Source organism: Schistocerca gregaria, chromosome 6 (genome assembly GCF_023897955.1).
Source record: "Schistocerca gregaria isolate iqSchGreg1 chromosome 6, iqSchGreg1.2, whole genome shotgun sequence".
NCBI classification, from domain to species: domain Eukaryota; kingdom Metazoa; phylum Arthropoda; class Insecta; order Orthoptera; family Acrididae; genus Schistocerca; species Schistocerca gregaria.
Genome location: NC_064925.1, coordinates 360,016,516 through 360,088,604, shown reverse-complemented (window position 1 = coordinate 360,088,604; position 72,089 = coordinate 360,016,516). Strand labels below are relative to the sequence as shown.

The 72,089-nt window shown below is 41.9% G+C and overlaps 1 protein-coding gene across 1 annotated transcript; it reads right to left on the bottom strand.

The window, feature by feature from the left end:
* Positions 1–19,377: 19,377 nt before the first annotated feature.
* LOC126278884 (piggyBac transposable element-derived protein 3-like) lies at positions 19,378–47,491 on the bottom strand. Its single transcript, XM_049979159.1, has 3 exons — positions 47,362–47,491; positions 22,794–22,957; positions 19,378–20,133 (listed from the first exon to the last, which is right to left on the bottom strand). The coding sequence occupies exons 1-3, from the start codon at positions 47,489–47,491 to the stop codon at positions 19,378–19,380; spliced, it is 1,050 nt and encodes a 349-aa protein (XP_049835116.1).
* Between the last annotated feature and the right edge of the window lie 24,598 nt (positions 47,492–72,089).

Sequence of the window (72,089 nt, the reverse complement as noted above, 5' to 3'; positions counted from 1 at the left end):
TATATATATATATATATATATATATATCATGACACCAATTCTTACAAATTTCAAAACTCCGCCATCTCTCTCCCCACGACCACCACTGCTGGCGGCTCACCTCCAACTGCGCAACGCTACGCGCTGTTAGCATCCAGCTGCCGCTGCCCAACACTACAATGGCAGACAACAATGCAAACCAGTCACAGACTACACACGACAAAGCCAGTGATTTTCATACAGAGCGCTACGTGGCGGCGGCGTTACCAATAAAAAAAACCCTAAACATCCTACTTTCACTTAGTGTAATTTTTCATTAAAATATATCTCTTTTTCAAACCAACAGCTTAGTTCATGGAAGCAATACTACACTGAAGCACTGGTATAGGCATGCGTATTCAAATGCGGAGATATGTAAGCAGGCAGAATATGGCACTGCGGGTAGCAACGCCTGTATAAGATAACAAGTGTCTGGCGCATTAGTTAGATCGGTCACTGCCGCTACAAAGGCAGGTTATCAACATTTAAGTGAGTCTAAACGTGGCGTTATAGTCGGCGTACGAGCGATGGCACACAGCATCTCCGAGGTAGCGATGAAGTGGGGATTTTCCTGTACGGACGGTTTCAGGAGTGTACCGTGAATTTCAGGAAACCGGTAAAACATCAAATCTCCGACATCGCTGCGGACGGGAAAGGATCCTGCAAGAACGAGACTAACGGCGACTGAAGAGAATAAGTTCAACCTGACAGAAGTGCAAGCCTTCCGTAAGTTGCTGCTGACTTCAGTGTTGGGCCACGAGCAAGTGTCAGCTCACAATCAATTATACGAAACATCGTCAAAATGGGGTTTCTGAGCAGAAGGACCACTCTTGTACCCTTTATGAGTGCACGACACCAAGCTTACGCCTTGTCTGAGACGGTTAACACCGACATTGGACTGTTGTTGGCTGGAAACATGCTGCCTGGTCGGACGAGTCTCGTTTCAAATTGTATCGAGCAGATGGACTTGTGCAGGTATGGAGACAACCTCATGAATCCATGGACCCTGCATCTCAGCAGGGGACTGTTCAAGCTGGTGGAGGCTCTGTAATGGTGTGGGGCTTGTGCAGTTGGATTGATATGGGACTCCTGATACGTCTAGACTCGACTCTGGCAGGTGACAAGTACGAAAGCACCTGCGTCAAATCATGTCAATTGTGCATTCCGACGGATTTGAGCAATTACAATAGGACGATGCGTCACCCCACACATTCAGAATTGCTACATAGTGGCTCCAGAACTACTCTTCTCAGTTTAAACATTTTCGCTGGCGACCAAACTCCACAGACATGAACATTACTGAGCATATCTGGGGTGCCTTGCAACGTGCTGTTCAGAAGAAATCTCCACTCCTCGTACCCTTGCCGACTTATAGACAGCCCTGTTGGATTCATGGTGTCAGTTACCTCCAACACTACTTTGACATTAGCCGAGTCCATGCCATGTCGTGTTGCGGCACTTCTGCGTGCTCGCAGGTGGACGACTGGATGTTAGATAGGTGTGCCAGTTTCTCTGGTTGTTGGGTGTAGGAATAAGAATAATCTTCACAGTGTTTTAAAGTCACTTATTTTAGTTAAGTACGGTGTCCATTATTCAGGAACACACATTTTCAATAACTTGCCAGCAGCCTTAAAAAAAGGAGTCTTATTCGGAAAGTAAGATCCGTTTAGGCACGAAATGGAAACTAGAGAACTGGCGCAAAACACAGGCTGCTGCTTTCTGTGATGAGGGTACTGGAAAGTTTGTACAACGCTATGGCAGATGTCTAGTCGGAGCGACGACTATTTAGAAAGGTATCTGGAAGGTGCGGCTAACTGCTGCGAATAATTTTTTTTTAACTTTTACTGTGGTATTCATTTGTCGACCTTACTTTCCGAACAGACGACGTATAACTTCCAATAAAGATCAGTTTAACAGCGGCCTAGAGGATTTATTGGTGGCCAACTACTTCTATTCCACTGAAGAATTTTTAGTAGAAACAACTATTACGCATGTGCATTACTAATAATATAAAATAACGCGAATATTGTTGCTGTCTGACTTGTGTCAAATTAAGTGCATTAATACGATCATTGTAAATGTTTTCAAATGGTTCTTCTGTTCAGTGTTTATTACCTCATAAATGAAAATTTGTGCAAAAACGTGACTGATTCCACATCCAAGACAATCATTCCACTTGGAAACTGTGGAAGGTACATTATCCTATTCGTATTTGTTTCTAATTGTAAACATTTATAGTGTGTACTTGTTGTTTTGACATGTCCTACATCCTGGAGGGTCTCCTTACTATGGATCAGCTGCCGTGAAAACTACTTCTAATATAACCTACTGTTGCCAGTACCCGGCACGGGAGCGCAGTGGGCCAGCAGCCATTGGCGGGGTGGGGAGCAAGGTCACGACCCTCCGAGGCTCCCACCCTGAGGCCCTGCGGAATCACAAACAATGGCGGTGGAGATTAAACTTCTGCGTACCTACGTCACCCAGTCTCCAGCAGCCAATGAGGGTCCAGTGGTGTTCAGAGAGCTTTGCTGTGAATGTCGTAGCCAATGCGAACATTAAACGTGATCGTAGCCAGTTATTTAGTTAATAACTAATATATTTGTTACGAGTTGTCATAGCTGTTGCTGGTCGCAAGCGACAAATCCTACGAGACATAATTTGCAGTATACGCTCTTCCTTCAAGCATTGGAACACGTATATGCGCGCACTACAGCTGTCGCTTGGGCATCACTGAAACAGTCTACGCCTCCCCCCTCCGTCCCCCCTCCGCCTGTCAGTGTTTCGTCCTGTGCGAGCTGCCATCTTTCATGAATCGAATTTATCAATAAAGCAACACTGCATTCTTGTTGGCAGCATTCTCCTAAGCTATGTGTTCCTTGATCAAATGTTTTTTTCTCATGCGCTATGAGTGTTTACCTCATTACACAAACAAATAGATTTTCGCCGCGCAGGATTAGCCGAGCGGTGTACGGCGCTGCAGTCTTGGACTGTGCGGCTAGTCCCGGCGGAGGTTCGAGTCCTCCCTCGGGCATGGGTGTGTCTGTTTGTCCTTAGGATAATTTGGGTTAAGTAGTGTGTAAGCTTAGGGACTGATGACCTTAGCAGTTAAGTCCCATAAGATTTCACACAAATTTGAACATTTTTTGAAATAGATTTTCGACTTTAACAAGGTTCAGCAAAACGCGTAAATGTTATGTATAGAATACTGATTAAAGTCTTACCTTTATTTTTGCTGGGGGAGAACGGAAACTCCAAGACCATCGTCATCTGATACATCATCTCTCGTTACTACACAGGCCTCTATATGTTTGCCGCCGCTGCTTTCCTCATCGTCTGATAAAGACATTTCGATATTTTGTACGGATTCTCCTCTTACGCCTTCTTCTATCTTCGACGTCTCTTTACACACACGGCCTCATTTACCAGCCCCTCTGCGTCTCACAACGTAAATCTTTTATTTCGCGCTGCGGCATCTGCTTTTATTTGAGTCCAGACAACTTCGATGGCTTTGTAATAACTGTTGTACCATGGAAGATGTATAACTTAGTGGCCATGGTTCTCTGCTAACGTATCGATTACATATTGTGTCTTCTGAGGCTTGTATCGTTTCACTGGTTCCAGTAGTTCCGCTTTAAGCACATTATTTTCAAAGGCTATTTTATTCTTTTTCAAACAGATGACTATTTGGTCTCTCCTTGCAGCAGCCGTTGGCGCACAGAATTGTACGGAATGGTACGACGCGTTATCCATTCAAAAAACACTATCTGTACTGGCATTTGGTAGCAGAGGAGTAACGAACCAGCTTTAATGGTATCTGCATTCATTTCCTCATTTTTTGACTGAAAAACCCTTCATAGGCCAGCATGAACAGTAATTAGTCGCCATCCTGTACCACTTGCACACTCATAGTTCTGTGGCACGTGTCGTCTTTCCATGCGATGGATCATGCATCTTGTACATTGACCCATGTTTCGTCAATCTATATTACTTTCTCCGCATTCATTGCTAGCAACTCACGCAGGAAAGGGCATCTTCGTGCCACAATGTCTCTGATTTCCTTTAGTGCCTTTCTTCCTGAGAACTTTTTCACAAAACAACTGCGAGACTTGTCGTTCTGTCTGTGAACAAACCGCTGCCCGACAACTAATGTCATCAACTTTTTAAGTGTTAGGTACTCCTTTCTCCTGTAGTATGTGTATATCCCTTATGTTGCCCTATAGTACGGTTATCAACGTCACCTGTTTCATTCACACGTCACGATCTCTTCCTTGACTCTCTGGGCACCACTATAACAGGGGTTCCAGTTAAATTGGCAGCCTCTTGATCATTTGTGACTCTCTCGCCGTAGAGATGTTGAATGCTTTGCCACCTTATCAGTCACTTTACTCACTGGTATCAAAGGCCCACAGTTGTCCCATTTCATTTCGAAGTCAACACGTAATCTGTGTATAAATTAGCGTGCTTGAGATTTCAGAGCAGGTTCGTTTACGAAAGTACTCTTCTGTGCCGTTCATGGAGCCATTTTCCACACACACGGCAAGAAACTCACCTGAACGAAGCACGCGGCACCACTGACTGAAAGTAGAACTACTTAGACCTAACTAACCTAAGGACATCACACCAGTCATCACGAGGCAGAGAAAATCCCTGGCCCCGCCGGGAATCGAACCCGGGAACTTGGGCGCGGGAAGCGAGAACGCTACCGCACGACCAAGAGCTGCGGACATGGAAACCCCCCAAATGGCTTTTCTACAGAACCTCTGTCTGAAACCTCTCCTTCTACGAGCTACAACTGTACAGATTCCTCCAGTCCTTAACCCCCACTAACATAGTCTTGCAAAATCGTATCAGTCAGGCCCAAACCTCCTTGCAATACCTCCTCTCCATCTGTAAAGTTACACACTGAAACTCTTGTTCTCAAGGAACTAGAGCAGCATACACAACGTCAACAAAGAACTCCCGACCCTGTTCACTTCTTACTTCCACCTTGAACTACCTCTGTCCACCACCCTCACAACAATCTCCAAACCTTCCCACATCCCCTCACAGCTGATAAAAACTGACTCCCAGACCTAATAGGAGCCCCACCCTCAAAAACTCGCTCCCACCACCATATAGAATCCAGACTCTATACAGACCTGAAACACTATCATGAACCATTCCCACTCCCCACAGAAGCATTAGTCCTTTCCTAAGGTTTCACTCCTTTCCCCACTCACAAATTCAATCATGAAGGACTTTTTAATGACCTTCTATACTTCTGCCGGTCCCACCCTACTTGTCAGAGTCAACCAAAGACCAATATTGAACGTAACTCAGTTCACTACTCAATCAAACCATGATCCACACCACTGCCCCCAAATCTCCCCAAGTTAAACTTCTAGACTTTCTTAACCTCGAACCTTGCGTCACCATCATTCCCCAGATCCCTCAACATGCAAGCTAACCTTAACTCCACAGACAGAACCAGAATCCACCACCTAAAGAATGGTCCCAACCTGATAATCCTACCTGATGATAGTTACTTTGAACCGCAAAGATTACCTGGGAGAAGGACTTCGCCAGCTGTCAGATTCATCCACCCACAAAACCTGTCGCAGTGATCCCATTCCAGAAACCCAGCAGGATCACCAGTCTTTCCTCAAATCCTTAGGCTCACCCCAGAACCTCTTCTTGTAGTGTATCTGTCTCCTCACCTCTACTACTCCCGACACTCCAACCTTTTTCATCTTTCCTAAAGTCCAAATCCAACGACAGAGAACGCCCCACTGGGGCAGCTTACTGTGCCCCCACTGAGAGAATCTCTGCTCTTGTAGACCAGACCTTCAGCCTATGCCTACTACCTACCCTCTAAAATGAATCAGATAGATTATATAATGGTAAGACAGAGATTTAGGAAACAGATTTTAAATTGTAAGACATTTCCAGGGGCAGATATGGAATCTGACCACAATCTATTGGTTATGAACTGTAGATTAAAACTGAAGAGACTGCAAAAAGGTGGGAATTTAAAACCAGAGGTTGTACAGAGTTTCAGGGAGAGCATAAGGGAACAATTGACAGGAATGGGGGAAAGAAATACAGTAGAAGAAGAACGGGTAGCTTTGAGGGATTAAATAGTGAAGGCAGCAGGGGATCAACTTGGTAAAAATATGAGGGCTAGTAGCAACCCTTGGGTAACAGAAGAAATATTGAATTTAATTGATGAAAGGAGAAAATATAAAAATGCAGTAAAAATGAAGCAGGCAAAAAGGAATACAAACTTCTCAAAAATGATATTGACAGGAAGTGCAAAATTTCTAAGCAGGGATGGCTAGAGGACAAATTTAAGGATGTAGATGCTTACCTCGCTAGGGGTAAGATAGGTACTGCCTACAGGAAAATTAAAGAGACCTTTGTAGAAAGGAGAACCACTTGCATGAATATCAAGAGCTTTGATGGAAACCCAGTTCTAAGGAAAGAAGGGAAAGCAGAAAGGTGGAAGGAGTATATAGAGAGTCTATATAAGGGCGATGTACTCGAGGACAATATTATGGAAATGGAAGAGGATGTAGATGAAGATGAAATGGGAGAAATGATACTGCGTGAAGAGTTTGGCAGAGCACTGAAAGACCTGAGTCGAAACAAGGCCCCAGAGGTAGACAACATTCCATTAGAACTACCGACAGCCTTGGGAGAGCCAGTCCTGACAAAACTCTACCGTCTGGTGAGCAAGATGTATGATACAGGCAAAATTCCCTCAGGCTTCAAGAAAAATATAATAATTCTAATCCCAAAGGAAGCAGGTGATGACAGATGTGAAATTACCAAACTATCAGTTTAATAACTCACAGCTGCAAAATACTAACGCGAATTCTTTACAGACGAAAGGAACAACTGATAGAAGCCGATCTCGGGGAACATCAATTTGGATTACGTAGAAATGTTGGAACACGTGAGGCAATACTGACCGTACGAATTATCTTAGAAGAAAGATTAAGGAAAGGCAAACCTACGTTTCTAGCATTTGTAGACTTAGAGAAAGCTTTTGACAATGTTGATTGGAACACTCTCTTTCAAATTCTGAAGATGGCAGGGGTAAAATACAGGGAGCGAAAGGATATTTACAATCTGTACAGAAAGCAGATGGCGGTTGTAAGAATGGAAGAGTATTAAAGGGAAGCAGTGGTTGGGAAGGAAGTGAGACAGGGTTGTAGCCTATCCCCAATGTTATTCAATCTGTATAGTAAAGGAAACAAAAGAAAAATTCGGAGTAGGTATTAAAATCCATGGAGAAGAACTTTGAGGTTCGCCGATGACATTGTAATTCTGTCGGAGACAGCAAAGGACTTGGAAGAGCAGTTGAACAGAATAGACAGTGTCTTGAAAGGAGGGTATAAGATCAAAATCAACAAAAGCAAAACGAGGGTAATGCAATGTAGTCGAATTAAGTTAGGTGATGCTGAGGGGATTAGATTAAGAAATGAGATATTTAAAGTAGTAAAGGAGTTTTGCTATGTGGGGAGCAAAATAATTGATGATGGTCGAAGTAGAGAGGATATAAAATGTAGACTTGCAATGGCAAGGAAAGCGTTTCTGAAGAAGAAAATTTTTTTAACGTCGAGCATAGATTAAATGTCAGGAAGTTGTTTCTGAAAGTATTTGTATGGAGTGTAGCCATGTATGGAAGTGAAACTTGGACGATAAATAGTTTAGACAAGAAAGAATAGAAGCTTTCGAAATGTGGTGCAACAGAAAAATGTTGAAGATTAGATGTGTAGATCACATAAGTAATAAGGAGGTACTGAAGAGAATTGGGGAGAAGAGGAGCTTGTGGCACAATTTGACTAAAGGAAGGGATCGGTTGGTAGGACATGTTCTGCAGCAAGAGGGATCAATTTAGTACTGGAGGGCAGCGTGGGGGGTAAAAATCGTAGAGGGAGACCAAGAGATGAATACACTAAGCAGATTCAGAAGGATGTAGGCTGCAGTAGGTACTGGGAGATGAAGAAACTTGCACAGGATAGAGTAGCATGGAGAGCTGCATCAAACCAGTCTCAGGACTGAAGACCACAACAACAACAGATAGTCATGTAAGGTGTCAGGCAAATCCAACACCTTCCATGAAAACCCTGACATGATAAGCAAATCCAGTAGTATGTCACATAGCTCCGAATAAATCGTGACATTAAATTAACCAAAGTAATACGAGTAACGAGTGAGCAAATGGAATACCACAGACTAACACAAGAATCCCTAAATGCATGTCGTACCTTCCCACCGTGAGGCCGACGCAGTTCTGAGGGGAGAAACGAGAACAGAAGCCGAGATCAGAACCGTGTTAAGCTAGAAGGCCCTACGATAAGGGACGGACTGGACACCCACGTCGCCAACTAACCACTAGGGCTCACCACCCGCACGTTTTAGCGTGAGACTTTTTCGCGTCTAAGGTACATCAAGGACCACCCCCCAGCCCATGTTAAAAGCTAGAGCCCTCCAGAAAAACAGTATAGATCTTACGATAACACAAAAAGGGCCACTACCACCAGCAAGTTTTAGCGTGAGACTTTTTCGCGTCTCAGGTACGTCAAGGACCACCCCCCAGCCCATGTTAAAAGATAGAGCCCTCCAGAAGAACAGTATAGATCTTACGATAACGCTAAAAGGACCACACCAGCTGCAAGTTTTAGTGTGAGACTTTTTAGCGTCTCTGTTACGTTGCAAACTTTAAAAACATTGCCCCACCACGAAAAGTATAACGTTTCTCATTGGATAGACAGAATTTTTGTAGGCGGAGCTTAAGGTTAACATTGAGACCCTGATTGGTCAGATGAAAACACAGCCAGATAGTTTTTTTTTAAAACCAACTTCAGTAAATTGTAGTAACGAGAAGTTAGGTGAGTTAGTTCCGAAATGGTGAGCTGGATGGCTCGTGCGCCGGTCGCTGTCGCCCTGAAGCTGCTTAAACACCGACAAGGTAATGAACGCACGCGATGCCGCATTTTTGAGCGCATAAAGCTTCACTCAGAACTGCAGAAGTCTCATCTGTTACACCACCTTTTTGCGTAATACTAGTGTCGATTGTTAATTAAAACTCATGGTGTTCAAATTTGCCACTTGAAGTAAAAATCTGAAACGCGATAATTTTTCTGTTATATAGTTATTGAGAAGCCACATCAGTCACTGTAATTTACGACAAGTTAGATAAGGAATTAAAGATAATTGAGGGTCACTGTAAACCATTTTGATAGTTTGCTCTTTTGTGAAAGTTAATTTAAACCTAGATTATAGATGTGATATGGCATAGGTCATCCTTCGATCGATTGTAGAACTTGGAAACCCATTCAGGGAATACTCGTTCACATTTTTGTTGAACGCAGTTGGTTTTTACCATCCTGTACTAAAACATTTCCTTTTATCAATAGTGCAATTTATAAACGATGTTTTGTGAGTAGAATAAAATTTCCAGTGGCAAACTTAACTGCTTTTTCGACGTTATTTTACCAGCTAACTAAAAATAGGAATGCCTTGAACCCTTTCCACTAAATTTAGTTAGTATTAAGATTCTTTTACAGGGAGTGCAGTGGAGCTGACGTTGAGATCATTTAGTATTTGGTTATATCATCGCTAGTCTCACTGAACTCTTCTGAATTCTACATGTCATGTGTGGTCTGGCGTCTCCTTACCAGCAACAGGTCCCAGGTTCAAACGAGTCACTTCCCTAAAAAACATGCTCAGAGCGTCGTTGCGCGAAAGTGGTAGGGAGACACGATATAGAACAAACAGACACCACCATGAATGTTTAGAGTCATAGGAGGAATTTGGAATTGTTGTAGGCGGCCGGTGTGGTGGAGCGGTTCTAGGCGCTTCAGTCCGGAACCGCGCTGCTGCCGTATGACGCAGGTTCGAATACTGCGTTCGCAGCTCCTGGTCTCGCTGTCACGTTCTCGCTTTCCGAGCACGGGGTCATGGGTTCGATTCCCGGGGGGTCAGGGATTTTCACCCGCCTCGAGATGACTGGGTGTTTGTTTTGTCCTCATTATTTCATCATCATTCACGGACGTGGCGAGATTGGACTGAGAAAAGGTTGGAAATTTCTACGGGCGCTGATAACAGCCTAGTTGAGCGCTACACAACCCAAACATCATCCTGATCATCGTCGAATTCTTCCTCGGGCATGAATGTGTGCGATGTCCTTACGTTAGTTATGTGTAAGTAGTTCTAAGTATAGTGGACTGATGACCTCAGATGTTAAGTGCCATTGTGCTTAGAGCCATCTGAACCATTTTTTAAATTGTTGTAAATATTGTTCGAATGGAACATGGAGAACATGCTGACCGCTCAGAAGGGTCAGGACTATGATTATAAATGAAGGTTTTGAGTTCTAATTGATACATATTTTTGGTAAAGTTTCATTTACACAACATTGTAATATTCATTATGTTCATACCGACAGTAAATCTCTCTATCCTAAACAGCACTACGAGCAGTTCAAAGGCGACCTCTATAGTAAGTTCCTACTAAATTGTCTTTCACTCTGGCTACTGATACTCAAAATAAATGTTCGTTTCTAATATTTAATTTTGTTCAAGTATTGGGTCATGTGGGAAAGAAGTGACCATTTGAAAGACACAGATGCGAGCGAATGTGTCTGGACTTGACCCCAGTTCACTGCTAGTAGCGCCACGTCGCCATAACGTGTCTGTGCGTAACACTTCTAATCATATCAATAATTGATAATAATTAAATAAATAATCAGTTAAAAGGAAACCTACTAAATGAAAAGCAAAATGAACCTAAATATTTCACACGCACGCACACATCACTTTCTTAATATAATGAAAATATTTTTTTTCCGAAAATTCACTCGATATTATCAACTGCGTAAAAGAAATCACGTCACTCCTTAGATAATACTGTTTCTTTTTTACTTTTTTTTATTGTTTGAAGTGAAGGTCGGTAGACTCGTGGTGTGCTGAAAAACGTTTCGCTGGAGAAAAGAGAAAAGTATTCACAGTGAAGTCATATCAGTAATCGCAATTGGCAATGATAATGGCACAAGTAAACAAATTTCTAACAGGAATAAAATTTCAGTGTATTTGAACAAAATGGAAGAAAATTAAGAGTCTGATAGCGTTACGATGCCGTCGGAAAGGCGCGCGACTAAAAAAGAAGAGAGAGAAAAGACGAGCGCGCATTCTTATATAGAACAAAATACAGATGATAATGTTACACCGCGCTCATTATCCTGGGCGTAGGCCTACATATTATCTGACTTGCACCGCAGTTCATTGACTCAATGGTTAAATTATATCTTTATCTCTTGATATTTCGATAGGAAAGGAAAATAGTATGTTATTACGTCGCGGTCAGGGCACAATATTACACACTCAAGTATTGCACCATAATTAACAATGAAATTTAAAGTTAAAGTTGCTTTTTTAGACTTTGTGTAGTGTTAAGGAATTCTCCTACAAATCAATTTCATTTAAAAGAGGTCAGCTATATTAACATCCCTTGTTGAATGACATAATGTACATTCACAAATCATGTACATAAATTACATAGAAACATGAAATAAAATACTACTATTCGGTACTTGCACATTTAATCACAATCGTAAGCACAATGTGAGTGTCCGTACGACACTTTCACTAAATGATTAGAAATAGCGGTGAAAAATCATTTCTCCATTATATTTTATTAGTGAATTTTTTACGAAAAGGAAAGGGGATGATTCACTGAAGCTCATGTCGTCCTTGCTTCTTTTACCACTACAGCTTGTAGGCTGCCTTTCACGAAGCCTCCTGAGAAACAGATAACATAGCCTAAGATTCTGTTCTCAACTTAAACCTAAATGAGGACGAAACACTACACATACATTCACTAGGAAGATATTACAAACTAATAGCCTACATACAACATGAAGACTTATGTTCGTTACTTACTATAATAAGGGAGAAGGGAATGAAACTTGAAAGGGGAATAAAGTTTCTTCCAGCTCGTACCGCACAGACTCCCTACAGTAACTAGTTACTGTTATGTTTAAAATGCTTTGTTATCATCATAAATAGTCCGTGATGCCCTTGCATAAACTTATCGATTTCAGATCTGTCTTTAGTTTTGACTGCTACTAGCTCATCAATGCTAAAACTAGTAGGGGAAGCTTCTGTAACATGCCTCCTTTTTCCTTACGAAACCCTTTTATTCGATATTTAATTTGTAGGATGTACCTTAGCATCTATTTCTTTTAGGTTATCGTTCTCTTCTATCTTAGCATCTTGCACCTTACTACCGCATTCAATATCTTCGTGTAAATATCCATTATTCCTCATACTCCTGTAATAGTCAGTTCTCGTGCTTTATTATTACGGCCTCTCTGCTTATTCGAAATCTGATCTATTGTTACATTATCTATATCAGCTGGTATCAAAGCCACGTGCTGCACTGGCTAGAAACGTTTCCAGTAGCACCTACTATTCTTAAACCACTTCCTTTCAAGTCACCTAGTTCATTCTCATTAGGAATAGAATGAAAAAATGCTTGGGACAAGGCACTTGCTTCACTGCCACTCTCAAGAAGACAACGCACTGTTACTCCTGATATGTTCGTTTTGATAATAGGATGAGCTATTTTACGCTGAATAGGTTTCTCTTAAACAACTTCTAATAAATCCTTCTCAATTGTTTCCAGCTAAAGTAGTTTTGTTCAGTTGCAAGTATATTCAAACTTAGATGCTGAGGTTCACCAATCTATACAATTTTAGCTGCCTTTTCCAAACTGTCCACCAATTTTAAATCAAAGCACTCCACGGCTCCCTCTTCTTCCGTTTGCTGCACATCAGCTAAACTATTCTCTGCCTCTGAGCAACTGCGTCCCTGCGCAACATTGCTACCTATAATACTGTCGTCGGCTTTTACCGTTTCTGGAAAGTCAGTACAGCTATCAGGTTCCTTGACTTCATTATTATTGCTACACCCTTCATTCATTAGTTTCTCCGCTTTAAAACTTCGCAAAACTGACTCTACTTCCTATAGCGCAACTTTTGCCTTCAGATTGCCATCATTGTCGAAGATGTAAGCCTTTACTTATCTTCGTCCATATCAGACTCAGACCATTAATTTCTTCCTCCCTGTTAACTATGGAGTTTTCTTTTTCTTCCTTGACCCATTTTTCTAAAGTATGCAAAATGCTGTGAACTATATTATGAGAGTGGTTTAACACATCACTGGTACTATATGTTTCTATTTTATCAGCCCTGTTTTCTGTTAGAGTGTGTGGGATGACTGTGGTCTGTATTTTTGTTTCTGGCTGTGTTACTGTTACCGCCTTGTGAGCGCCAGTTTTCTCATAGGAGGGATTTAGTTTCCCACACGCGCCCTGTTATGTTAATTTGATACAGAATTAGATAGGGTAGCATTTCGCTCTCCGTCTTGTCTCAATGGGACATTATTTACATTTCTGCTTTCGTCATAATAACTGTTCCGAAAGCGTGGCGACTTTCTGCCCCCTCTTCCTCTGCCACAGCCTTGATTGACAATTAGACCTCGTATTCCGAATCTCCACACTTCTAACGTGCACGTTCCCACTGCCATTATTTTCTGTTGTTTATGTGGTTGTTAGAAGATCTGTTATTATTTCGCATCTGCTTCTCAGCAGCAGCTACTCTTTCTACACGCTATAAATATTCGATGAACCTATCCACATTATCCCTACGTGCGGAAATGATTCTCTTCTGCCAGCACAAAGGCAGCTTACCTTCTAGTCCCTTGATAATAATTTCTGGTTTCATCTTTCCTGTCAGATGTGACAGCCTTGAAACTCCCTTCATAGACAACTCTTTTACTGACTCGTGTCCTGTAGCAAACTTTTTACCACTCCAAAATCCTCTTAAACATCGTTTTGTTTGTTGTGTGACCAGTACTCTTTGAGAAATGCACATTTAAATTCAGAAAGAGTTTTGAATCTTATCATTACGTCAGCTGATCAGCGCAAAGCATCTCCTGACAAATGACTTCTTATGAAGGAAGTTTTCTCTCGGTCTGATCAAGAACTAGACAAAACATCCCCAAAGTCGTTCCAGAACTGTAATGGATGAATTTGTTTGTCTGGATCAAAACGTAAAAACTGACAATATCCGATGAAATCGGCGTCATCTGAAGCCACATGCTATTCAGTAATACAGGAACTACCAGAGTTTACTCTGTTTACTATGTTAGTAGTATTAGTATTTAGTTCCTCAACTTGTAATTCTACTGCTTTCACCCTGTCAGAGAAATTTTTACCAACATCTTCACAAAATTTTACACAGTCAGATTTTACTTTATTAATATCTTTCTGACAAGCATTTACTTTAATATTTACTTCCTCAAATCGATTAGAGCGTAGTTTGGATTCTATGACTATACTTTCTGACAACCTCCCTTCCAAAAGTCCATCCGTGTCTTTGAAATTTTTGCGAACTTCGTCAATTTCGCTTTTGAAAGTTTGTTTAGCTGTTACCCGTCTTTGACTTGTAGATCATAGTGGATAGCATCGATTTTATAAGTTAAATTACGCAGTTTTGAGGTCATTTCATCCTTTAATGATTTATTACCAGACTCAATCTTACTACTTAACTACTGGATTCAATTTTATAGTTTAGTTGTTTGTTACTATACTCAGTCCTACTTTTCAGATCTTTATTACTATCCTTCATTTCTTATATTACTATCCGTTAGTTCTTTAACATGTGATTCAAGTTTATCAAACAGCAACTGCATCAAATTTGGGGCCTCTACATTTCCACTTGGTATTTCCATTGATTTTAGATGAGTTTCTAGCATTCCCTGATTTGGTTGAATTTGAGACATATAGAGCTCAGTTTCCTGATCTGATAATGCTATTCGTTGTATCTTCTCCTTTTTCACCTCTAAATCTACATGTACATCTAAATCTACATGGATACTCTGCAAATCACATTTAAGTGCCTGGTAGAGGGTTCATCGAACCACCTTCACAATTCTCTATTGTCCCAAACTCGTATAGCACGCGGAAAGAATGAACACCTGTATCTTTCCGTATCAGCTCTGATTTCCCTTATTTTGTCGTGGCGGTCGTTAGGCCCTACGTAGGTCGGTGTCAACAAAATATTTTCGCATTCGGAGGAGAAAGTTGGCGATTGGAATTTCGTGACAAGATTCCGTAGCAACAAAAAACGCCTTTCTTCTAATAATTTCCAGTCCAAATCCTGTATCATTTCTCTGACACTCTCTCCCATATTTCGCGATAATACAAAATGTGCTGCCTTTCTTTGAACTTTTTCGATGTACTCTGTCAGTCCTCCATGGTAAGGATCCCACACCGTGCAGCAGTATTCTAGAAGAGGACGGACAAGCTTAGTGTAGGCAGTCACCTTAGTAGGTCTGTACAATTTTTTAAGTGTCCTGCCAATAAGGCGCAGCCTTTGATTAGCCTTAACCACAAAATTTTCTATGTGTTCTTTCCAATTTAAGTTGTTCTTAATTGTAATACCTAGGTATTTTGTTGAATTTACGGCTTTTAAATTAGACAGATTTATCGTGTAACTGAAGTTTAACGAGTTCCTTTTATTACTCATGTGGATGACATCACACTTTTCCTTATTTAGGGTCAACTGCTACTTTTCGCACCATTCAGATATCTTTTCTAAATCGTTTTGTAGTTTGTATTGGTCTTCTGATGACTTACTTACTACTAAGAGCCGCTTGTGTGGTACAGTGTCAAAAGCTTTCCGGAAATCCAGGAATACAGAATCTATCTGAAATCCCTTGTCAATAGCACTCAGCACTTCATGTGAATAAAGAGCTAGTTGTGTTTCACAGGAACGATGTTTTCTAAACCTATGTTGACTGTGTGTCAATAGACCGTTTCCTTCGAGGTAATTCATAACGTTCGAACACAATATATATTCTAAAATCCTGCTACATATCGACGTTAACGATATGGGCCTGTAATTTAGTGGATTAGTCCTACTACCTTTCTTGAATATTGGTGTGGCATGTGCAACTTTCCAGTCTTTGGGTACGGATCTTTCGTCGAGATAACTGTTGTTTATCATTGTCAAGTATGGAGCTAAAGCGACAGCATACTCCGAAAGGAATCTAATTGGTATACAGTGTGGACCAGAAGACTTGCTTTTATTAAGTGATTTGAGTTACTTCACTACTCCGAGGATATTTACTTCTACGTTACTCATATTGGCAGTTGTTCTCGATTCGAATTCTTGAATATTTACTTCGTCTTCTTTCGTGAAGGCATTTCGGTAGACTGTGTTTAGTAACTCTGCTTTGGCAGCACTGTCTTAGATAGTATCTCCATTGTTATCGCGCAGAGAAGGCATTGATTGTTTCATGCTGCATACATATGACCATAATCACTTTGGATTATCTGCCAGGTTTCGAGACAAAGTTTCGTTGTGGAAACTGTTATAGGCATTGGTATTGAACTCCGCTCTAAGTTTCGAGCTTCGGTAAAGAATCGCCAGTCTTGGGGATTTTGCGTCTGTTTAAATTTGGAATGTTTGTTTCATTGTTTCTGCAACAGTGTTCTAACCCGTTTTGTGTACCAAGGAGGATCAGCTCTGTCGTTTGTTAGTTTATTTGGTATAAACCTTTCAATTGCTGCCGATGCTATTTCTTTGAATTTAAGCCACATATGGTTTACACTCATGTTATTAATTTGAAATGAGTGGAGATTGTCTCTCAGGAAGGCGTCAAGTGAATTTTTATCTGCCTTTTTGAATAGGTATATTTTTCGAGGATTTGGGGATTACAATATCCAATCTCGCTACGACAACCCTGTGTTCACTAATCCCTATATCGGTTTTGATGCTGGTTATTAACTCAGGATTATTTGTTGCTAAGAGGTCGAGTGTGTTTTCACAACCATTTACTATTCGCGTAGGCTCATGATCTAACTGCTCGAAATAATTTTCAGAGAATGCGTTTAGCACAATTTCGGATGATATTTTATGCGTACCTCCGGAATTAAATATACATTTTCGACAACATATCGAGGGTAAATTAAAGTCACCACCAATTATTATCGTATGAGTCGGGTACGTGTTTGGAAACAAACTCAAGTTTTCTTTGAACCTTTCAGCAACTGTATCATCTGAGCTGGGAGGTCGGTAAAAGGATCCAATTATTATTTTATTCCGTTTGCCAACAATGACCTCTGCCCATACTAACTCACAGGAAGTGTCTACTTCAATTTCGCCACAAGTTAAACTACTTCTAACAGCAACAAACACCCTGCCGCCAACCGTGTTTAGCCTATCTTTTCGGAACACCGTTAGGTTCTTCGCAAAAATTTCGGTTGAGCTTATATCCGGCTTTAGCCAGCTTTCAGTGCCTATAACGATTTGAGCATCAGTGCTTTCTATTAGCGCTTGGAGCTCTGGTACTTTCCCAACACAGCTACGACAATTTACAGCTGTTACACCAATGGTTCCTGTATCTATGTTCTTCCTGTGTTCAGCCTGCACCCTTTGTGACTGAAGCCAATCTTGTGTTTTCCCGAGAACCTATAACCTAAAAAACTTCCCAGTCCACGCCACACAGCCCCTGCCACCCGTGTAGTAGCTTCTTGCGTACAGTGGACCCCTGACCTATTCAGCGGACTCCGAAACGCAACCACCCTTTGGCGCAAGTCGAGGAATCTGCAGCCTACACGGTCGCAGAACCGTATGAGCCTCTGATTTGGACCCTCCACTCGGCTCTGTACCTGAGGTCCGCAATCGGTCCTGACGACTATGCTGCAAATGGTCAGCTCTACTTTCATCTTACAAAGAAACTGGCAGCCTGTACCACTTCTGTTAGCAGCTCGAAACCGGATAGAATATCTTCTGATCCAAAGCGACACACATCATTGGTACCGACGTGAGCAACCATCCGCAGTTGGCTGCACCCTGTGCCCTTCATGGCATTCTGGAGGACCCTTTCCATATCTGGAATGACTCCACCCGGTATGCACATGGAGAACACATTGGTTTTCTTACCCTCCTTGTCAGCCAAGCCCCTAACCCTTTCTTTACCGAATTTCGAAGTTTTGAGAAAAAATATCTGCATTCATTTTTACACTAATTTAGGTGCATAAATGTAAAATATGATATAATTTTTTTAATATGTTTTATTCCAAAAATTTTTAATTGTTGCTTTTAAGCAACAGTGGTTCTTACAGTTAGTAACATCATAGAAACAAAATTCAATAAACATGGGTTCATTTAAGCAAAATATTGGTTTATAAATCACATTTTACAGGTAGAAGTCTATGCACAGCATTTTTATTATTGAAAATGTGGTGATGACTAATTTTCCTTCGAGTAATTAACAAATTCATCTCTGTGTATTAGAAAAAAATTTGAAATTTTTGTACTGCAAACATTTCACTGTTTTACTTTCACGTATCATGTCAGACATCAGTGTGTGTTGTATCTTCTCCTTATGAAGTTATTATATTCCATGAAAGATGCGGCAACACTTCTTATTTACTGTGAGACACAGATGCACTTTACACTTGGGGCAAAAAATTTGTGTAGCAGACTTAATGCAAACTTTACATCGACCTTTCTTCTCTACCATATCTGCAAAGTGTTCGAACCCATCAAAACGCACATCTATAATTGGAGCTGCACATACAGTCCTTTTTTCTGCAGGAGTCCTTGTCAACATTTCAGAACTTGGTCTTCCTCTCTTCTTTTGGGAAGCTGATTTCCCCGCAAGCAGTAGAGCTGCAGCAATATTAGCTTGGAACTGCAGGAGTGACATCTTTGAGGTTTTGCCACGTTGGACCATATGACGTCGGTGGAGTAGCCATCCATTGCCAACTGCTACAGACAAACACCAATAAACAATGCACATATACCACTTCAGTGACCTCAAGTTGATACGGTATAGTTCTATAAACATGTCAGCAAGGTCCACGACCCCCATATGTTTGTTGTACTTTTCCACTATATAAGGTCTAGGAACATCAATGAATTTCTTTTCAGATGCAGAATAGCGTCTACATGTTGACATGGGCTTAACACAAGCATATGTTGACACGAAATTTATGCATTTTCTGCCAAACCAGCGTACTAAAGCTACATTGCTTGTTGTCTCCACTCTCCAGTCACAGGAGCCACGTCCAGTTTTCTTGAGCTCCACTTCAGTTTTCAAGGGACATTTTCCCATCCTGTCTGTCCTGATAGTGCCACATAGTTCAATGCTCCTTTCTTTCAGCGCAATTACTAATGGTATAGACGAAAGCCAACTATCAGCAAACACTTTGAAATGCTGTTTCTCTGGCAATGTTTCCGTCAATGCCAAAACAATAACCCCAGACAAACCTAATCCTCTATCAGTGCAGGTGTTTTTGTCAACATAAATTTAAATCATACATCATGCCTGAAGCACCAGCTCTCGTAAAATATTTGTAGCCCCACTTGTGAGGCTTATTTCTTACGTACTGTTTCAAACCGCTTCTACCCTTGAATGGTATTATCTGTTCATCAACAGCTTTGTATTCTTCTGGCGGGAGTGTCTTCAACGATGGCTGCAATGCAGATAAAAGTGGGCAAATCTTGAAGAGTTTGTCACTATTACTATTAGCTTCAGGCAAGTCTTGATTATTGACAACATTAAAATACCGCAGTAGCTGGGAGAAGCGAGTTCTACTCATCACATCAACTATTGGTGAATACCTAAACTCATTCCACCAGTATAAATGAATGGAAGGCACTTTGATGACGCCCATGTGCAGTAAAATACCAACAAACTGCTCCATTTCATTTTTGATCGTCTGCAAAGAAACTGAATCTTTCTGCAAAGCATAGATATTGGACTGCTCAGCAATGAGTTGAAATACGTCATCATTTATAAATATTTTATAATATTGCAAAGGTGTCCTTTCCTCTACTGGTGGTGGTGGAAGTGATCCTTTATAGTCTGTGTCTTGTACCACAAAACCAGTTTTTCTGAATTTATAATCACTACGCTTACATCTATGTTTTATTTGCTGCTGCTGCTGCTGCTGCTGCTCACGTGCAGATGGTGCTCCTTCATTTGTATTGTTGTCGCTTACATCTGATTTTGGCTGAGAATCAATAACTTTACCACTCTTGACTGCATCAGCCTGAAATTTAAAGATATTATCGTGTAAAACCTCCCTCCATGAACCATGGACCTTGCATTTGGTGGGGAGGTTCCTGAAGAGGGGCAGCAGCCTTTTCAGTAGTTGCAAGGGCATCAGTTTAGATGATTGACTGATCTGGCCTTGTAACAATAACCAAAACGGCCTTGCTGTGCTGGTACTGCGAACGGCTGAAAGCAAGGGGAAACTACGGCCGTAATTTTTCCCGAGGGCATGCAGCTTTACTGTATGATTAAATGATGATGGCGTCCTCTTGGGTAAAATATTCCGGAGGTAAAATAGTCCCCCATTCGGATCTCCGCGCGGGGATTACTCAAGAGGACATCGTTATCAGGAGAAAGAAAACTGGCGTTCTACGGATCGGAGCGTGGAATGTCAGATCCCTTAATCGGGCAGGTAAGTTAGAAAATTTAAAAAGGGAAATGGATAGGTTAAAGTTAGATACAGTGGGAATTAGTGAAGTTCGGTGGCAGGAGGAACAAGACTTCTGGTCAGGTGACTACAGGGTTATAAACACAAAATCAAATAGGGGTAATGCAGGAGTAGGTTTAATAATGAGTAGCAAATAGGAATGCGGGTAAGCTACTACAAACAGCATAGTGAGCGCATTATTGTGACCAAGATAGATACGAAGCCCACACCTACTACAGTAGTACAAGTTTATATGCCAACTAGCTCTGCAGATGACGAAGAAATAAAAGAAATGTATGATGAAATAAAAGAAATTATTCAGATAGTGAAGGGTAACGAAAATTTAATAGTCATGGGCGACTGGAATTCGGCAGTAGGAAAAGGGAGAGAAGGAAGCGTAGTAGGTGAATATGGATTGGGGCTAATAAATGAAAGAGGAAGCCGCCTGGTAGAATTTTGCACAGAGCATAACTTAATCATAGCTAACACTTGGTTCAAGAACCATAAAAGAAGGCTGTATACATGGAAGATGCCTGGAGATACTGACAGGTTTCGGATAGATTATATAATGGTAAGACAGAGATTTAGGAACCAGATTTTAAATTGTAAGACATTTCCAGGGGTAGATGTGGACTCTGACCACAATCTATTGGTTATGAACTGTACATTAAAACTGAAGAAACTGCAAAAAGGTGGGAATTTAAGGAGATGGGACCTGGATAAACTGAAAGAACCGGAGGTTGTACAGAGTTTCAGGGAGAGCATAAGGGAACAATTGACACGGATGGGGGAAAGAAATACCGTAGAAGAAGAATGGGTAGCTTTGAGGGATGAAGTAGTGAAGGCAGCAGAGGATCAAGTAGGTAAAAGGACGAGGGCTAGTAGAAATCCTTGGGTAACAGAAGAAATATTGAATTTACATACTAACGCGAATTCTTTACAGACGAATGGAAAAACTAGTAGAAGCCGACCTCGGGGAAGATCAGTTTGGATTCGGTAGAAATATTGGAACACGTTAGGCAATAACGACCTTAAGACTTATCTTAGAACCTAGATTAAGGCTGGGCAAACCTACGTTTCTAGCATTTGTAGACTTAGAGAAAGCTTTTGACAATGGTGACTGGAATACTCTCTTTCAAATTCTGAAGGTGGCAGAGGTAAAATACAGGGAGAGAAAGGCTATTTACAATTTGTACAGAAAGGATATGGCAGTTATAAGAGTCGAGGGACATGAAAGGGAAACAGTGATTGGGAAGGGAGTGAGACAGGGTTGTAGTCTCTCCCCGATGTTATTCAATCTGTATATTGAGCAAGCAGTGAAGGAAACAAAAGAGAAATTCGGAGTAGGTATTAAAAGCCATGGAGAAGAAATAAAAACTTTGAGGTTCGCTGATGACATGGTAATTCTGTCAGAGACAGCAAAGGACTTGGAAGAGCAGTTGAACGGAATGGATAGTCTCTTGAAAGGAGGATATAAGATGAACACCAAGAAAAGCAAAACGAGGATAATGGAATGTAATCGAATTAAGTCAGGTGATACTGAGGGAATTAGATTAGGTAATGAGACACTTAAAGTAGTAAAGGAGTTTTGCTATTTGGGGAGCAAAATAACTGATGATGGTCGAAGTAGAGAGGATATAAAATGGAGACTGGCAATGGCAAGGAAAGCGTTTCTGAAGAAGAGAAATTTGTTAAAATCGAGTATAGATTTAAGTGTCAGGAGGTCATTTCTGAAAGTATTTGTATGGAGTGTAGTCATGTATGGAAGTGAAACATGGACGATAAATAGTTTGGACAAGAAGAGAATAGAAGCTTTCGAAATGTGGTGCTACAGAAGAATGCTAAAGATTAGATGGGTAGATCACATAACTAATGAGGGAGTATTGAATAGGATTGAGGAGAAGAGAAGTTTGTGGCACAACTTGACCAGAAGAAGGGATCGGTTGGTAGGACATGTTCTGAGGCATCAAGGGATCACCAATTTAGTATTGGAGGGCAGTGTAGAGGGTAAAAATCGTAGAGGGAAACCAAGAGATGAATAGACTAAGCAGATTCAGAAGGATGTAGGTTGCAGTAGGTACTGCGAGATGAAGAAGCTTGTACAGGATAGAGTAGCATGGAGAGCTGCATCAAACCAGTCTCAGGACTGAAGACCACAACAACAACGTATAAAATACGTAGTTATACTTTTGTACTTTCTCAATATTGTTACTTCTGTTAGTGATCCCTACCTTTGGAAATCCATGTTCTGTCTCTTGCTCCTCTCTAATTGCCGAAATTTCAGCTCCATCGTCCTTTTCCACTATCTGAATGAAATTCATGACAGCTGCTTCGGAAATAGCTGGAAAACTTTCATCAATTTCGACAGTTTCATCTTTGTCTTCGTCCCAAACATCTGATATATCCCCATCAGGACACCAATGTATGCACTGAACTCATTATCGGGTAAATTCATAATATATTCTAAGTCAGCATCTGTCAAAAAGCCAGACATAGTGACGCAATATTTAAAAAGTTTCCAGAATGTGATTTTATATTTTATACCTGCAAAGCAAAATTTCAAAGACCTACATCAACAGATCTGTAAAGCGAGGCATTATATTACGGAATTTCCACTCAATTCCACTGTTCCTTTGAAGCAACATAAGGTTTTTCGCAGTTTATCTTATCTGGAAATCATTATGCAAGTCAAATGTATGATGTACTTATGCAGTTGGGATTGTCACAACACATGATAATTATTTCACTGTAAACGAAAGTGCAAAACGTACTTATTTTACGCGTTTTTTTATCAACAATTCTTCACAATGAAGACCGCAGCAACTAGTCACGCTCAACAATTGTTTCCTTGTTTCCGCGCGTTAGTTCCTGCCATTTGTTGTCAGGAACAGTCACTCCTGGCATGGAGCTTCAAGTAAACAGTGGCAAAGAGTAGTTAATATCAGCTTGATGCAAAACACATCTATGGAAAGACGATTTTTCTTATAAGCTACGCTGTTAAAGAAAGGGTTAAGGGGCCCCATAACGCACCTAACGTTGGAGCTCCCAACTACCAATAATCACACCCTCTGCGATTGTCCGGATCTTGCAGGCTGAGTGGTTGCCTCTGAAACAGGACAGGCGACAGCATCCCGCTCAGCGACACTGTCAGCCACAGACAGCACCTGGAACCTGTTTGTCAGACAAACCGGAGAGGCCTTACGCGCGGCCGCCTGGGAAGCCTTTCGCGTCCTGCTTCGCCCTGGGGCGACCTCCCACTCGACCACAGGCGAGGGGTCGGCCTCAGTGCGAACATTAACTGGGTTGGCTACTGGTGAGGACCGATCGGAGGACTCCAACGTGCTGGACATCCATTGGATCCCCACGGCCGGCCCACAACAGTGGTGCCCATCCACTGCAGCCTCAAGCTGTGTAACCGAAGCCATCACAGCCTGAAGCTGAGAGCGAAGTGTCACCAACTCGGCTCGCATCTGCACACAACAATCACAGTCCCTGTCCATACCAAAGACCGTTGAAAACTAAACTATGCAGATAAACGGACTATCGGCACGTGCTGCGCAACTATAATGTAGACCCTGACGAAAACGCACGAACTGTGTCTAGTTATACGCAGATATTCAAGAACCTAACTACCAAAGCATTCAGGTGAAACTAAATAATTTTCCCCTGATAAGGAACTCGTAATATATCACAAAATCGGTTTACTTTCTGACGCAAACGAAAACGCGAGAACTGTGGCTGTTAGATTTTAAATTTACACGCCGAAACTCAAGAAACTAAACTATTAAAGCACACAGATGACATAGTAAAATTCGCTCCTGGTTAGGAACTCGTAAATGTCACAAAAGCGGTTTACTTATCAGTTGCTGCGTCTGTCGCGGTCGGCTACTGCTGCCTGACGTCAATTACGCATTCATCACCAAAAGGGTCTAACTCTGCAGTATAATTCAAATTCAAATGAGATTCTACTTTTGACAAATTACCCTCCGATTTTCGATTTATTGGTTCGACAGCACCATCCTCATTAAATTCAGTTTCTGATTCTAAGGATTCCTTGTCAGAGACTGGTTCCATCTCGACTTTCACATAGGTATCGATTTTTAGTAGCCTGTTAGCAGGAATTAACAAATACTTTAAATATTCTTCACTTAAGTTAATTGCTTGAGCCCGACGAGAGATGCTGGCGCAATGTACCAACAAACGTGACGCGACTCGTCGCGACGTAGCGTAGGCAGTAGCTGTGGCTGTGAGGATGGCGGTGGGTATCGCCAATTGCATTAGCTCCAGGAGGGGCTGGGCACCGGTGAGGGAGCGCAGCAGTTTGCAGGTGACTCGCAGGTCCGTGATGACGCACCGTGTTCTTCTAACCCCAGCGTCAATAGCAGCCGCGATCTACACTCCTGGAAATTGAAATAAGAACACCGTGAATTCATTGTCCCAGGAAGGGGAAACTTTATTGACACATTCCTGGGGTCATATACATCACATGATCACACTGACAGAACCACAGGCACATAGACACAGGCAACAGAGCATGCACAATGTCGGCACTAGTACAGTGTATATCCACATTTCGCAGCAATGCAGGCTGCTATTCTCCCATGGAGACGATCGTAGAGATGCTGGATGTAGTCCTGTGGAACGGCTTGCCATGCCATTTCCACCTGGCGCCTCAGCTGGACCAGCGTTCGTGCTGGACGTGCAGACCGCGTGAGACGACGCTTCATCCAGTCCCAAACATGATCAATGGGGGACAGATCCGGAGATCTTGCTGGCCAGGGTAGTTGACTCACACCTTCTAGAGCACGTTGGGTGGCACGGGATACATGCGGACGTGCATTGTCCTGTTGGAACAGCAAGTTTCCTTGCCGGTCTAGGAATGGTAGAACGATGGGTTCGATGACGGTTTGGATGTACAGTGCACTATTCAGTGTCCCCTCGACGATCACCAGAGGTGTACGGCCAGTGTAGGAGATCGCTCCCCACACCATGATGCCGGGTGTCGGCCCTGTGTGCCTGGGTCGTATGCAGTCCTGATTGTGGCGCTCACCTGCACCGCGCCAAACACGCATACGACCATCATTGGCACCAAGGCAGAAGCGACTCTCATCGCTGAAGACGACACGTCTCCATTCGTCCCTCCATTCACGCCTGTCGCGACACCACTGGAGGCGGGCTGCACGATGTTGGGGCGTGAGCGGAAGACGGCCTAACGGTGTGCGGGACCGTAGCCCAGGTTCATGGAGACGGTTGCGAATGGTCCTCGCCGATACCCCAGGAGCAACAGTGTCCCTAATTTGCTGGGAAGTGGCGGTGCGGTCCCCTACGGCACTGCGTAGGATCCTACGGTCTTGGCGTGCATCCGTGCGTCGCTGCGGTCCGGTCCCAGGTCGACGGGCACGTGCACCTTCCGCCGACCACTGGCGACAACATCGATGTACTGTGGAGACCTCACGCCCCACGTGTTGAGCAATTCGGCGGTAAGTCCACCCGGCCTCCCGCATGCCCACTATACGCCCTCGCTCAAAGTCCGTCAACTGCACACACGGTTCACGTCCACGCTGTCGCGGCATGCTACTAGTGTTAAAGACTGCGATGGAGCTCCGTATGCCACGGCAAACTGGCTGACACTGACGGCGGCGGTGCACAAATGCTGCGCAGCTAGCGCCATTCGACGGCCAACACCGCGGTTCCTGGTGTGTCCGCTGTGCCGTGCGTGTGATCATTGCTTGTACAGCCCTCTCGCAGTGTCCGGAGCAAGTATGGTGGGTCTGACACACCGGTGTCAATGTGTTCTTTTTCCCATTTCCAGAAGTGTAGTATCGTCTTCTTCCCTCCTTCCGTCACGATCAAGGTTACTGTGACTAACACTTTCAGTTGATGTAGCACACTCGTGCGTAAATCTTAGCATTCTTCTCGAACTGGTTTCTGCCTATTTCATTTCGGTATCCTGTTAGTGTCTATCAAGTTCGTTGTTTTCTACCGATCACGTTCACTGTTCAGTTTCCCGGACTATACACACCATATGTGGGGCGGCGGGTTAAAAACATTATAATGATAGCATAGAGCCGTAGGAGAAATACGGAATTGTTGTAAATATTGTTTGCCATCTTTTACAAGAGCCTGACAACTATTTCTGCGGTCAGCCAAAAAGCGATGGAGAACATACTGACCGCTCAGCAGGATCAGGACTATGATTATAAGTGAAGATTTTGAGTTCTAATTGATACATATATTTGGTAAAGTTTCATACGCACAACATTGTTATATCCATTATGTTAATACTGACAGTAAATCTCTCTATCCTGTACAGCGCTATGAGCCTACCAAGTTCGTTCTTTTCTACCGATCACTTTCACTGTTCAGTTTCCCGGACTATACACACCATATGTGGGGCGGCGGGTTAAAAACATTATAATGATAGCATAGAGCCGTAGGAGAAATACGGAATTGTTGTAAATATTGTTCGCCATCTTTTACAAGAGCCTGGCAACTATTTCTGCTGTCAGCCAAAAAGCGATGGAGAACATACTGACCGCTCAGCAGGATCAGGACTATGATTATAAGTGAAGATTTTGAGTTCTAATTGATACATATATTTGGTAAAGTTTCATACGCACAACATTGTAATATCCATTATGTTCATACTGACAGTAAATCTCTCTATCCTGTACAGCGCTATGAGCAGTTCAGATGCGACCTCTGCGGTAAGTTCCCACCATATTGTCTTTCGCCCTGACTCCTGATAATCAAAATAAATGATCGCCACAAAAGTGAAAAATAATTGTCACCACTTGCCATGCGGACTTATTAACATTATGGGCGGCACACCAACAGTTACTTTTGCGAAATCGAAGCAATCCAGGAAGGTGTACAGTCCTCAGGAGTTCACTTCCTATTATTACTGAAAATAAACGTTTTGTAACAGCCCGTCTCTGATATCATCCTAGGCAGCGCGCACTCCGGCGTTTGACTGACGCGGTTCTTCCGGTGGCTGGGTGCGAAGTGAAGCCTAGTCTTGCCTCTCTGGCCGTATTTATATATGTGGCGCAGCGGACGGCCAAGGCAACACCTCTTGTCATCCGCGCTTTGCCCACGGCATCAGTCTCTAAACGGTCACTTTCTGGGACACACAATATTTAATAGCTATAATCAATTTAGAATCTCCGTAATTTTTGCCTGCATGTGGATAAGTTGGTTAAAAACACAAAAAGTTTTAGCTCACCTGCATTAAAATTTTGCCTTCCATAATTCTTCGAACGGAACTGACAGTAGAACGTGTCCTCTGAACTATAACTTTAAGAGACCTTGTATTTGTTATTATTTACATTCAGGACTTGAAACCTGTTATAGTTCTATTATTTAATAGGTTATATCATGTGCTGCAACCAAAACTTTCTAGCATTAATATAACAGATACTTAATTTACTACAAATGAGGACATTTTAATTCCAAATTTAGTTTTCTGCAAATTACTCGAAAACTGTTAGAGGTAGCTCAAGGGGATTACATAATTGATGTTTTTATACTAAACTGAAGCTTCATACCAATTTTCACATTTCTAAGTGTAGTATTTAGCTCCTCCAATTTTTCTTAAACACGCAGATTCTGACCAAAATTTTTGTTTAATCAGGTTGAGACTTGCACAAGTTAATTTTGACATACATCTGCATATAATGACCAATTTTTGGGTTTCTACCTTTATTATTTAGCGCCATTTATTTTTTCTTATAACGATGTATTTAGAGAAAGATTGTCATTTAATTAATCTAAGATTTGACAGTTTAAACATTATTACACTTATGCGTATGTTGCCAAAGTTTAAAAAAGCAACTTTAGCTTTGAATTTCATTCTGTATTACGGTGCAATATTTGTGCGCTATACGCAGACGCGTCAAGGTGACGTGGCGCTACTAGCAGTGGACTGGGATAAGTCCCGGGATACTTGCTGGCCTCTGTATCTCACATACGATACAGGGCTTGTTGTACCACACACTGAAGTCACAAAAGGCCGTGATTTGGGGTAAGTGGAATGCACGCTACAGGGCATCTCACTCGGAACTGCCCTCCCAATTTTTAATTGCTCGTAGTGTCACTGTGGTGCCAATTGCTTCTCAAATTGCTGCTACAAATGCAGTAGTGCCACGTGGCCATCTGGAGCCCGATCTTCTTGCAAGGTACATTCTCGTGATCACTGTTGCCAGCAGTCATATACAGTGGTTACACTCCTGCCAAGACTTTTTGCAATATCATAGAAGGAACACCGAGCTTCTCATAGCCCTATTACACGACCTTCTTCGAACACAGTAATGTGTTGATTATAGCGTCTTTGGGTATGCTTGACTGACACCAACGCTCACGACCGTTAAAGCGTGTAATTACAGCAAATTTGATTTTAATTCTCATAGTGGTGTTACTTCTCCCCATGAACCATGGACCTTGCCGTTGGTGGGGAGGCTTGCGTGCCTCAGCGATACAGATGGCCGTACCGTAGGTGCAACCACAACGGAGGGGTATCTGTTGAGAGGCCAGACAAACATGTGGTTCCTGAAGAGGGGCAGCAGCGTTTTCAGTAGTTGCAGGGGCAACAGTCTAGATGATTGACTGATCTGGCCTTGCAACATTAACCAAAACGGCCTTGCTGTGCTGGTACTGCGAACGGCTGAAAGCAAGGGGAAACTACAGCCGAAATTTTTCCCGAGGACATGCAGCTTTACTGTATGATTAAATGATGATGGCGTCCTCTTGGGTAAAATACTCCGGAGGTAAAATAGTTCCCCATTCGGATCTCCGGGCGGGGACTACTCAGGAGGACGTCGTTATCAGGAGAAAGAAAACTGGCGTTCTACGGATCGGAGCATGGAATGTCAGATCCCTTAATCGGGCAGGTAGGTTAGAAAATTTAAAAAGGGAAATGGATAGGTTAAAGTTAGATATAGCGAGAATTAGTGAAGTTCGGTGGCAGGAGGAACAAGACTTTTGGTCAGGTGAATACAGGGTTATAAATACAAAATCAAATAGGGGTAATGCAGGAGTAGGTTTAATAATGAATAAAAAAATAGGAGTGCGGGTAAGCTACTACAAACAGCATAGTGAACGCATTATTGTGGTCAAGATAGACACAAAGCCCATGCCTACTACAGTAGTACAAATTTATATGCCAACTAGCTCTGTAGATGATGAAGAAATTGAAGAAATGTATGATGAGATAAAAGAAATTATTCAGGTAGTGAAGGGAGATGAAAATTTAATAGTCATGGGTGACTGGAATTCGTCAGTAGGAAAAGGGAAAGAAGGAAACATAGTAGGTGATTATGGATTGGGACTAAGAAATGAAAGAGGAAGCCGTCTGGTAGAATTTTGCACAGAGCATAACATAATCATAGTTAACACTTGTTTCAAGAATCATAAAAGGAGGTTGTATACATGGAAGAAACCTGGAGATACTAAAAGGTATCAGATAGATTATATAATGGTGAGACAGAGATTTAGGAATCAGGTTTTAAATTGTAGGACATTTCCAGGGGCAGATGTGGACTCTGGCCACAATCTATTGGTTATGAAATGTATATTCAAACTGAAGAAACTGCAAAAAGGTGGGAATTTAAGAACATGGGATCTGGATAAGCTGAAAGAACCAGAGATTGTACGGAGTTTCAAGGAGAGCATAAGGGAACAATTGACAAGAAACACAGTAGAAGAAAAGTGGGTAGCTCTGAAGGATGAAGTAGTGAAGGCAGCAGAGGATAAAGTAGGTAAAAAGACGAGGGCTGCTAGAAATCCTTGGGTAACAGAAGAAATATTGAATTTAATTGATGAAAGGAGAAAATATAAAAATGGGGTAAATGAAGCAGGCAAAAAGGAATACAAACGTCTCAAAAATGATATTGACAGGAAGTGCAAAATGGCTAAGCAGGGATGGCTAGAGGACAAATTTAAGGATGTAGAGGCTTACCTCGCTAGGGGTAAGATAGGTACTGCCTACAGGAAAATTAAAGAGACCTTTGTAGAAAGGAGAACCACTTGCATGAATATCAAGAACTTTGATGGAAACCCAGTTCTAAGCAAAGAAGGGAAAGCAGAAAGGTGGAAGGAGTATATAGAGAGTCTATATAAGGGCGCTGTACTCGAGGACAATATTATGGAAATGGAAGAGGATCTAGATGAAGATGAAATGGGAGATATGATACTGCGTGAAGAGTTTGATAGAGCACTGAAAGACCTGAGTCGAAACAAGGCCCCCGGAGTAGACAACATTCCATTAGAACTACTGACAGCCTTGGGAGAGCCAGTCCTGACAAAACTCTACCGTCTGGTGAACAAGATGTATGATACAGGCAAAATTCCCTCAGACTTCAAGAAGAATATAATAATTCTAATCCCAAAGAAAGCAGGTGATGACAGATGTGAAATCACCGAACTATCAGTTTAATAACTCACAGCTGCAAAATACTAACGCGAATTCTTTACAGACGAAAGGAAAAACTGATAGAAGCCGATCTCGGGGAACATCAATTTGGATTCTGTAGAAATGTTGGAACACGTGAGGCAATACTGACCGTACGAATTATCTTAGAAGAAAGATTAAGGAAAGGCAAACCTACGTTTCTAGCATTTGTAGACTTAGAGAAAGCTTTTGACAATGTTGATTGGAATACTCTCTTTCAAATTCTGAAGGTGGCAGGGGTAATATACAGGGAGCGAAAGGGTATTTACAATTTGTACAGAAACCAGATGGCAGTCAGAAGAGTCGAGGGGCATGAAAGGGAAGCAGTGGTTGGGAAAGGAGTGAGACAGGGTTGTAGCCTCTCCCCGATGTTATTATCTGTATATTGAGCAACCAGTAAAGGAAACAAAAGAAAAATTCGGAGTAGGTATTAAAATTCATGGAGAAGAAGTAAAAACTTTGAGGTTCGCCGATTATATTGTAATTCTGTCAGAGACGGCAAAGGACTTGGAAGAGCAGTTGAACGGAATGGACAGTGTCTTGAAAGGAGGATATATGATGAACATCAACAAACGCAAAACTAGGATAATGGAATGTAGTTGAATTAAGTCGGGTGATGCTGAGGGAATTAGATTAGGAAATGAGACACTTAAAGTAGTAAAGGAGTTTTGCTTTTTGGGGAGCAAAATAACTGATGGTGGTCGAAGTAGAAAGGATTTAAAATGTAGATTGGCAATGGCAAGGAAAGAGTTTCTGAAGAAGAGAAATTTGTTAACTTCTAATATAGATTTATGTATCAGGAAGTCGTTTCTGAAAGTATTTGTTTGGAGTGCAGCCATGTATGGAAGTCAAACATGGACGATAAATAGTTTGGACAAGAAGAGAATAGAAGCTTTCGAAATGTGGTGCTACAGAAGAATGCTGAAGATAAGGTGGATAGATCACGTAACTAATGAGGAAGTATTGAATAGGATTGGGGAGAAGAGAAGTTTGTGGCACAACTTGACTAGAAGAAGGGATTGATTGGTAGCACATGTTTTGAGGCATCAAGGGATCACAAATTTAGCATTGGAGGGCAGCGTTGAGGGTAAAAATCGTAGCGGGAGACCAAGAGATGAATACACGAAGCATATTCAGAAGGATGTAGGCTGCAGTAGGTACTGGGAGATGAAGAAGCTTGTACAGGATAGAGTAGCATGGAGAGCTGCATCAAACCAGTCTCAGGACTGAAGACAACAGCAACAACAACAACAGTGGTGTTACTAGCTCCACTATTACCCGACTGGTGTGAAATCTGGGCAGACATCATCTTCCTGTCAGTGTATTACATGGTTAATATGTTTCATTCCAATTTTCATTCCAGATGAATTTCTTTGTACAATATCGCTAATTTATTTCAGTTTTAATCATTAAATTAGCCTTCACCAACATTTGCATGAATTTCACACAATGGTGTTGCCGTTGGTTTGCCGCATAGGTCCCCACGGTGCTGGGATTTCTGTCGTGTATCCTGTTTACAGATGAGGCTGTTTTTACAAAGGACGCTATCGTCAACGTTCACTAACCCGCCCTGTGGTAGTGAAACATCAGCACAATTTCAGCGTCAGAGTGTGGGAAGACCCAATTGGCGACCACCTTGTGGGACTAGTCACCCTTACAATGGGAGAGGCATATCTACCCTTCCTGCCACTCGTCTTGCATTCCCTGTTGGAAAGATAGCCTTTGGTGGTACAAAGGGTAATGTGGCTACCACATTACGGTGCTCTACCTGCTGCTCTTTTGAGTGTGGAGTCAAATTCCTCGTGCAGACGAAACTTTTCCACCTGTCTAGTGTGTTTTCATGTATGATTTCAGTTACTGAAACCTACGCTGTCAAAGAAGTTTTACCTCCAACGAAACGTGGGTGTGCCTTCCTTGGAACACATTTCCGTTCGTATGTCTAAATGATCTTTTTTGCTACTTTTCGACTCAGGAGTCGTTTTCTTGCAGTTCGTCCCAATTAAGCAAAATCATGATTCACGGAGTCTATGTATGTGTATCTTGACGCAATTTGTAGAAACCATTGCTAAATTTGTAGATAAGTTGATAGTTACAGGCTGGGAAACAAATATATGTATATTCACGTTAAGTGGTTACTCATGCGTAAATTATATTTACAGATATATAGTAAATGCCATCTATTTTCGAAAATTAACAAAGCTCTCTAAGAAGTAGCGCTAAATGGCGACAATTCATACAACAATGATTGTTCGTGCTTGTATATTGCATTGGTAACAGACTTGTTCGCAGTCAGCTTCCGCAACAGAAGCGTCTTATCAGACTAGAATATTCTACCCCCTCCTTCCTGCCTGGAATTTAAAAAAAAATGGCTCTAAGCACTATGGGGCTTAACATACGACGTCATCAGTCCCCTAGACTTCGAACTGCTTAAACCTAACTAACCTAAGGTCATCACACACATCCATGCCCGAGGCAGGGTTCGAACCGGCGACCGTAGCAGCCGCGTGGTTCCGGACTGAAGCGCCTAGAACAGCTCGGTCACAGCGGCCAGCAGGAATATTCTTTCACCCGATATGTGAGGCACGTACGTCATAAAATCTGCAAGTTGAAGCGTATTACAATTTTAATCACTGAATTTTTCACACAGGTAGAGGTTAAAGTTATGGTAAAGAATGTATGAATTGTGGCAACAAAATCGGCGTCTTTGCTTACTATCTGATTTTTACGGAATGTAGGCTGATGTCATTGTTACACTTCAAGAACTCACTTATTCATTACACACTCGTAGAGCAGATCGTGGCAGGATGTTATTCCCACTAGTCACATTAAAAGCCTTCAAGCTAAATAACAGAATGGCGGGCATAACATATATTTGAATCAGGGAGTTCGCATAGCCTTGTAGTTTTACGGAAACTGCTTAAGGGTTTCACTCGAAACTTCTGTTCTCACTTCACGCAGTTATCACAAATCTGCAAAACAAGAAAGATCCTTCTAACATAATTGTGTTGAAAGACGGTTACTTAGCGTCAGATGCCTATATCGACTGTTTCTTCATCGGAGGCCGTCAGCAACTAAACTCGACTTTTGTAGAATGGTGTCTACGCGGCCACAATGGCCACCCAATGGCCGATTTACTTACCTTGAATTAAAACTTACTTTTTCCCTTTCTTCTCTTATTTTTGTGAACAAACACTGTGTACCTATACTGTTTCCGTGATTAAAGTTTGAATTTGTATTTAAGATATGGGAGGCGACAACATTATAACTAGCAGGCCCGTTACGTAACGTCAAAGTACGGAGTTTGGCTTCAGTTAGATACAGAAATGCTAAAATTTGAAATGATTCCTCAACTGATTATTTTCATTGAAAGTTAGAATAAAAAGTGTGTATAATTTTTATCCAGGTATTTCTGGTCGGACGTAAAATATATCATTAGCAGTACGTCAATAACTGGCAATGCGAGGGGAAATTTAAACTGCCGCGCTGAATAAACATTGGATTAGAAAAGACCGGACTATTATCTCTGCATAAAATGTAAATTCACTTTTAGAAAAATATTTACGCTTTAAGAAGAATCGATCTCTGGCCGTTAACGTGTGAACGTATGTTATAGTCAACATAATGCTTCCTAATTCTGATGAGTTACCTAGAGATTCTTGTTAACATTTATCAGTAGGATACAGTGTCAAACTCCTTGAAATAAAACAAATTATTATCTGAATTAATTACTGTGCAACCAATGAAATTAAACTAATGGATGAAAGCAGATGCTTATATGCTTGGTTTAAGATACCAAACGGAAGTGAACGATAGTAGGCGGTAGCCTTTCATCGGCGATAGAAGATATTATAGAGTTGACTGATACTAGATCAGTGATAAAAATGATAAAACTAATAATGATGACAGTCAAATGCAGTATTCATTATCCATGATTTTGTAGAGAAGCTTCTAACACCATTTGGAGGCGTTACAGGCTGGTCGGTTTCAGTTATTTATATCTCAAAGCAAGATAATGAAATTTACGACGATTTCCTGTTGTTTGAAACAAGATTTTTCGGCATTACAGTTAAGGAATTACGATTCGCAGCATTTCAATTGTCCTAGATGAATGATGTTATTAAAATTATGTGTAAGATGGGACTAGAATGGCTGGAAAGGAAGGCACAGCTGGTTCCCGGAAAAGGCTTCCAACACTGACGTTGTGGTCAAGTGCCCAGGACATAAAATATTGGCCCACGAACAGCGCACGACTATTGATGAGAACTAAAATGACTGTTTGAACAAAACCTGTGCCTAAAACTTCTTCAGTCCTTTTACTTTTTTTAGGTAGTAATCATGATTTTTTTCTTGGAAAAATAAAGGTATCATGTTATTATTTTTTTACTCTTAGCACGTAATGTGTGCTGCAAATAAGTTTTTTTCTCTTGATACACTTTTTAAATGTTAACTCTGGTTTCATCAATTTATTTGGATCTTTATTTATCTATGTGGTCATTATGCACTACAACTTCCGGCACAAAGGACACTCTGTCATTTTTCAGATTATTATTTTTAAGTTATTTGCTTTTGTTCGACGGTAATGCAAAAATCAGCATGGTAGGAGAATAGTCTGGCTGTACAAGCATTAATTTTGAAGGTCTTAGATCTATTGAAAATTGGGTAAAAAAATCGCGAAACATTAGGGTGGCAGTGATATCCACCGTTCTCCTACAGATCGTTGTTGGTTATTGTAATCATACGAATCACGTTAAAAGTGTAAATAGTCCCGATTAATGTTAACATAAAATAAATATAAATTTACAACAAAATTGCTAATAAGAATCAAATCTACTATAAAAATACCACATCAGTTACTAATAGTGTAGACTCTATGCGGGATTGATGAAAGTACTGGCTACCCCGAAAGTTAACGGAGGACCGCTGAATTACGATAAGAAGATCGCAGATGCTAGATGCTTCAGATGGCTCTGAGCACTAGTGCACTTTACGTCTGACGTCATCAGCCCCTAGAACTTAGAACTACTTAAACCTAACTAACCTAAGGACATCACACACATACATGCCCGAGCCAGGATTCGAACCTGCGATCGTAGCAGTCGCGCGGTTCTAGACTGAAGCACCTAGAAGTTCTCGATCACAGCGGCCGGCTGCAAATGCTAGAATTAGGTGTTACGTTCCAAGCTCTGCATCTCTTGCTGGCGGTGATAACGAGACTACCCAGTTTGCTCTGACACTCTTCTATCCTCTTTCTTTTCCTTCGTGCAATGTTGACAGTTGTTAATACCTTCCGTCTCCTTTAACTAATTTGCAATTCATAATTCGCGAAATTTTCTGTGAAGTTCGGTATTGTTGCTTCAATAAACTTAACACCCCCGGATAGCTGTGCGTGTTGAAGAGCCGTTAGTCGCAGGTTCGAATCATGCCTCGGGCATGGATGTGTGTGATGTCCTTAGGCTAGTTAGGTTTAAGTAGTTCTAAGTTCTAGGGGACTGATGACCTCAGATGTTAAGATCCCTAGCGCTGAGGGCCATTTGAAGCGCCGCTTTCTGGAAGGGGAGGTGCACTGGCTCCGGAGCGAATCCTCACGGCGGACTAACTAGGAGAATATAAAGCTGTTACCGAAGTCCCGACTCAGTTGCACGATTTGAAAACATTTAGAAAAACTTTCGCTCGTGAGTAACACTGCACGCAGACTGTTGGGTCCATATATTCCGTACCGGTGGATAATGGGATGGCGACAGGCAGGGCATAAGGCCACCCCTTAAACTAACAGTGCCAAATCCCTTAACAACCATGCCGATCTTGCACCAGTGCGGGACAGAGGGACGAGAAAAAGAATAAGAAAACTTTATTGGTATAATAAGTTTTTATAAAAACGACATGTGTTTGTAATACGGAACAATTCATGAGCCTATACGATTAAAATCGTAAAATATACGACTTTTTAAAACTATGTTTGGTAACAGGTTTTTTGAAAGAAAAACAACTCAATGGAGAAGCATAAAGCTGAATGCTGTAAGAACACAGTGTAAGTGATGCTTTTATTTTTTGGCTCAGCATACTCAAGTCAGTGAGCATATCTTCTAGTATTTTTCTTTTTTACGGATCTTTTCTGGCGGATGGGGCTTTATCGTGTCGCGTTGTTGATACTTGTAGTAGCGAGCAAGCGGTGTCATTAGTAGTTTTGGAGTTGCAGGTTGAAGTCGGCCGAGTTAAGATTCGTACTGAACCAACATGAACATAATGCAGCTTCTCTCGGATGAACTTATTTTGGTTAGTGAATTACACGGTCCAGTGACATAACGTGATCATCGCCTATGTTCGACATCAACATGTTATAACAACTCAGAGACGCTGCCTTAGCAGCATTAGCAGTTGAGGGTATATAGATTGTGTCGAAGGGATGCAGAAAACAGTGCAGTCGTAATGCGGAAACGAAGCGATTTGTTTGACGTCTAAAACGGCATGTTCGTTGGGTTTCTGGCCAACGGTGGAAGAATTTCCGAAGCAGGTAAGTCTGTAAACTGTTCGGGTGTCGCCGTGGTTAAAGTAAACAGTGCATGGCAAACTGGGCAAGCAGGACGTCCTCTTAGTGGCATCAAGAACCCTTCTCTGGTGAATCACGTTTTATGCTCTGTCGTGTAGATTGCCATTGGCGTGTTTGGCGTGAAACGTCCGAAAGGGTACACTCTGCAACAACGCTCAGAGGGATCCATGCTGGAGGAGGGAGCATTATGGTCTGCGTAATGTTTCCGCCCCATTCCTTGGGTGACCTCGTCTTTCTGAAGGCTCAACTGATCACCATATGTATGTATGTATCCTTGGGGACCATGTCCGCCCCTACATGCAGTTTGTTTTTCCTCGGCGCGATGACATCCACAGGGCGGACTATGCAACGTGTCACACAACTCGCAGTGCACTCGCATGGTACGAAGAGGACTAGAAGGACTTTACAATACTCCGCTGGCCAGTGCATTACCCGGAGTTAAAGCAGGCACAGAATCTGTGGGACCACCTCGATCGGATTAACGTGCCATGGATTCCCAATCGAGATGGACACAGCACTGGAGTTGTCATGGCTTTACATCCCTGTCGGTACCTTCCATAACCTCGTTGATTCTCTTCCAGCACGTTTCGCAGCAGTCCGCGCCACAGTGGATGGTATTTCGGGCTTTGAACCGTTGGCCGTATCAATGTGACTGGACCTTGTATATCCATGTCAATGAGAAGGACGTAGGTAATAGCGTTCTCCTGTTTGAAGACAAATGAATTAAATCCAGGTGTTCTTTTATTGCAAGGTATCTTTGTCACCACAGCTGTTCCCGTCAGATCACCGAAGTTAAGCGCTGTCGGTCGTGGCCGGCACTTTGATGGGTGACCCTCCGGGCAGCCATGTGCTGTTGCCATTTTTCGGGGTGCACTCAGCCTCGTGATGCCAATTGGGAAGTTACTCGACCGAATAGCAGCGGCTCCGTTCAAAGAAAACCACCGTAACGACCGGGAGAGGGGTGTGCTGTCCACATGCCCCTTCTATCCGCATCCTCATCTGATGGTCCCGATGGGCCACTTGTGGCCTAATGACGGAGTGCTTTTATCTTTGCCAGCACAAGTCATTAATTTTATGTGGCAGTTCATTACAGGCACGTCGCAGGTAGTAGGCATTCAATTTGGTCATTTGCTTTGGTCGTTTGCCGGGTGGTATCGGTTTGTAGGTTGTCTCCATGCGAAAGATGCGACTGCCATGAAGTATAGTACTGCGAAAAAGGAAAGGAGTCTACCAATGCACTCAACGTTTCAGCTAAGAAGATGTGAAGCACTCATGTTCACAATAGTGCCGTATCTGTACATCGGAGTAACTAGACTGCAAACCAGTGATCGTCAAAGCATTTTTGCTCAAGAGCCACTATTAACATTGAGGGACGACACCTCGGGCAGCATATGTACCAATCTTATTATTATTTGGTAAGATATACAAATTGGTATGTTGCAAGCGTCCAGTAGACTAGTTGTGATAAGGCCGCGATAAGTTTTCAGATGGCCCTCATGCAGTGATCGTTAAAAGTCGGTACCATTCAGACCACTTGCTGTCAGCTGCTCTCTATTTCAGATTGTTGCACCCTCAGCGACCCCAAAGTCGTAGCAGAGCTTTGCCTAACTAAGTCTTGCGTTGTCTGTGTGAACGGATGGTTAATTGGTTAATAAAAGTAACTGTACTTATGTTTCGAAGCATTGTTCAATATGAGACACTATGACATATGATTTGAATGCCACTTTTATTCTACTCATAGCACTGTGTTATAAGATCTTTAATGTAATATTTCTCGCTGCAAGTAAGTATCACATTTGAAGATGACCGTCTCTGTAACACGCATTCACAAATCCATGTTGCTTCCGTCTCAAAATTCACACCGTAGCAGCTGATTGCTACGAGACGTTAGTACATGTGAGTTATCGATACTGGAAGACAAAAACAATTAAAGTTTCCCGCTGTAACACAACAGTGACCGCGCTGCTTGACCATTACACCCCTTGAGGTAAGCGGGCAACTGCACTTAGCTATTAAAATTAAGCACATCTTAATATGGCAACGCTTTATAAGTACTTTTTTGTTACTAAACAGAAAAACTACAGATCTTAACGTTAGTTGACGTTTTGGTTTCGGCTGTTAGTTGCCAGAAACATATTGTTATAAAATACGGCTGAGAATCGCGGGGCACACGAGTACTTGATTTGGCCGCAATTTGAGCACCACTGCTGTAAACATTTCACGTAGGTAAAACACTTTGCTGCGTTGGATTTCGCGGCAGCAGCCGATATATGTGTAATAAGTATCTAGAAACGCGTGAGTTGTAAGTTCATCTAGAATTATCATTTATACGCTAACGTTTTCAGCGCCGTAATACGCAATCAGCAGCCATCTCTTCAAGATAGTGGCTGAATTTTTCTATGACAAAATGTAGGCGCGTCATGTATGAAAAATAAACAGTCTGTGCACTAGCACGACATCAACACATATCGACTACCAGAACGCCACTCTATTACCGTACCGTCAGAACACTGGCATTATTTCGGAGTGTCTGCCAAGCGCGACGCCTACATCAGAGTGAGCACTGCACTTGGTTGATGGCGAGGCTTGCGTGCATACCTTGATTCACGGCCAATGCAAGAGCTCATTTTTCTCTCGCTCGCGGCGTACACCCTTTTCGATTTAGCGGTCAGACAAGGATAAATTGCAGCGGGAACTAGTGCAGCTGGTAGCCGGGTGTTGTTATTTCCTGCTTCGAACCTAAATGTTCCGGCATGATGACGTACGACTCTTTTCGCACGTCGAGAGGCGGGGTCTTATGTACGAGACAAGTAAATTTCCCTTAACAAGCTCCTCTAGAGTCAATCTGTCATACAAGAAGCGACAGAGACAAATTGTTGTTCGTAGAAAAAACCAACAGGATATACTCATTTTCTCAGCCTCTGGAGGTTTTTATTAAAGATAATCTGTTTATCAGAGTATCAGAGTGTATGATAAACTACAGCTAATCCATAAAAAAACGGTATAACATGTAACGCCGATATAATTAAAACACTGAGGGAAATTGAAAGTATTACGCCATGAAACAGCAACCCGATATTTATCATACTTCGTGCACAAGTTAATCGCATAGCCGGTATTACATGATTGAACTTCCACTCCATTCACAACATCCATCATCAACATCAGTATTGGGTGTGAGGCATAGGGCACGAGTACATCCTCGTATTCGTTATGGACTGATAAGGTAAGAAACGAGGAAGTTCTTAGAAACGGCGAGGAAAGGAATGGTTGAAATGGCTATGAGCACTATGGGACTTAATATCTGTGGTCATCAGTCCCCTAGAACTTAGAACTACTTAAACCTAACTAACCGAAGCAGGTTTCGAACCTGATACCGTAGCAGTTGCGCGGTTCCGGACTGAGCGCCTGAACCGCTAGACCATCGCGGCCGGCGAGGAAAGGAATGTATGGAAAACATTGACAAGACGAAGGGACAGGATGGTAGGGCATCTGTTAAGACATCTTCCATGGTTCTGGAGTGAGCTGTACAGGGTAAATACTGCAGATGAAAATAGAGACTGGAATACACCCAGCAAATAACTGAAGACATAGGTTGCAAATACTACTGTGAGGTGAAGAGGTTGGCACAGGACAGCAATTCGTAGCGGCCGCATCAAACCAGATAAAAGGCTGATGGAAAAAAAGGATGCGTGGGACCAAACAGTCCAAGAATGTGACGTTGAGAACTTTTTGCCAAGCCTGAAACGCATGTTGCATTAGTGCATGAGACTGTTAACTGGCGTCTGATATGAAAGTGTACGTCTGTCCCTCACATCCAAGATTTACCAAGTGAGTGACAAATTACTGGACGGCCAAGCCGGTCGCGGATCCATGAGTTTCTCAAAGCATTTGTGTTGTAAACTGAGATGTAGGGTGTTGCATTATCCTGATGGACTGCACCATTTGGTAGGCTGGTCGTGTGGGTTGTAACAACTGTGAGATCGACAATATCCGCTACAGCTGTGACTTTGTTTTATTATAAACGTGACCGGTTTCGGAAAAATAATATTCCCATCTTCAGGTCTACAAAATTACTGAAAGGGAGAAGGATTTATTATTTTTGTATGTATTAAGTTTTTTCTAACAACCCCGCCACCCCTCATTCCCTTGTAGGAGGGAATGGTGATGTATTACGACATCGCTATTCCTCTATGCATTTCCCTCCTAGTTGTATGTCACCGAGATTATTTTTGTTTTCGGTTTACTTTTTATTATTGTTCATTCATTTGGATCACAACTGTACGAAATATTGTCACTAATTCCCACTACCCCCACCTTCCTTCTCCCTCTCCCTTTTTCCCTTTTATTTTCATTTAATTCTCTTGATTTCTTGTCCGTTCTAATCAATGTTAGTAACGTTGTTCATAACAGTTTTCTACGAATATCGTTTCATTCATCAAGAACCATCATATTTACACACACTGCATTAGTACCATTTGCATTTTATTTAGCTTTCCCCTAATGACGTTTTATAACCGTTTTAATGAAAATTGTTTTTCCACTGAGGTATTTTTATGGAAATTATTTTTCTACTAAGCGTTATTATATGTATTTGTACCCATATAGCATTAGTACTATTAATGTATTGGCAGTTTACCACCATGCAGGACTACTTCCAATTTAGCACAATTAGTACTTTTTGTACTATCAGTTCATTCATTATGGAACCATGGATTTACTATCTTTCATATTTTCACCCAAATTTCAGTTTTAATTTTTGATTTTAACTGTTTGTTGCGTTTGGAATAGTGAGGTGTCGTAGTTCTTCATTCTCATGCCCCTCCACGTAACTGATGTTCCTTCTTTGCGCTCATAGCGGTCGCTAGTTTACCTCTCGCGGCACGCCGCCCTCTCGCACCGCTCCGTACCACACCGTCGCATCCGCCTGTTCCACTGTGCAGTCTGGTGCTCACCTCGCAGCTGACTACGTGAGTTACTCTTTATATTGTTCGATTTTAGCGCTTTCAACTTCTGCTCGGTTTTTCACGCACGTTCTCGGAGGCCCCTGTACAATTCATTTCCTTTTCCCTGTTCCCTCGTTTCTAAACTGACTAACCCGATCGCACATTTTCGGTTATGCTTGAAAAACATTACCATCGGTAATTACTTTTTTACAATTCCATGTATACTACGCAGACTTAACGCTCATATGCTACCTTGTTTCAGTGAATTTGTACACCTGAATATGGGAATATAATAACCGGCCATGTTTATAATAACACAAAGTCACAAATGTGGATTTTTTCAATCTCACCATACAGATGTTCTGTTAACAATATCCTATGCGTGTATAAAACGAATGTTCAACATTCTAGCCATATCCAGGAGCGCATTCACTCTCCCTTCAACAATTCGAAACAGTCCTGTTGGCACATTCATTAACTCCTCACACCATATTTCCTGGAACAAAATACTTGAGAATTAAAGACACTAGCTTCCAGGGAGCATTGATTTATATCAATGGGGCAAGCTGAAAATCTGTGCCGGATCGGGATTCGAACCCAGGTCTGCTGCTTACTGGACAGATGCGCTGACCACTACTCCATCCTGACACATTGGTCACATCCACCATACGGACTATCCTAGCACTCCTTCTGTCAGACCTAAATTCTTAACTTACACCACACGCTACTGATTCAGTACTCCTGCTCATTAGCTTCATTACTGGCGAATTTTCGCCGATTCCTGTAAGAGCATCTGCACTGAAGGGATCACTAGCCGTCATCACATTATTTGTACATGTGATTTCTGTTCTTTCGCACATGTCCGATAGAACAGACACCTAACACGTATAATTCCTGGAGTTGGGTAGGTATGGTTCTCGAGAGTTGCGTATTGTGACCTTTCAGAAGGCCATCTACGGATACGTTGGCGACGATTTGGCCGCCGTAAACAGAGGTGAGATTCATTGCTGACCACGCCATAACGCCATTCATTGTCCCAGTTGATCCCGTCGGCAGAGCATTCTCGTCTCTGTTGTCTGTGGTAGAATGACGGCAGTAAACGACTCATGGCAAATCGAGCTTCCAGTAATCTGTTCCCCAGTGTTCGCGATGACGCTCTGCCTGTAACTTTTGCCCTGATATCAGCTATTGTCTATTGGTCTATTCGACAGAGCCAGCCGACCAATCTACGTTATTCTCATGACGTAGACCTCGAAGGACTTGAGGCTCTTCTTATCACACTGCCGTCCTAAGTTAATAGCACAGCCAAACATTCTGCAGTCATTCCGTTATAACTGCATAGTTCACTCACGTTAATGTGACCATCTGTCAGAAGGCTGAATAACCCTCTTTCGCAACGCGAACGTGCAGGAAGAGAATCATTGAGGTTCTGTAAGATACCGACAGGGATGTGGAGCCGACTCCTTTGTCGTTGTTAGCTACTCTAGGTTTTGCAGTTGAGGAAACCTTTACGAACATCAAGATCGAGAAGGTCCCGAAGATCTAGTGTCTGGTGCCCAGGGCAGTATGGTAAACTGATACTGGTGTTCTCTGAACCACGCATGTACACACCGAGATGTGTAATACGTTATATGGTCCTGCTGGCGGATGCCACGAGCCTAGGAAAAACAAACTGCATGCAGGGGTGGACATGGTCCGCAAGGATAGATGGATACATGTGTCTTCCAGAAAGACGGGACCGCCCAGGGGACGCCACGAAAACGTTCCCCAGATCATAACGCTCCTTCCTCCTGTGTGGATCCTTTTCACGTTTCGCGCCGCACACGTCAACGACCATCTGTACCTGAAAAGGCGACATGTAGCCACTCATTCGACATCCAGCTACGGTTCTGGCGCGCAAATTCCAGCCTCTGTCATCATAGGTCGATGAAACATGCGCCAGCTGCAGACACACTTACACAGCAACGTTCACTGAACAGTTGTTGAGGAGACACAGTTGCTAGCCGTTAGATTAATCTGGACTGTCAGTTGCCCGTAAATACCTCGCAGCTGTCGTTCACTCCTGTCATCTATAGTCCGTGGTGCGCCACAGTTTCCTCGGTGGTGTTCTTCCCTGCACTGTATACTTTACCCACAGCAGCAAACAAACATTACAAAAACTTAGCAGTTTTGGAAATGCTTCCACCTTTGTCAGGGAAGTCAGTGCTCATGCACTATTAGACGCCAGACAAACTGCTCCGTTTCCGCACAATGAGAACAACTGCACTGTTTTGCGCATCTACCCGACGCGTTCTATGTACCCTCCACATCGAGCACTGCCTGAGACCTGGTACTTAAGGGGGGAGTAGGACGTGAAACGAGCCGACTTGGAGCAGGAGAGGCACCACAGGACATTTTAATTTAAACTGTCTATACTTTTACAAATAAATTCATAAAACTTTGTTTTACATGACCAGGAAGGATTCAGGATTCACACTCATAGCAGAGGAAGTTCAAAAACATAACAAAACAAATTTTTTTTACATGTGAAATTTCATCATTTTTTCACTTGGTATTGGCTGCATTTGTTGCTGTAGGTACACTTTTCTTCATAAGTAAGAATTTTGCACAGCAAACAAACCATACTTACAGGTGTATGAAACTCTAGAATTTCCCGAATCTGTTAAAAACTGTGGTAAAAATTGAGATAATTAACTATAAAATTCGAGTTTTTTCTAAACACGAAGTTTAAAACGTAACAGCCCATTCACTTTTACATAGATTAAATAAATTCTAGAATTTCATACACCTGTAAGTATGGTTTGTAAGCTGTGCAACATTCATCGAAGAATCTCTTTTACTTATGAAGAAAAGTGTACCTATAGCAACAAATACAGCCAACAGTGAGTGAAAAAAATCATGAAATGTCACATTTAAAAAATATTATTTTTTCGTGTTTTTGAACTTCCACTGCTTATGAGTGTGAATATTGAATCCTTCCCAGTCACGCTGACAAAGTTTTATGAATTTATTTGTAAAAGTATAGACAGTGCAAATTAAAATGTCCTGTGGTGCCTCTCTTTCTCGAACTCGGCCCGTTTGACGTTCTACCCCCCCCCCCCCCCCCCCCCCTCAAGGAAAGGGAGGATTCGGTGTTGGCGGGGCCGTAATCAGTTACCGTTAGTTACTCAGTTTTTAAAAAAATCACGTACACTTTATTTGGAAACAATTGGAAAGAAGTTAATAATAAGCAACAGGTATCAAATTTGACTGTTAAGACACAATGTCTGATTAAAAAAATTCTTAAGCAAGTCGCACTCACGGCTGAGGCCTTTTTTGACCAGAAATTCAAATTATTTGTCAGCTGAAGGCGCCAACAGTAATAACTCAAAAAACAGTTGGACGGATGAAGGCCTGGACCGCAAATTTTTGTGAAGCAATTAAACTTCTTCGAGAGATATTTAAAGGACAATCAACATTTCAGTGTTAAGATATTTTGTCTAATTAATATTTCTTAATACAAGTTACACTCATGGCCGAAGGCCTTATTAACAAGACATTGAAACTCTTAGTTTGCTGTAGGCCCAAACAGTAACAATTCAAAATTAAAATATTTTTTTAAAAACAAACAATCCTCAAAATCTGCCAAAGCAAGAGAGAACTGGGCGTCATACAGTGCTCCAAGGATCGACCTGGGAAGGTCGCTCAACTTCGTAAACGACAAACCAAGAGTTGTATTCACTTAAACTGATGGCAACTGAACAGTTTAAACGCAGACCAAAACTCTTGAGAAATCTACCTAATGTGTGATAACCAATACAACAATGGAATAACCTAGGCGGAACCGGCGGACAGCACTGCGTCTTCAGAATCCGGTGTTTAGAACATCCAGAAGCAGAAGGAACCACTACAACCAAAGTAGTCCAAAAGAAACAAAATATCCGAACGGCAATCAAGGAGGCTGTAGAACTACACGCCTTACCGGACGGCAGCGGCAAGTTGAGGAAAGGTACACTGCCGCGAAAATACGCTAACCTCCAGGGCAGGTAACTGGGGCGTTAGCGGCCACTAAGCAGAAAAATACCGCTGGTTGAATATAATAATAATACAAGGAATTAAATGATTAATAATAAGAAGTGGAGGACTGATGATTAATTTCACCAACTCCAAACACTCCACTCGCTGCTCTTCGTCTCAGCGGCCCTGTGGGCAGCAAAGTGAAAACAAATGGCGTGATCTCAAAATAGTGGAGGTTCCACTACTGGGTTAATGTTCACTAGGCTCAAACGCCCTGGATCCGGTGGACAACGAGGCTGTGGCCCTCGCAACTACAGCCTGTCGATCCGGGAGTGCCTGCGCGCCACCAGCAGTCCTGGCATGACCTCGCACTGCCGGACCTCACTGCTGCTCTGTTCCAACCAAACTCCCCAACACACTCCGGCCTGGAAAACGCTTGACGTCCCTCCAAAGATAGTACCACCATAATAGATATGGATAACAGCTGCTGCTGCCACTCACAGACAGACAACACTAGCAAATGTAGCGGCGCTAGTAAACACAAGAAGAAAACGAGACGCCCTCTCCCTGTTACATGATGCCAACCTACCAATGGCACCAACATGAGCCACAACACGGCTCACTGCCACCTGTGAGATGTTATTCCACCTTGACATCGAACACAGACGGTAATCACATTAATGTGATTGGTCCGTGTAACTGTCTGAACCATCAGTCAGTATGATTTGACCTTTCTCAAAGTTCATAAGAAGGTGGTAAGCCACATGTACCCATTCTGTAGGCTTGCTGTGTTACGATCTCAACCTGCAAAGTCAGTTGCTGAGGCCTTGTAGGTCGCCACATCCTGACGACCCGATACTCACTGCACCTCACTTTTGACGTGAGGACCACCTGCTGTGCCAGCCGACTCGCAGCTTCTGCTGTGCTCGCCTTGGTGATCATTTGATTTTCTACAGCCTCGTCCCACAGTAGCCTAGTACTTGATAACCACATGCTTTAGTGAATTGTTGGCAAATCACTCGTAGTAAGTCTTGCTCCTTGAGCACCTGGTGTCTGTCATTGGAATACAAAGATTTTGTCGTGTTATTAATATTAATTTGTAATTATTCAACACATGTGATCACCTATGATAGTGATTCCGATAAAATTCGTATCTTTTTTTTTCTACAACTACATCTGTTCTCTGCAGGTCACTGTAAGGTATGTGGGCGCAGGGAATTTTGGGTACTACAGTCACGCTCTCCCCCTCACCCCCTCCCCTCCCAACCCCCTTTACACCTGTTGCGATCTTTGCACGGTAAGAAAGGTTGTTGGTCGACTTTCCAGTGAACTTGGATCTATGCAATATTGCCTCAGGAAGAACCAGTTCATCATATTTTGCTCAGTTTACCTTGTTATTGCGTCTCAAATTGGCACCTCTGATTTTTGGACCACTTCCTAACTTAATCCAGGAGGAGACTGACCAGTGGAATATATTATTTTAACCATAGTTAACATTATGATGCGAACGTCATGCGTTCTGCATCGGTTCAAAATATGTTTTTGTATGTGTAACTATTATCCATTGTTTCCCAAATAGCCAAACCTCTATTTTATACTAGCTCTACCTTATATTCCTACGTTCTTTCCTTTCCGTCCCCTCTTGCATGAAAGAGTGAGTGAATACGAGTGTCTGCTTTGCATTTCCAAGGTTATTAGCGGTGTAGCGTATTCCATCTGCTGTGATGATAGAACGCTCAAATTATAGAATGCTCAATGATGAGTAGCTTTTCCAAGGCAAAGAAGTCTGTCCCTCTGCGTAAGTCATCTGATTGTTGTTAATTTCCTTTTTTATGAAGGACATTTTGTTCGCTTTGACCGTAGAAATTACTTGTTTCACTACTGCAGTTTTAGCCTTAGGGGTACTGCGAAAGATTTTGCTACAGCAGATGCCAGACTTTAAAAGTCCTCCGACATGTATGATGCATGCCATTGCGAAGGATTTTAAAGTCTGACAAATGCTGTAGCAAAATCGTTTGCAGTACCACTTAGAAATAGCCCAAAAGATCGAAATTACAATGGAGAAATAAATAATTTCTACTGTAGCAGCACCACCATTTAAAATGGGAAAAGGTTGGCTTTGGTGCAATATTTCGGAGCGCACAAGTTAGAACCAGACATGGGCCTATTGACAGTAAGTTACACTACCAGCGGTTGTGAAGTAGAACGGAGGCGACAGGACCGTAGACCTGCTGAAAAGAGTACACGCAGCGGTTTGCATGGCGCAAGTTACAGGTAGAAGGGGCCCACTCCCCCAACCCAGGTGTGAGTACGTGACTCAGAGTGGCTCATTAGCAGAACAGAGGCACACAACTGGGTATAAATAAGAGCTGATTCACTAACAAGGCATTGAAGTGTGACAGCTCTCCTGAATGGTGGGGCATGCTACACAACCGGCTACACGCAGCAGCAGATGGGGCACCAGCATTCCAGTCCATGGCAGGTCGCTAGTTCGACGCGGTGTCCACAGGCAGCCAGCGGCGGGTCATGCCACGCCTTGCTACTGCAGGCAGACTTGTTGGCTCCCAATACACACCAGAGGCATCCCAAGGTGGTACGGGGCAACTCTGCATTGTTGCCAGATGCATCCAATACGGCGGTGATGATGTCATCCAAGAGGGTGTTGTGTAGACTTGGCAAAAGTGAATGACGTCATCCAAGATGGCGGCGATGTCGTCATTCAAGATGGCGGTTCTTTTCAGAAAAATGGCGGGAAGTTCAAATTCCAACAGGATAATGCATCACACCTCGGTTATTACTACTAAGCAAAGACAATTGCGGGAACACAGCTCACTTGGCCTACCTCCACTAACTGAAGTCACCTGACCGCCACTTCCTCCTATGAACTGGCGCCAAGTTTGAATTTCAGCAGTAAACAAAAGTCACTTGGGGGTTTTGCTGCTAATCTAAGAAACTGGCGCGAAAGAAAGGACATGTGTAGTAACCTCAGTCACCCGACCGCCACCTCCTCGTAAGGATAATGCGTCACACCACAGTTATCTTTACTAAACTAAGAAAAACGCGGGAGATAGCTCACTTGGCCTACCTCCACTAACCTAAGTCACTCAACCGCCACTTCTTCCTATGAACTGGTACCAGGTTTGAATTATGGTGGTAAACATAGGTCAATTCGCGCATCTCTACTACTCAACTGCGATGCTAATTATTAGAATACATCGATGGTATCTTTTCCATCCCATCTGTGCACTGGTTCGCTATTGGTTACCACATGATGATTGATTGATAGCGCTTGCAGGAGTTGAGGAAAGAGTTTTGGTGGATGGACAGCACCTTCTGCAGTGGATAACACTGAAAAACTGATCGCGTACGTGAGTGCGATATGAGGAATCAGTCGAAAGGGAACACAGAGCCGTTACCTATTCCGTCAGTGTGAGAGATGAGTCTGAACGTAAAGGTTGTGAATCATTGTTGGACTGTAGTTTGGAAACCTACGCCAATGCCGCAAAACTCTTCCAGTTTCCTTATGTCGTGACTGTCTTTTATTTAAAATAAGCTAATATGTGTCGTGTTATGCTGTCTGCCATAAGAATATGATTTACGTCGAGCAACATGTAGTTTCCTGCGAAAGGCCATGTATCAGAACTTTTTAATGTCAGTTTAGAACTTGGCACACGCCTTGAAGTCATGGCAGAAAAACTACATATTTAGCATCGTAGAAAAGCGTCTTGGAAGACAGTGTTTGAAACAACTAAACAGGACCAGACGGGGTGCCTCATGCGATTTAGTATAGTCTGTGGCATACGATCATTCGCCTAGAGTATAGGTGATCAAACTTTAAAGTGGCGGCGGCCGAACTGGCCGAGTGGTTCTAGGCGCTACAGTCTGGAACCGCGCGGCCGCTACGGTCGCAGGTTCGAATCCTGCCTCGGGCATGGATGTGTGTGATGTTCTTAGGTTAGTTAGGTTTAAGTAGTTCTAAGTTCTAGGGGACTGATGACCTTAGATGTTAAGTCCCATAGTGCTCAGAGCCATTTGAACCATTTTTTTTTAAAGTGGCCTTTGCAGTGCCTGTATATTTAATAGAATTGTGCCACAGAGGTCGTAGTAGCAGCAGCAGTTTGAGGTGTGAATTAGGTGAGGGACTGGGTATACGGTTAGGAATGCTTGGAGGACTGCACGCTTCGCTATTCTGGGGAAGCATTGAGAAATCTCTTTCTCTTCATTGGACCGCACCACAGCTATGCGTCATCGCGCGAGCAATGGCGCTTAGGTGACTTCTGTATCAGATGAGCTGTTATACTTCGTAATTTTTCTGTGTTTAGGGGTACAGAATAGCGATGATAACATGTTGGGGTGATAGATTTGAATGAAGGCACATCTGAAGTATCTGTGCCTAGGTTGGAGATGTACCCACAATGTGCGCATTTCCATCGAATGGTCAAAACATGCTCCTGTCGCACTAACTCAGGTAGCTCTGTTTCTGCACAGGTTGTAGGTGGTGGATGTGTCTTTCTGCGACGTCTGCTCAGTTCCAACTTAAAATGGAATGATCACATTGCGAAGCTGCAGAAATGGGCGCGGCTGCAAGATGCACAGGCACTGGCTAAAACCAGGCTGTAATTTTACTGTAGCGGGAAACCGATAGCCTTCAACGTCGACTGACTCTGTTGTGGCTCATTACCTGTCTGCATGTCAAGAGTCAGCACTGTCTTTCGTTGGAAGGACAACACTACTTCTTCAAGACTGCATGGAAATCCACTACTTCCGTGTGCATTTTCTTTTATTGCTCATTCTTTGAGAAAAACACTACTATTTTACTGTGATGAATGATCAGGACTGTCTATATGGACTGTGAGAAAATTTTAGCTTTCGACCAACATTGTATCAATAAGTGTGTGCATTTGATATCTTTGTTATAGTAATTATGAAAAATTTTATCAAATCATTATTGGCCACTGCCCAAAACAATTTGTAAAAATTTTTTGTGGGGAGCATGGGGGCTATGTAAGTAGGCTGTTTAGGTTTTCTTATTGGTAACGCCGCTTAGCGCTCGGTATGAAAAATCACTGGCTGTGATGTGCGCAGTGTGTGTTTAGTTTGCATTGTTGTCTGCCATTGTAGTGTTGAGCAGAGGCAGCTGGATGCTAACAGCGCGTAGCGTTGCGCAGTTGGAGGTGATCCGCCAGCAGTGGTGGACGTGGGGAGAGAGATGGCGGAGTTTTGAAATTTGTAAGAATTTGTGTCATGAACTGATATATATATATATATTGTGACTATAAAGGTAAATACATTGTTCTCTATGAAAATCTTTCATTTACTAACTGTGCCTATCATTAGTTAGTGACTTCCGTAGTTTGAAACTTTTAGTTAGCTGGCAGTAGTGGCGCTCGCTGTATTGCAGTAGTTCGAGTAACGAAGATTTTTGTGAGGTAAGTGATTTGTGAAACGTATAGGGTAATGTTAGTCATGGCCATTCTTTCGTAGGGATTTTTGAAAGTCAGATTCCGTTGCGCTAAAAATATTGTGTGTCAGTTTAAGCACATTCGTGTATAATTGTTCAAAGAGGACGTTTCACATAGACCAGTCATGTATAATTGTTCAAAGGGGACGTTTCACATGCTCCTGTCGCACTAACTCAGGTAGCTCTGTTTCTGCACAGGTTGTAGGTGGTGGATGTGTCTTTCTGCGACGTCTGCTCAGTTCCAACTTAAAATGGAATGATCACATATGCGAAGCTGCAGAAATAGGCGCGGCTGCAAGATGCATAGGCACTGGCTAAAACCAGGCTGTAATTTTACTGTAGCAGGAAGGTTTGAGGAAGGTGACTCATTTCGTGATATGAGAGTGCCAGAAATATGATTGAGTAGTGATTATAATCATTAAGAAAATTGTCAATAGGCTCCAATTCAGGTATGTGCTTGAATGGAAAGACCTGTTTCCAAATCATGGACATCATTTCTAGTGGATAGCGTAACACTAGAGACCTGAGAAGCTAGTGTACATTTTTCTTCTTATGACCTCAATCAGCTCATCATCTACTACTGCTGTTTGTGTTCCTTCAATCATTCATCGCCTATAACTCAGTTGATATATTGCAGAACCTCTGATATGGTATCAAGACAGAATGCGCTAGAAATACAGTAGAATTATCTAGTTGGGAGCGGTGTGAGGGAGTGGCAAATACCACTTACATACTATGTTCCTTAGCTGAATCACTTTCAAAATGTGGTAATTTTATCCCGAGGCTGCATCGTGGGCTGATAATACACATTCCTATGATCACCGTCACAGTATTTTTCTGAAAAAAAAGCACCTCATTCAGATGTAATGTCGTACCTCAAATTGTAAAGCGGGTATAGCTTTTAACCTGGATACTTGTATGCACCTGCAAAACCAAGATCGCTTGTGACAGTAACAGGCAGTAGTTATTGGGATCGTTTTTTTTTTTTTAAACATGGCCGATTACGTCTCTCTTTCTAAGACACAGTTGTAGCTCTTGCAAGAAAAACCTGAGAGACATGCACATCCATCGTTGATTTTCGGTCTGTATTATTTTGTATCGAAGGCAATCAGTTATTGAAGAAGTATTATAGTTAGTAGTAGTGGTGGGTGCATGATATGTTCGCATTTGAGCATCAGGTTTATAATTTTTGTGTTTGTGTAAAGGAAATGACTATGTCCAGTGCAGATATTTAAATTTCCATAGCCACAGCCGTCAAGATGATGTATTTCCGATACTTCGCTCATTGTCGAATGCCATTCAATTGACACTTCAATCGTAACATTTAATTGTAAGTAGAGTGATAAAACGTATATGTGACCGGTTTTCTGGAATAATTCCGTGTATGCATGGCCTATGGTGGAAATGATTCATGTTTCCCATAAACGGCAGCAACTGTCTGAATGCATAGGCCTGTTGGAGTGTAGGAATGTATCTGAGTTAACTTTATCATCCTCTAGACGACCGAATAGCGAACTAATACTTAGTATGTGTTGGGTGGCATTCGTGATCAAGTGGAAATTTGATAAGATCGTGTATGGAGGTGCGTTTGCGCTGGACTTTTATTCCCATCCATGTAAATTGTTTGGTGGACTGCTTCTGCATATTTCAAGCCGTTATTTAGATGCGAGAAGATCGATTGTGGTGTGTGCATCTAGCATGTGGAAGGCACGTTTGCCTGTTCTCTACACATGGGAACGACCTTAGTTGTCTTGTAAATTATAGGGATGATTTGGAAACTGTCACATCACCGACATCGGTATTCGAGAGTGGAAATATCACTCTCCTCTATTTGTTTCTAGTTATTCAGTGGTTTACAGCATGCTGCACCTTGCTAAAGTTTGGGGTTTGTAGAGAAATAATGCCCAGTCTATAACTTGGAAATTATGTTGCGCTAGTGATCGGTAGGATGCTGTCTAGTTCTTGATATCGAGAAGTATCTCGAAAATGGTATAATATTATGAGGAAAATATGTGCGCTCTTGTAATCCCCGAGTCTGGGGATGTCTGTTTACTACATCGACATGGCACACAGTGATATATTGCTGCGCTGGAGATCAGTTTTGCAGTCTAGTATTCAAGTTCCTATCCTCGGTGAGAAAGTAGTGTAAATGACTAAGAGTCTTTCCATATTTGACAATATGTATGGCACTTGGCGATGTTTAGTTGTCGGTGCAAACGATCCTTCCCTAGCACTGGAGAGCATCGTGACATATAGCCAGTGTGAGTGTAGGATTACCATAATTTTTTCGGGTGCTGTACAGAAATAAAAGATAACTGCACTATTCGTGTTAAATGCGTGTATATTGTATTCCAAAGCACTGTGGCTCAGGTTGTGTAAAATGTGCATACATTGCATTGTATAGTTACTATATCTTAAGAGTCTTTCTGTATTTGATGATATGTATGGTAGTTTGTATAATTTAATTGTCAGAGGAATATGGTGATCTGTGTAAATTCACATCTGCAAAAGGAAAAAGGCGGACAGCGCTTCGATATCGGCGGTATCAGTAATTCGATGGGTAAACTTGATAAAAGCCAATCATAATGGTCGATTCATTCACATCCTTTGTGCTGGGATGTAGGAACCTCTAAATAGCGGTGAGAACATTTGCGTATGTTGAGAACAGGAAGGGTAATACGTGATGGGCTGGGCTATTCTGTGTTATTTTCGTAAACAGGTTCTGTTAGGGTAAGAATTTTCGTGCGGATAAGCTGAGACATCAACAAAGCGAGCGTTAACTATTTCTGGGGCACTATACAATTTCTGCGAGGTCGACTAAGTTCGTGTTTCTTACATAGTCATGTGGCATGAGTATAAGATTGAGAACATCGTTAGATGGGTTTGCGAAGGTTTGTAGCTACTCTGTCATCATCGGTAAAGACAAGTGCTGTCCAGAGTTCTGTGACATCAGTACAACAGTGGCTGTGTACCTGAAAATAGATGCAACTTTCACTAGCGTTTGGTCGCCGCTTGCGGCCACGCTCCTGCCAGATCACATCAGTCCCTGTGTCTAGGTGAACATGTTTTTGGTAGGAATTTCTCAGAAATCAAGTATGAAAGGGATGTCCCTGCCACATGCATGCGGGCATCTGCGTGTAGTTTGACAGCTGATGGCTGCGTGACTTTGCGGTCGAGTGGATAGTATGTGAGGGGGCGGTGCTTGCATGTGTTGATTGCATTATTTTGCGAGTGGGCTTGCAGGCTGTGCCATGTGCTATTTGGACAGTTTACGAGTACTGAGTGTGTCTACACATCACTGTGCTGCATTGATCCAAATGGCTCTGAGCACTATGGGACTTAACTTCTGAGGCCATCAGTCCCCTAGAACTTAGAACTACTTAAACCTAACTAACCTAAGGACATCACACACATCCATGCCCTAGGCAGGATTCGAACCTGCGACCGTAGCTGTCGCACGGTTCCAGATTGCAGCGCCTAGAACCGCTCGGCCACTTTGGCCGGAGTTTTTTGGGTTTCTGCAGACTGTGTATTGTGACCCCAAGCATGTCAGGGCGAGTGTTTTGTGTCAGTGTAATAAATATACTCCATCACTAAATAAAGTGTTCCAAAATGAATAGAGTGCACTCTTTCCTTACTCTAGCCAGCAGCCCAGCGCAAAAAATGGTTCAAATGGCTATGAACACCGTGAGACTTAACATCTGAGGCCATCAGTCCCCTAGACTTAGAACTACTTAAACCTAAGTAACTTAAGGACATCACACACACACACCCATGCCCGAGGCAGGATTCAAACCTGTAACCGTAACAGCAGTGCGGTTCCGGACTGAAGCACCTAGTACCGCTCGGCCACAGCTTCCAGCAGCCCGGCACAGCCTGAGTCATTTTCACACCATTTTCTCCCTACAGACCACCACCTGGGATTAGGTCACAGGAGGGATGACAGTACCCCCTGGTGGCAGTAATGTGTACCAAGTCAGTTGGAGTCTAGATCTTGTGGTGGAGTTATTGTTTGCAAAATGAAAACTTATGTCCATCATAGACAGAGTCGTTTTCCTGCCATTTCTCCGCACCATTTTGGATGACATCATACACTGTGCACGTTTGTACATGTTAGTGCACGTTAGTGCAAGTTAGTGTATGTTAGCCCAACAACATGTGTTGGTAAGGGGACGTGGTGGTTGGTAGAGGATCGTGGTGGAGACTAACTGTTTCCTTCCAAGTCCAGGTGGGCGTGGCATTCGTGAAAATCATTCCAAGTCCATGGTAGCGCTCTCTGGCGGTGTCAACATGTACTAGGCCACATGGTGAACACAATGTACTGTGTACTAAGTCAGTTGGAGTCTGGAGCTCTTGATGAACACAATGTATGCCACCATCTTGGATTACGCCACAGATGAGAGCGCCCTCTGGTGGTGGCGCTGTGTACTAAGTCAGCTGGAGTCTGGAACTCGTGGTGAACATACTGGATGGCCGTACTGCATGAAGATGATTAAATTAAGACTTATGTCCAAGTCCTTTCAGCACAAATCATTAGGAGGAGGTGGCGGTCAGTTGACTGAGGTTAGTACACATGTCCTTTCTTTTGAGCCATTTTCTTAGATTAGCAGTGAAACCCCAAGTGATCTTTGTTTACTGCCAGAATTCAAAATTGGCGCCAGTTAATAGGAGGAAGTGGCGATCAGGTGACAGGTTAGTGGAGGTGCGCCAAGTGAGCTACCTTTCCGCTATTTTCTTTGCTTAATACAGATAACCGTGGTGAGCAGCATTATCCTGTTGGAGTTTGAACTTTCTGCCATTTTTCTGGGGGAGGGGGATACGGCACTTTCCTGCCAAAATCAAACTTTTTACCAAAATCCGCCATCTTGAGTGACGTCATCGCCCTCCTCTTGGATGATGTCATGCGCTGTTGGCAAGTCTACACGACGCCATATTGGATGACGTAATAGTCGCCATATTGGATACACCTGGCAACAATGCAGATTTGCCCCATACAACCCTTGCCCCAATTCTCACGCTGAGTTGCAGGGTAGTAGCTTGTGAGTGCGAGTGGGTATTGTCCTGGTTATCTTTGTATATTATACTTTATTGCGTGTTGGCGATAAAGATATGATAGTTACAGAATCCAGATCGCAGGATGTTTTCAGATAGGAGTCGATTAAGCTGTTAATAAATGAGGCAGTGCAGTTGTTGGCGGATATGGCAGAGATGCACAGGCAAATGAGTGCCATGAAACAAGGTGGGGTGCCATCTACTATGTAGATGGATAAAGCAGCGATTAGTTTGATTATTGCCTTTTCTGACATGCCATCTGAAAATGATGATATGAAAGCAGCACCAAAGTTTGAGTTTTACATCTTACGATGATGGGGTAGGCAAAAGGTATAATGAGAATTTGAAAAATGCACTGACATTTGAGTTTTGGAGAAGTGATCAAGCAATGCTATAGGAAACGGAAGAATGCGAAGATTTTTCAGGAGCACTTGAGTGGAATGGTACAGAAGCACAATCAGTCAGTAGAAAGTTTCAGTGATAGGAAAGAAAGGACGATGGGCAAACTCACAAGCTAATGAGAAGTGATGAAGCGAATGACATTATTCTACAGGAAGCACAGCATAGAGCTTGGACACTTTCATGAGGGGCTTGCCTCTTGATATGTCGGGGAGATTTCGGGCAGGTACTTCAGAAGATTTGAACACTGTCTTTAGGATAGCTACGGAGCAAGAGGAAATATAGCAACTCAAAAGCTATTTATCTACTGACGAAAGATGTAAGTGTCAGCGTGCACAGCTCTCCCAGAGGTAGTGCCATCAGTCACAATGTCAGAAATGTTTTGTGGCTGGACATTGGCAGGTTGGCCACTGGACTAACGAACTATGGAAGGACAACAGTTCACATGGTGGGCTGTGACGCAGGGCCCATACAGACCAAGTTGGATTTGATTGCGATGCTACTTTAGTTGCTAACGAATACCATATCGAAAGGCTCATGTGGAAATGGCAAAATTACTGTCATACAGCGTGCCAATCACCATGGACGGGCAACCGGCGGCCTGCAGGCTTGATCTGTCATTCAGCGACATTCAATGCAAATCTCACATGAGTAATAAGGGGTATGTGTTCTGTAGGATATCATTTTAATGACTTAATCTGTAGTTTTTCCCGCATGTCATCTGTACGACTATTGTTCATACTGAGATCGTCCGATTTTCACTTAGCAGTCGTATCGTTTTCCAGAAAACGAGGCCACCTCCAGCAGGAAAGACCGTGACAGGAAATGGCACCGCTGGAGGCTCTGTGATCGATTCTAATGGCATACGGAGAATTCAAGCTGTGCTTGCCTCAGCTCATCAGGCAATTCGAACGCCATTATTTTTAATGGAGTTCCTGTCCTGCTGTCTTCATTAAAACGAAGCACTGTTTACCAGGCGGAACCAACGCACGTAGGTGCAGATGATCTTTACATCACTGGTTGTGGGAAATAGAGTATGCCGAATTCACGCGTAACTGCAGATAAATTTCGGTGCAGTGCACCTTGAGAAAGGTATTTTACACTTCTTTGAATGTATCATCAGGGACCAGAATGGGACTAAAAGTTCATCTCTATATTTGATATAGAAATTAAAAATAAATATTGTGATATGATTTCAGTAAAAGCGGTCTCTAAACGAGGAGGTCTGCAAATACACTTACACACGAGCTGAACAAAGTGGTTCGCTTTGTACTTAGGGAAGAGCACTTACGATGGTGGTGCACTTCATATGTGTGTGTGTGTGTGTGTGTGTGTGTGTGTGTGTTTTGTGCGGCCCTATTATCTGTATGTATACGTAGAGGTATAAAAGGTCACAGTATGTAATTGTGTTGACCGTTGTGTTTTTCTTGATAAATCTTTGTGACTGAGCTATTACGATTCATACTTTTATTTCTGAAGTCAAGACGGTTGAAAATGGACATGAACGTTGACATATATATTGTGAAGTAAAGATAAGTAAGTTGCTGTGGAGGTGCAGGGATTTTGTTATTCAATGACAATTATTAGGCAGACATGTTGCAAATTTCTGATAAGGGACTTGGTTTCTACTTATTTATGAAAGAAACCTATGAACTTTGCTGTTGGATTCTGAATATTCCAAATATTATTGTTTTAAACACCTGGTTTCAAGTATGCAATATGTTTCAGGTAACGTATTTTTCTCTGTAACCCATAGAATAATAAGTGAAAGGAACACGTCAGTAACGTGACTCTTTCTGCAGGATTATGAATACAGTTTATTTAGTTATTTTACAGAGAGTTACGTAAACAAGGTATAATTTTTAAAGAGAACACTTTTTTCTTTCGTGTCCCTGACGTACTTAAACCAGCTGTATACGGATTAATTTATATTACATTTATATCAATTTTAGCTAACGAGCTAGTAACTTTCAAAGTTACAGAGTTGGATGCAACATGAGGTACACAACTGGCTTTGTTAATATGGGAGTTCTGGCGGCGAAATATTCATCTGAGGCGTTCAAAAGGTTGCCCACTTTCCTGAATGCGCAACTCAATGACCCTTCTAATACGCCATAGATGAAACTTGTCGCTCTGTGAGACCAGCAACTTTACTTCTTATCCACAGATCGTTTGAACGGTTCCTACAATTGTGATTTCAGCAAAAGTAGCACTCATTTGAATATTTCACTTAAATGAGAATTCCGCTACCAGGGCAGCATGTGACGCAGGTACTTATGTTACGGTATGTTGCTTCCGCCTCTAAAATATTGAAGGTTTTTTTCTTCTTGACTAAAGTTGAGAGAAATTTAACATAAAAATGATTTGTACACAGCTCATTTAAACACGTTAGCTACGCGACAGAAAAAAATGCTATGTTTAGAAAATTATAACTCGTTGCTGTAATTCTGTGGAAAATAATCAGATACACTATTTTTTAATTTTCCCAGTTTCTGTCACAGCTGCATTAAAAAATTTTGTTTATGATGACTGGTGTCGTAAACATTAACATATATTTCCACCAGTGCACACATATGCTATAGCCATAACTATTATTTTACGAGGTTTGGAACTTTATAGTGGCAATTATTTATTTACAACTCGTACGAAAGAGATACGTGTTTCAAAGTTTTACTGACCTTCAAAGTAGTCACCAGCATTGTGTATAACCAGCTGCCAACGATGTGGAAGTTGTAGGATACTCTTAGTAGTGCCAGTTGTGTTGATAGTTCGGGCCGCGCGGTCTGTTGCCCGACGAATTTGTAGTAGTTCTGAAGAGAATGCGGTGAAGTATTTTCTCCAGGTTAGAAACCGAGTTGAACTCACGAGGGCTTACGTCAGGGGAGTGCAGTAGGTGGTATGGCACTTAGCAGCCCCATCAGCCAAACAAATCAGAAACAGCTTGCATCCACACACTGTCCTGTAAAATGAAGTTCAGATCCTGCAGGAGGTGTCACCATTTCTTTCTCTATGCTGTTCATTTTTGGAACACAACCTACGACCAGCTTAGAGACAGAAGTGATGACACTTTCTGCAGTACGTGACCATCATTTTGCAGGACAATGCTCAAGTACGTACAGTGGAAGCTGTTTCTGATTTGTTTGACTGATAGGGCTGCTAACTGTCATACCATCTACTGCCATCCCCTGACTTAAGCCCTCGTAAGTTCAACGCGATTTCTAAACTGAAGGAAACACTTCACTGAATTCGCTTCAGAACTACTACAAATTCGTCGGGTTATAGACCGCACCGCTCGAACTGTCAACACAACTTTCAGTGCTAAGAGTATCCTACAACTACCACACTACTTTGAAGGTCAGTAGAACTTTGAAACACGTGTCTGTTTTGTACGAGCTGTAAATAAATAGTTGCCAGTATTAAAGTTCCAACCCTCGCATGTATAAAATAGAAATGGTTATGAGAGATCCAATGACCACACAAGTTAGAGCAAGCTATCATTTCTTATCCTTGTGAAGTCATTGCAACGAGCCTTCTAGAACCAGCAATACCGTAAGAAAATGAGCTGCCGATATAGAACATTTTAATAGGGCATCGATAATGGTACCCTTACTCACGCGGTCATTGTCTTCATCTGACCTAAAGAGAAAGCTATCCGCTCATTTTCTGTTGACTGTTTCGATTGGGGCATTCAATCAAAGTCTTCGAATAATAGGTTTGTAGATTTACTTTCAAAGGACGAACCGGAGGATACTTCTAAAGTATGACCTCTATCGATCGCGGTATCGTATCCAAGTTTCCCCAGTACTGTGTCAATGGGGTTGGATTTCCAACGTCTCTAGAACTGTCGCATGGCTGTCGCTACCCGAGGTGAACCAGAGTCCGAATAGCTTGGCGATGTACGTGAACAGCATTCAACGGTGATAACCGATGTTTGCCGGTAGTTCGGAATAGGACGGCGATCCCATCGCATCTAATGCTCGACCTTGAGGCGGCTACCGGAAGAAACTTCATCGTTGAGGACCGAGCGTTGTGCGGTTTGTTAGGACGAGTAACTGATGTGTTCTGCCCTCCAATCGTCAAAGGAGAGTTTTCAGATGTACACTGGACTCTTGATCGTTGGAACAGCTAATTCCTCTTCTCAGGTTAAGTTAGAGAGCAGGCACGATTTGATTTGGCCACAAGCTTGAAGTCGCTATCACCCATTACCAGAAAAGGCAGCTTGTCTCTGTAGATTGGTGCATGGCAAATACTTCTGATTTTGCGACTGATTCATCACTAGAGAACAGTAGAAGACCTTATAAACTTACGGTGATTAACATTGGTTTTTGGGCTATTAATGAATCAATAGTTTACATATAAATGAATAACCAGTGTTCGGAATCTCCTCTCCGTTTGCTAGCACATACTCATACACTCCTCTCATCACGTACTGTCGCTGTTTGTAACATCCCCGTATGCTGTTGAATGCTTTTGCAAGATTCCAGCACACTTTTTTGGAATTTCTCTTTTTATTGCCAGGGACGTCTGCAAAATGAACCAATGATGTAATTGGTGACAAAGGCAATAACCGACACGCCAACGGTCTCAGAAATGTACAGGCTGTACAAATGGTTACTTCGTAACTGTCATGTTAGACAACGTTCTTTAGGTCCCGAAGAATATGACAGAAACATACTGAAGCTCCTTCATCAATGAACCATTTTTCCTTTTGTTTCCATTATTTCCAGGTATACATCCATTGAATGCCACCTGTAAATTCAATCCACATTTAAATTTTTTGTGACGGGAATCTTGTCTTATAAAAGGGGGCTCTGACCTGTTACCGCAGTAAGTTGGAGCTGTATATTCATATATGCGCAGAGATAAGATCGCAGGCATTTATTTGCCTATAAGAGTTATCCAAAAAGGAATGTATGTTAAGCTACAAATACAGTACTGAAATAGATCAAAGTACATTAGAAAAATCTTAAAATTATGTCTTTCTAAGCACGCCGTACAAAAAGTTAGTCATCCACGGGAGATATCACTCCTTGGTGATGACCTCAGTTCGGCGATGAAAAACATCGTCAAATTTCTTCAGGGATGTCTTATTCGGATGAAGCCATAATTGAATTACATCCAGTAAAGACACCAAATTGCGAGGATGTTAACTGCTACGTTTCTACCGCTACTCTGCGTTGCCACACGTATTTTATGCGATTAATTCTGACAATCAAATGGTTCAAATGGCTCTGAGCACTATGGGACTTAACATCTGAGGTCATCAGTCACATAGAACTTAGAACTACTTAAACCTAACTAACCTAAGGACATCACACACATCCATGCCCGAGGCAAGATTCGAACCTGCGACCGTAGCGGTAGCGCATCTCCAGACTGAACCGGCTAGAGCCGCTCGGCCACATCGGCCGGCTGTTCGTCAAAGGAGAACGTCTGCGAGCAGCCCTGTGAACTCGGCTCTTCTCATTGCGTCCACGGCATACTCATTATTAGAAATGGACGAACGGCCAATACTTGATAAACGAGAAAGTCGAAAGAATCATTCTGCTTCTTGTTCACCGTAACCCGAACGAGTTGGCCCCCATTACAGTTTAAAAAAAACGTGCCCAAAAAGCTACAACACACACACACACACACACACTGGATGGTAAACACAAGACTGGACAGTCGAGTTTCAAATGGTTCTGAGCACCATGGGACTTAACATCTGTGGTCATCAGTCCCCTAGAACTTAGAACTACTTAAACCTAACTAACCTAAGGACATCACACACATCCACGCCCGAGGCAGGATTCGAACCTGCGACCGTAGCAGTCCCGCGGTTCCAGACTGTAGCGTCTAGAACAGCACGGCCACGCCGGCCGGCGACGGTCGAGGCATTCGTTGCTTAGGATCACTTCACAAGAGACAAGCTGGTGACTCGCCGTATCATACTACACTCCTAATGTTCAGGTTGTGTATTCTACGGTTCACTGAAGACGTACAGATTTATGTGTCGCTGTAAACAATGCTGTTTTGTGAGGCATCCGACTCCGAACGTCCAGTGCATACGGTTCGCTTCTCAGTGTTCTATCGGATATCGGAGAATGGCTGAAATGAATTTCTATGCATTGTCAGCATGTCTTCCTGTCGGTAAAATGTTGTTTCTGTGAGGGTCCACAGCCTCTAAAAGCCTTAAAAAACAAAGCATGGTCCGTTGTAGCTGGAATATAAATATTCTTTATTTAGATCGCTTGATTAACTAATTTAGACTATAACCTATTTTCAGGGCCGCAGTATTGCCTTCTTTGACAGATTTCTTTTTGAACCGTATACATTCATTCAAATTCAGCATATTTGTCCAAACACTTAAGTGTTTAATTAAATTATCCCATACCGTACTAGGCAAAGTCATAATAATTGCCGGCCGCTGTGGCCGTGCGGTTCTAGGCGCTTCGTCTGGAACCGCCTGACCGCTCCGGTCGCATGTTCGAATCCTGCCTCCGGCATGGATGTGTGTGATGTTCTTAGGTTAGTTAGGTTTAAGTAGTTCTAAGTTCTAGGGGACTGATGACCACAGATGTTAAGTTCCATAGTGCTCAGAGCCATTTGAACCATAATAATTTTTTTCTCTTGAAAATTCGCATCCTCTAAGTAGCTTCTAAAAAAATAATGTAAACGGTCTTCATTTAAATTATGCGATTACCTACTTCAGACCGTAAGTCATTTACATCTTCTTTTGCAGGCATGTCCTAAATAACATCTTATATAACCGTGTATTACAACTTCAACGTATTTTAGACATGCGTTGATATTTAATTACATTGTCCTGTACTGTACAATGCAGAACTACAGCCTACAAATACTTCATGAAAGAAAGAAAATGATCTGTTGTAAGCTGTAACGTAAACGTTTTTTATGTAATTCTTGTGATCAGCTAATTTCGATCAAAGTCATTTTAAGCAGCTTTTGCTGAAATTCCTTGTTGAACTATATACATTTATTTAACTTTATCCGAATATGTTGCTTTAATAATATTATCCCGTGCCATACTAAGCGAAGTAATAAAAATTTTGTTTCTGCGAGGATCAACAGCCTCTACACACTTTATATAAGAAAACATGATCCGTTGTAGGCTGCATGTAAATGCTCCATTCTAGCAGATACATCCTAACAGAAATAAAAATTTAATGACTTTGCCTTGTAGGGCATGGTATATCGTAATGCAATACCAACGTATTTAGATAATGTTGCTGAAGTTCAATGAATAAATATGGTTCAGTATGAAATGTCTGCAATAGTAGGTGAGACAATGTGCATAAAATTTAATTATGGCCGAAATTAGCTAATCAGACGATTTAAATAAAGAATGTTTACATTACAGTCTACAGCGGACTATGATTTCTTTTACGAGTGTTTAGAGCTTGTTGATCCTCACGGACACTAAATTTTAATGACTTTCCCTTGGACAGTATGAAATTCTGTATTTGTTGAATCCGGCCTACTCGTCGATTATGGGGTGTCTAGGAAACCTGCTTTCTCGGATCGCTAGAGAACAATTCAAACAAATCACATTAATGAGTTTTATGACGAAATGAACAGTGACAACAGTTAACTTTGACAATAACACGTAAGTGTCGTAAGTAAAGGGCGACCTTCAAATAAGAAATCTCTTTAGTATATACAATTCCTAAGACGCTGGTCTTAAAGTGCCTGTTTTTTATGCTGCTGTCCAAGTTGCCGTGACCAGTCGGGAGTGGCGCTTATGTTCTCTTCACCTAGAGGCCGCTGCTGTTGCGTTGTCGTCCTAGAAAGGCGTCGGTCAGCGTGCTATTGGCTGACGTCTTCTCCACAGCCCTCTCTGCTCTGTCGTTCCAGGCTGGCGTGCCGACGCTTGACTTTACGCCGGAACACTAATTAAATACGTACGTATGTGGATAAAATTTCTGTAGGTGAATGAATGAATATGGTTCAATAAAAAGTGTGATCAAAGGTAGGTGATACAAGTGTCTTCAAAACCAATTATGGTTGAAATTAGCTGATCACAAGATTTAAATAAAGAACGTTTACATTAGAGCCTACAACGGGCAATGTTTTCTTGTATAAAGTAGTAGCTACGTGCCTGCTGCTTCGTTCGCGTAGACTGTATGGTGTGCACAATTTTTTTTGTTTCCCTTTAATCGAATTTTTAAGTTGCTCATAAACTGTAACATCATCTAAACCTTCCACACTGATTAACGCTATAGACTCATTGTCTTTTCCAAATGTACTTCTGTCCCCAAAGCGAGTCCAAAGTGTTTGTTATAATGATTTTTGCATTCTTGTGGTGACATTTTCATAGAGACTTTCATGCCCTAACACATATTTCTTTGTATCTAACCGACAAGTGAGTTACAATTTGTCTTAGATTTAGGTTTAAGTCTTTTCAAGTATAGTGAAGTATTTAATAAAAAATTTTAATTCGCTGTTTCCACACCGTTAGAGGCTGAATTTTCAAAATCAGTGAACTTTTACTTTTAATTTCCAACCAAGGAACCAAATACCAATTTTCTAAGATTTTTGTTGTTGTTGTTGCGGTCTTCAGTCCTGAGACTGGTTTGATGTACCTCTCCATGCTACTCTATCCCGTGCAAGCTTCTTCTTCTCCCAGTACCTACTGCAGCCTTCATCCTTCTGAATCTGCTTAGTGTATTCATCTCTTGGTCTGCCTCTACGATTTTTATCCGTCACGAAGATTTATCTTCAAAAATGCTTCAACAATATTTTTATAGGAAATTTCACCCCCTATTTCACTACCTTAGGGTTGAATTTCCAAAACCAATGAAATGTGTATTTTTTTCATTTCTAAAAGAGAAGCCAAATGCAAATTTTCGTAGATTTATCTTCAAAAATAAAATACTTCCACAAAAATTTTCATCCCTTATTTTACCCCCTTAGGTGTTGAATTTCCAAAAACTCTGAAACACATACGTTTTTATTTGTAACCGAGAAGTCAAATACCAGTCTTCGTTGATGTAGCTTTAAAATATCGTTGTTGTTCTTTAATAATGATTTATCTTCAGAAATCTTTCCAAAAATTTCGAAATAAGCATTTCTGACGAAGAAACCAAATACAGATTTTCCTAGTCCTAGCCTTAATAGTGACATATTTTCACAAAGCCTTTTACCCCCTTAGGGATGGAATATCGAAAAGGCCCTTCTGAAATGACGCCTATAGTACAAGATCAACGCAGATTTCTAGTTTCTATCCACAGTGATTTGGACATGGTGATGATGAGTCAATCAATCAGTGAGTGAGTGAGTGAGTGAGTGAGTCAGTCGGGAGATTGCGTTTTACATACAGAGATTTGGAGGTTGGATCCTCACAGAAAAAAAAAAAAGTTAATGAATTTGCCTAGTACAGCATACGATAATGTTATTAAGTACCAACTTATCTGAATAAAGATGCTAAAGTTGAATGAGTGTGTACAGTACAATAAGAAGTTTCTGCAGAAGAAGGTGATATGACGGCGCTTCAAAAGGACTTATGGTCGAAATTAGCACACTATTTAGCATGCTATTTAAGTAATAAATATTTATATTACAGCCTACAGCGGACTATGTTTCCTTTTATAAACTTCCTGTCATGTTTGGAAGCAACTTCCAATGACAATGCTAAACGCCCGTCTCCGTCCTTGTCGGTTAGGAACTCTTTACGACCGCTGTCGTTACGCCGTGTTCCATAGCTCTGAGATGTACACCTTGTTCTTGCAGGCACATTGGGCAGTTCTTGCTGATACACCTTGTCATCACACACAGTTATGTGACCGTGTACTTGCGTACCGCGGACAGCCTATTTCAGGTAGCATTATTTGAAAATAATCGCTGCATTGTATTTATTATCTTTGAAGTCCCACATTCTTACCGTTTTACCGAGAATATTTATTATTAGCATCCAAGTAAGTAGCTCGGCGATGTAGGTTAACAGTGTGGGAATATTACACTTTTAAACATGGTTGTTATTCAGCAACACTGACCTAAGTTTCGACACCTACTAAAGTTGTCTTCATCAGAATTAAATTTTGTATAAGAGGTAAAATTACATTGCGAAAAAACAATAGTCCGAATTTACAGTAACTATGCTCAAGTCAAAAATAAAATAAGCCTTTACCACGTGTGCCTGGCTAGGAACATCATCATTACTGTTTCCCAATGGAATTTTACGGTTAACCAAAATTTCACTCTGATAAAGACACCCTTAGTAGGCTAGCGAATCTTAGGCCAATGTATCAAATAGTAATTTGCAACCGGTTGGCTGTATAATCCTATGTCGAGAAAAGAGATGAAACTTTTTAACTCATTCCATGCCAGAGTGCCAGCTAGACATATTTTACTGCTATTGGACGATTGGGGTACAGTTTAAGTTAGACTACGTATTAATTATTGTCCATATGCTTGATACAGGACATTCAGTATTTGTACACGGTTGCTTTCTTTCTTTTAGACAAACTTTTAATATTTTGAAAGATTGCACTTCTTCTATGAAGAACATAGTTTAAAATTAATTGTGTAGGCTTTTTGAAGCAATTAATGTAACCATTATAGTTTATCATGTTACAGACTACAATTAAATTTTAAAAACACAGCTGCTTCAAATGGAAAATTCAGTATCAGTTATGTCAGAGCCTTATATCCGCTACATGTAAGTGATATATTCCTAAACAATTAATTTTAAACTTTTTCTCCCTCATTGTTTTAACACTTGTTGACATGGAAATCTCCATTCTGCGAGGTTTTCGCACTATTTGACTTAAACATTTCCATATTATCTTTGATTGCTTCTTGTCTGAAAACTGTATAAAAAATTTCGTTCATTAATTCATCTTTTAAAGTGTGCCATGAAATGTCGAAAATCTGTCAAATTATTCTGTTAAGACAACATATTTTATTTCACACTCTATCAATAAAATATTTATTTTCACATTTTACATTCATGTAACTTCACACTTAAGAAATCTATCGTGACCAGTGTTACACAGCCTTACTAAGTTACAGGACAGACAATCTTTTGGTTTCAGATAAAACATGAAGACTAAACGTTACAAGAGAGAAATACGTACAGATTTTGCATTTAATATTCTTTGGTTTAAGTTATAACTACATTAATAATGGTGGCAGGAAAGAAGACCAAAAGCGATCGTTGGCCGTCCGCTAAATGTGTCGCCCCGACCGTCTGTCAGTACGCGCATCGTATAGTTCCGACCCTCACCCGTTCAACATAAAAAATTAAAATACGGTAAATTTTTCACAAATAAGAGTGCGGGAAATGATGGAATAATTGCGTTGCGGAACTGCTGAAGAACGGAGACATTACTTTACACAAATGACTACTGCACTAAAAAAAATAGTTCTAGTAGATTGGCAGTGCATACATAACAAAGCGAACAGGGCATGCTGCTCTAACTACAGAGGGATATCTTTGTTGAATATGGTGTGTTAGTTTTTACCCTGAATCCTATACAAAAGACTAGTCTCATATGTGGAAGATATAGTGGATGGTTGTCAGTGTGGCATTAGTAGGATAATGGGGGTTATGGGGTTCCTATGTGCTCTGATATCAAAGGGGTGGCAAATTAATTATAATTAATCAATTAATTACCCCCATCTCCGGATGATGTCATGGATTTTTCCCAGCCGGCACATGAGTCCCATCCCCCTCCCCCCTTCCCAATACCTTCTTGGTTGGAATTTGGAATTTCTGCAGAAATTCAAAAAAAGTGGGAATTTCAAAAAATGGTGGCCGTTTCTTTGTATCAGGGCTTGCTTAGGTCCCAGTCGACCCTTCACCCTGAAATTGGAGGCAAATTTAAAATGGTGGTGCCCTTTCTAAGACTTGAATCCTGATCCTTCTGGATGGAAAACGCAGGTTCACCCTCCTACCCAAGGAAACTGTCCATTGCAGGAGACAAATGTTAGGTTAGTATACTTTGTTTATTTTACCCGGAAAAAAGTAAATAAAGGTCCTAATTACGTAATTAATCATAAAGATCAAGCCTAATTACACATCTATATGCAAGCGCTACACGAGAAGTGCCTAAAATCGCAATATGTCTAAAAAATTGACGATGTCATACAGCTGGTGTTATCCTCGTGGGAAAAAGTTTCGCAATACAGCTCCAAACAATAGGCAGATGAACTCAAAATAAACTCTACATAGGATGATTCCTTCGGCTACAAGTTGCCAGGAAAAAGGCTGGAGTGGAAGGTACTATATTTATTTTTGTCGGGAAATTTGTTCGAATGACGAGATGTTGGTATTGGACAGAGTTTAGCTAATGTATTACCTGTAAGCATACAGCTGAGGACTGTGTCTACAGCTGTTCGACGACGAATTTGCTACAGACACCTATCTCTGCATTGTTAGACAAACACCCTAGTGCTCGAAGTTGAAATAAATGGTACTATCTTCAATCCTCCTTCATCCTCTTCCCCTGCCACTGAGAGGTCATCTTGGTATATCTGCCGTGTGGTTTCTGCATATTAAAAAGGGATAGGGCAGCAGACCATCACTGAAGTTGTAAGGTGTCACGCAAATCCAACACCTTCCATAAAAACCCTGACATAATAAGCAAATCTAGCAGTATGTCACATAGCTCCGAATAAATCGTGACATTAAATTAACCAAAGTAATACGAGTAACGAGTGAGCAAATGGAATACCACAGACTAACACAAGAATGCCTAAATGCATGTCGTACCTTCCCACCATGAGACCGACGCAGTTCTGAGGGGAGAAACGAGAACAGAAGCCGAGACCAGAACCGTGTTAAGCTAGAAGGCCCTACGATAAGGGACGGACTGGACATCCACGTCGCCAGCTAACCACTAGAGCCACACAACCCGCACGTTTTAGCGAGAGACTTTTTCGCGTCTCTGTTACGTTAAGGATCACCCACCAGCACACGTTAAAAGCTAGAGCCCTCCAGAAAAGCAGTATAGATCTTACGATAACACAAAAAGGGCCACTATCAACCGCAAGTTTTAGCGTGAGACTTTTTCGCGTCTCAGGTACGTCAAGGACCACTCCCCAGCCCATGTTAAAAGATAGAGCCCTCCAGAAGAACAGTATAGATCTTACGATAACGCTAAAAGGACCACACCAGCTGCAGGTTTTAGCGTGAGACTTTTTAGCGTCTCTGTTACGTTGCTAACTTTAAAAACATTGCCCCACCACGAAAAGTATAACGTTTCTCATTGTATAGACAGAATCTTTGTAGGCGGAGCTTAAGGTTAATATTGAGACCCTGACTGGTCAGATGAAAACACAGCCAGATAGTTTTTTTTTAAACCAACTTCGGTAAATTGTAGTAAGGAGAAGTTAGGAGAGAGTTAGTTCCGAGACGGCGAGCTGGATGGCTGGTGCGCCGGCCGCTGTCGCACTGACGCTGCCTGAACACCGACAAGGTAATGAACGCACGCGATGCCGCATTTTTGAGCGCATCAGGCTTCACTCAAAACTGCAGAAGTCTCATCTGCTAGACCCCCTTTTTGTGTAATACTAGTGTCGATCGTTAATTAAAACTCATGGTGTTCACATTTGCCACTTGAAGAACAGATCTGAAACGCGATGATTTTTCTTCTATATAGTTATTGAGAAGCCACATCAGCCACTGTAATTTACGACAAGTTAGATAAGTAATTAAAGATAATTGAGGGTCACTGTAGATCATTTTGATAGTTTTCTCTTTTGTGAAACTTAAATTAAACCTAGATTATAGATGTGAAATGGCATAGGTCATCCTTCGATCGATGGTAGAACTTGGAAACCCATTCAGGGAATATTCGTTCACATTTTTGTTGAACGCAGTTGGTTTTTACCATCCTGTATTAAAACATTTCCTTTTATCGATAGCGCAATTTATAAACGATGTTTTGTGAGTAGAATAAAATTTCCAATGATAAACTTAACTGCTTTTTCGACGTTATTTTACCAGCTAACTAAAAATAGGAAAGCCTTAAACCCTTTCCACTAAATTTAGTTAGTATTAAGATTCTTTTACAGGGAGTGCAGTGGAGCTGACGCTGAGATCATTTAGTATTTGGTTATATCATCGCTAGTCTCACTGAACTCTTCTGAATTCTACATGTCATGTGTGGTCTGGCGTCTCCTTACCAGCAACAGGTCCTAGGTTCAAACTAGTTAATTCCCTAAAAAACACGCTCAGAGCGTCGTTGCGCGAAAGTGGTAGGGAGACACGGTATAGAACAAACAGACACCACCATGAATGCTTAGAAAGTGTTAGGAAGACCGATACAAGCTAACAACTGATGGAAAATATTTCAGTGTTCTAATTAAATATCGAAATTGTTGTGATAAAACCAGCACTCATAAACAACAACGCAACACATGTACTGGGAATAGAGAAATAAAATAATAACACAACTACCGCAAAAACCGACCCAAAAAGATCACACCAGGTGGGAGGGGCACAAGGTACAAGTGTGCTCTCCTCGATTTGCGCTCACTAACTAACCATCATAGAGCTAGTTTTACCGTCACTGGATGCAGATATGGAGGGACATGTTGTCAGCACACTGCTCTCCCAGCCTTTGTCAGCTTTCTTGACTGGAACAGCTACTTCTGAGACAGTTAGCTTGTCGATTGGCCTCATGAGGGCTGAGTGCACCCCAACTGCCAACAGCGCTCGGCAGAGCCGGACAC

Excerpts from the sequence above, each read along its gene's own strand:
- LOC126278884 (XM_049979159.1), bottom strand. The coding sequence starts at position 47,491 with ATGTGGTTATCAAGTACTAGGCTACTGTGGGACGAGGCTGTAGAAAAT. Across the intron at positions 22,958-47,361 it reads CACGTCAAAAGTGAGGTGCA|ATGTTTGGGACGAAGACAAA; the intron begins GTGAGTATCGGG and ends GGGATATATCAG. Across the intron at positions 20,134-22,793 it reads CAGAACATGGATTTCCAAAG|GCTGATGCAGTCAAGAGTGG; the intron begins GTAGGGATCACT and ends TTTAAATTTCAG.